This window comes from Amphiura filiformis, chromosome 20 (assembly GCF_039555335.1).
Source record: "Amphiura filiformis chromosome 20, Afil_fr2py, whole genome shotgun sequence".
NCBI lineage: Eukaryota > Metazoa > Echinodermata > Ophiuroidea > Amphilepidida > Amphiuridae > Amphiura > Amphiura filiformis.
In genome coordinates this window covers 38,811,450-38,883,538 of record NC_092647.1, presented here as the reverse complement: position 1 = coordinate 38,883,538, position 72,089 = coordinate 38,811,450, and the positions used below count along the sequence as shown (strand labels likewise).

The 72,089-nt window shown below is 37.6% G+C and overlaps 2 protein-coding genes across 2 annotated transcripts; both read left to right on the top strand.

Moving 5' to 3' along the window:
- The first annotated feature begins 19,162 nt into the window (after positions 1 to 19,162).
- LOC140142873 (kelch-like protein 28) lies at positions 19,163 to 27,556 on the top strand. Its single transcript, XM_072164894.1, has 4 exons — positions 19,163 to 19,428; positions 23,980 to 24,611; positions 25,140 to 25,405; positions 25,957 to 27,556. The coding sequence occupies exons 2-3, from the start codon at positions 23,988 to 23,990 to the stop codon at positions 25,278 to 25,280; spliced, it is 765 nt and encodes a 254-aa protein (XP_072020995.1). The 5' UTR covers positions 19,163 to 19,428; positions 23,980 to 23,987; the 3' UTR covers positions 25,281 to 25,405; positions 25,957 to 27,556.
- Positions 27,557 to 36,004: 8,448 nt separating this feature from the next.
- LOC140142872 (kelch-like protein 31) lies at positions 36,005 to 71,362 on the top strand. The gene is made up of 4 exons (XM_072164893.1): positions 36,005 to 36,163; positions 65,051 to 65,679; positions 67,383 to 67,649; positions 69,412 to 71,362. Exons 2-4 carry the CDS (start codon positions 65,080 to 65,082, stop codon positions 69,904 to 69,906), a joined length of 1,362 nt encoding a protein of 453 aa, XP_072020994.1. The 5' UTR covers positions 36,005 to 36,163; positions 65,051 to 65,079; the 3' UTR covers positions 69,907 to 71,362.
- The last annotated feature ends 727 nt before the right edge of the window (positions 71,363 to 72,089 follow it).

The window sequence follows — 72,089 nt, the reverse complement described above, 5'->3', positions numbered from 1 at the left end:
TATATTAATGAATGATCACTAAGACCTAAACTATGAACACCAGATGAGATTATAAGTTCTGGTTTTGATACAAATATTAAGTCAATTTTTGTTTTACTAGTTTCGGTTATTCTTGTATAATCTGTTATAATTTGTTTCATATTAGAATTGTTTGCCAACCTTGTCACTTTTCTTAAATTACCAATTTTAACCTGATCTAAATTAAAGTCTCCTATTAATATATACATCATCATATAAATCGTTACATTTCTTAAATATATCATCAAGATTATCAAGAAAATCAACAGTACAGTCTGGTGGGCGATAAATACTGCCAACTAAAATAGGCTTTGTATTGGTTAAATTAAGTTCAATAAAAATACCTTCAATATCATTATCATATAAATCCTCATTTTGTTTTGACAAAATACTGTTTTTAATATAACATAAAACTCCACCCCGTATTTTACCATTTTGTCTATCAAGTCTATAAGTATTGTAACCATCTATTTCTACTTCTGAGTCATCAACATCCTTATCTAACCAAGTCTCATTAATACATAACACATCAATAGCATTGTCATTCAAAAGGAAGTTAACCTCATCAACTTTGTGGATTAAACCCTGGATATTTAAATGAGCTATTTTAAGACCCTTCCTAATCTTACACTTTAAATCAATAAAACCCTCATTAAGAGGAAGTTCATCATTAGCAAGTTTGTGAAAACAATTCTTACAATACCAATAATTATTTTGCTTAACATCATTGTCATCAACACATCTAAAGTGAAAATAAAGTGTACAATTATTACAAGTTACATAAAGATCATTTTGTAAGATTTTTCTTACAAACTCACCACAAAAAATCATTTTCAGTTTTCTTACAAATTTTGGCATTCTCTACAGTTTTTAAAGTTACAGTTCTTTTTTTACTTTTATCACTCACAGTTTGCATATTTAGAGTTTCTTTATCAGTTCTATCCTTTACCTGCTCCTCCAATGAGATGTTACAACACAAAAATCCTGGTGAAATACACTACTGAGACAAGACAAATAGTTCTCTTGAAGAAGTTGTGTTCCTAATCGTGATAAATGTAATCCGTCTGTTGCAATATGATGATCCAAAGTGATATTCCTATTGTCTATGAAATTCAAGTTCTTGGTATAACACATGTCATAAAGTCTCGCGTTAAATTCCTTTATCCACGCACAATGTCGTTTGTTCCTTTGGATAGTCAATGAAGAGATAGCAATGCGAATAGTAGGTCTGAATGCAAAAATAGTTGACAAAAGGGTATCATACATAGATTTCATAATTTTGGGCAAATAATAGCCAAATAGTTGACCGAAATCGTATATTTGCACCAATATTTGACTGAATCGTATATTAGCATTACCGCCCTTCGTGACTTCATTGCAAGCCAAAGTGCTGCTAAATGTGAAACGAGATTACTTGAAATATATATTTCAAGAGTTGAACAAGTTTCAACTCTACGAATATATTTCTGAAATATGTCTATCTGATTGGTTGATGGTCAAGAGGATTACGGCATCCTCAAAGTCTCTTGCTGTAATTCTCTAATCGATATCTATTATAGGACCGATCTTTTGAAATCCATACAACCGTGTCAAATGAAATAGTCTCGGATCATAATTTGTGCACGATACAACGTTGATACTTCTCAGATTTCGGAATTTTATTTAAAATAGGCATGAATCACCTTGAACAGGTTGAATGCTGGCAAAAGTAGATAAAATAACTATGGGTCGAATTTACATTAATCAGTGTCCTGGGCCAGGATAACATGTAGGACTCCTTCGCACTCTAAAACAATACTTCACCAAATGTCCTTGCTTTCATTTTCTCATTTAATTTATTTTTATTTTTATTAATTTCTTTATTCACTGCCTATGTGGTCAATCCGGTATTGCCAAATATTTCTCGTCCATTACCCGTGTTAATCTATTTATTTATTAAAATGCACCATCTATTAAATTCCTGTAATACAATGTATAGTCCTAGTGTATTTGATAACAAAGTTGTTTTTATTTTTGATTGGAATTTGGGGTTCCATAGATTTACAAGGGGTCAGTTTTTACACGATTTCATATATAAAATATGTTTGGGCATGGCGGAATTAATATATGATTAAAAATAGACATACTCTTATGCCCCCTTTTTTAATGTTTGTACATTATTAATATTAATGTATAAAATGTAAACGAATGTATATATATATATATATAGGAAGCAAAGAAGCGAAGAATAATTATAATGTCGTAATTGAATATTTTATTACACGAATTTGATTGTTTTGTAAACATTAATTTTGATGTTTACTCATAATTATGTCTGGAAAGTCAGGGAAAAAAAGGAGTATCGATATTTCCTGGGAAAGTGGACCAGATGAGCAGTGAGTAAAACATTCGCTCTAAATGTTTATTTTATTTTTCATTTTTTTATGAATTTATTAGGCCTACTGGTAAAGTGCAGAAAAAAACTCCAAACGCACTCTAGGATTTTTCATCAGCAGCAGTAGAAATTTCTCTTGCATAGATTTTCGGGTGATCTCGCTTGGATTTAGCAAATTGTCATCCTCATAATCAAAAGTGCCTAAGTCATTATTACATGTTTCTCATTTGCAATTTTAATTTTCTGAGTAATAAACCCATAATCAATCAAATTTCCAGCTGCATTCTTCATAACTTGTGGAATACATAAAAAGAGATGAATTCCATCAGTTAATGAAGAATGCAGCTGGAACTTTGATTAGTTATGGGTTTATTACTCAGAAAATCAAAATTACAAATGAAAAACATGCACTAATGACTTACGCACTTTGGTTATGAGGGTGACGAAACAATGAACCGTTCACTTGTACATTTGTAGGTTATGTTTGTAAGCCTAAATATCATATTATTTGCATAAAACATAACTTACCATCACTACAGCATTGAATGCTATTGCCTGCCAGGCATTTTCCTTTTTCTGGACGTCTTTATATAGTCCCTTACTTTTATGTAATATAAAATGAGTACACTTGTACCGCACTAATAACGTTTTCTTTCAGTTCGTTATCAGCCATTTTGGAACTATCCAGGCGTATTTTGCACAACTGTGCAGGTTAATTTTCATTGGGGATTTTTGAAATCATCGTTCGTCGAACGATATTCAGGTGACCTCGAGCCTTTCATATAAATCAATAGTATCTCGCTATCAGTTGCGCGATATTTAATCCGACTCAACTCGGCGTGTCATCATATTTTATTCGTAGCCGTATATATTTTGACGTCACAAAAAGTATTCGACAACGAATATTCGCCTTCGAATATTCACTATGAACCGACCCTTCCACAGTAAGAAATTAATTGATTTGCACATGGATGTGATTTGATTTATAGACATAGTCATAGCAGTGTCAAATACGATACCCAGATTTTTAATAGTGGGAAATGGAACAATTTCAGCACAACCAATTTGCATTGTGATCTCAGACAATCTGGTGATGTTATATTTCGAAGCAGCAATAAAATTCTGTCTTAGAGTCATTCAGTTTTAGCATGTTGTTCAACAGCCAACCACGAAGCTCCTAGACACAAGATGTTATTTTGAAAATTGCGCACGCTGCATCTCCTGGTACCTTAGGATTGAAAAACATGTATATCTGTACATCATCAGCATAAATATGAAAATTTAGCCCATGACGACGAAATATGGAAGCTAAATGTTGCGCATACATGGTAAAAACCCTGGGGCCAATTATAGACCCTTGTGGAACACCACAATTTAAAACAAATTTATCAGACATTACGCCAGCAATAGAAACTCTGAAATGACGATTGGTTATATAAGACTGGAACCATTTTAGGGCTGTGCCTTTGATACCAAAGCCATGTTCTAAACGATGAAGCAGATCATGGTCAATGGTATCAAAGGCAGCAGAGAGGTCAAGCATAATCAGGAAGGCAGCCATATAATCATCAAGGGCAAGTGTGATATCATTCTTAACTTTGAGCAATGCCGTTTCAGTACTATGCTTAGTTTTGTAAGCAGACTGAAATACTTCTTCAAGATCGTTTGCGAATTGCCTCCATGTGCTCATTTACTTGGATGATGGCTGCCTTCTCGATTATCTTACCCATAAAAGCTATATTTGAAACAGGCCTGTAATTCTTAAATTCATTCCAGTCCAAAGTGATCTTTTTAAGGACTAGAGTCACAATAGCCTGCTTTAAATAATCAGGAAATACACCACAAGTGATAGAAGTATTTACAATCTGGGTAATTCTTGGTAAAACAACATCAATATTTTCTTTAAGTAACCAGGTTGGTAAACAATCCAGATGACACGATTTGTTGGTACAACCCATAATGATATTACAGACTTCCTTTTGCGTAAGCTTTCTAAAGCTAATGAGTCATTCTGAATAACAACATCAGTATATATACATATATCATCAGTACAAAAGAAATTACTATCAACATTACTATCAGAACTAATACTGCCTCTTATGTTGTCTACCTTCTCAGTAAAGAAGTGACCAAACTTATTACTCAGCACATCAGGGGTGTATGTAGGCAAGATTTTAACACTTTGATTGTAATTTCGTAAACTACCATAGCAATAGGTCAAAACAATTTTGAACATATCGCGCTGCACTTCAAGTAGGTTGAACTAATCACCTGTGTATATCTGCAATCATAGATTGAATACAATACTGGTCTTTTCAAAGATACTAATCTTACAGGTGCAAGTGATCAGCATGATATGGTTCAATGCAGAGGTACCGCGTGAACGTATCTGTGCAGCGCGGTATATTCAAAAATTGTGTTGACCTATTTCTATGGTAGTTAATCCGATTATTACGTAACTTCGCCAGCGTATAATGTACATGCCACGGGTTACATGTACAATCAAGCCTGTTGAGCCTCTCATCTGCATTGATTAAGTTATCTCCATACAAACAAGATATTCCTGAAAAAATTGGTGTCAGTTCCAATTTACAATGTAATTATTATTTGAATGTAATGTTATAGATGGAATTGCATGAGAAGTTTTGCACTGCAGCATTGACAGGAACATTTAGTGGTAGAATTTTATCATTAAATAATTATACACTTACATACGTATTTTGGCGCAGCGTCAGCCTTCTATTCTAGCTAAAACGTTTTTAAAAATAAAACATATGCAAATGAGGCTGCTAATTTGCATATTTTGCGACAAAACTCACATGGGATCTTAAGACTGCCCCTTACCACCATCCCACCAAGTTACATCTCTATAAACCTCACCAGTTCCGAAAAATGGCAAAAAAGCGTTTGAAAAATCACACAATATGTAAATGAGGTAGTTAATTGGCATATTTTGCGACAAAAATCGCATCGATCTTACAGCTCCCCCTTACTACCACCACCTCGTCAAGTTCCATCCCTATACACCTCACCAGTTCTGTGAAATGGCAAAAAAAAACGTTTTTAAAAATAAATGTAATGTTATAGATGGAATTGCATGAGAAGTTTTGCACTGCAGCATTGACAGGAACATTTAGTGGTAGAATTTTATCATTAAATAATTATACACTCACATACGTATTTTGGCGCAGCGTCAGCCTTCTATTCTAGCTAAAAACGTTTTTAAAAATTAAACATATGCAAATGAGGCTGCTAATTTGCATATTTTGCGACAAAAACCACGTGGGATCTTAAGACTGCCCCTTACCACCACCATCCCACCAAATTACATCTCTATAGTCTAACGCCTCACCAGTTCCGAAAAATGGCAAAAGCGTCTTGAAAAATCAAACAATATGCAAATGAGGTGGTTAATTCGAATATTTAGCGACAAAAATCACGTGGGATCTTAAGTCTGTCCCTTTACCACCACCCTACCAAGTTACATCTATATACCCCTACCAGTTTCGAAAAATGGCAAAAAGCGTTTTTGAAAATAGAAAAAAGGGAAATGAGGTGGCTGATTTGCATATTTTGTGACAAAAATAGCATCTGACTTAAGACTGCTCTTAACCATCACCACACCAAGTTACATTTCTATATGCCTCACCAGTTCCGAAAAATGGCCAAAAGCATTTCGACAAATAAAAAATAGGCAAATGTGGTGACTCATTTGCATATCTTGCGACAAAAATCGCATCGGATCTTACGACTGCCGCTTACCACAACCTCATCAAGTTATATCCCTATTCAGTATACACCTCACCAGATCTTCGAGAAAAAAAATTGCATCAAGCTTGAGGGCAGCCACTTACCACCACCCTACCAAGTTTACACCCCAATACACCTCACCAGCTCCGAGAAACTAACCTGGAAGCCAAAGGCATTTAAAAACAAAGCTCACACAATATAAATGTATAAGACCCCATTAGGGAGGGCGAGTTAGCGCAGCGGTAATTCCCTCGCTTTGCACCACTGAGGTCCCGGGTTCAAGCCCCGGCGCGGCCCAAGGACTCATGTGCACTTGGTTTATCCCGATTCCATGCACGCTCTCGCAGGTTTTCTCCGGGATCTCCGGTTTCCTCCTGTATCGCAAAAATCGGTGATTAGTTGTTTGGTTATCAAAAACTTCCTTCACCCAATGGAATTTGAGGAGCTGCACAGATAATTGGTGGATGTTATAATCTATGAATCAAAATGCGCATAGGTGTGCGCCGTTCGGCAGCAACCTAGTTGATGCGATATGAATGTGATGATTCACCATTGCAGCGAAATTACAGCGCTTTGAGTCCTCTAAGATCTGGAGAAAGGCGCTTTATAAATCCAAAATTTATTTATATTATCGCATAAGGCAATTTATAAGTCATTTTAAATGTGACGTATAAAATTTGTCTATAACACAGGGAGATATAAAATGTAGGGATTTGGGGCGTCACAGATTCGATTTGTCACATGATCGTCAAACCTGTATAACTGACATAAAAAATAAAAGTGTCACATTTTTTATTTCTGACTTCATACTTGAATTCTACAAGAAATTTTGGACTAGAAAACATATTTTATTATATATTTTATGCAATTTTATTTTTTTCTACTTTTGTCAGTCAAACCGGGATCAGATCTCGAACCCTAGGTACGGTAGGCCTACCTCAATTCTTTTGAGGTGTGTATTTATGTATAGGTTGACTATATCACTTTTAATTAAAAAAAACATTTCAATTATAATTTTTTTAGGCTGAACTGACATTTTAGCAACTTTGGGATTAGCCTTAAGGATGGGGATGAACGTTTGGACAGTATTTATTGTGGGACATTAGAGCACATCAGACATATCGATATTGCATTCTTAATACGAAGAATGTCCTTCTGATATCAAATAATTTTGATTTTTGAGATTCGCAATGTAATACACATTTTATGGCAAATGATTGAAAATTGATATTTTTGATATTTAACAGTACTCGAAGTAAATTTTTATAAATCTGATGATTTATACTTAAAGTGTATGTAGGTGGCAACTATCGCGGCAATTGGAACAACTTGAAGGGGCATTACTTGCAAGGAGCCTACATTCATAGCTATATTTACATTGAAAAGACATCAGAATATTTCATTTAACATTTATTTTGTGACTAAATAAAGGAATAACAACAATAATTTTGTTTTCATGTTGTTGTTTTTTATAAACATGGTAAATTACCACGTACAAATACACTTTCTCTTGGTAGGCCTACATAACAGAAATAAATGGTTTTCAGATTAAAAAATAATAAATAGGGAGCCTAATCTACCATGAATTAGTTATTTGTAGTATATAATTTCATAATATTTAAATCAATTAGTAAAAAAATATTCACATGTTATATATATTTGAAGTCAGTCAACCGTGTTCCATTTACCTCAAATGGATCTGTTGTGGGGTAAATGGAACACAAAAACTAATTAATTAGCTAATTAGCATATTAATTTGCATGATTTCATCATTAAAATCTGCTATTTTATTGTTTAAAACATTTATGTTATTGTAGATAACAAACATATTGCCAATATTGTATGACAACTCTCAGCACAACCTTCAAATATTTAGGAATCAATTAAAGGCCCATTCAGTGATTTGCTCATCCGGACGATCGTAAAAATCATCAAAATTCAGATTTTGGTACCTTTGTAATTGGCATAGATGTGCTAACATAGCCTGCTAGTGGTTCGGTCGAAAGCCGTGTATTTTAGACAAAATAAAGCATTTGCATGATTCTGGACTTTTGATACTGACAGTACAAAAAGTCCGACTCGAGATCGAAAGAAGCTCACTCTCCACGTACCAACACGCGTTGCGTATTGTTTCTACTACTCATTACATCAGTAGCTACTATTTTAAACAAAATACACAATTTTAACTGTTTTTCATATTTGAATTGACCGTTAGTTTGCCTCGGTGATCTTTAATTGCTTATTTTGTTTTCTACTACAAAATTGTAGCTTAAAAGCGTCTGTTTTAAATCAATTTAGACTCTACTTCCCCGTGTTAGAAACACTGGACTAGGAAGTTTTTCCCGTCGATTGGTGGCGCACTGTACGAAAATCTTGATTTGAGTCGATCTGAGTTGAAGTAGAAAACCTTTCTAAAACTTCTGTTTTTTTGACTAATTTGTCGATGTATTCAGGGAAAAGTGGTTTAATGAAATTCTGTAGACTTATTCTTTATTTCTAAGCAACTCTGACAAATTTCCATTTTTTTTAATGTTCCTGTGAAATCACTGAAAGGGCCTTTAAATACCGTAAAATTAGTAATGTTCACTCACTTCACCATGCGCGTACGCAGGAATTTCTCAAGGGGGGTGTGATGATAAAAATACCAAAATAAAGAAATGGCCGCGTAGCATCATCCTGTCGCGCCTGCGCGACGTAGAGTGTCTGAGGGGGATGTGCCCCCTCAGAATTAAGAAACTTTTGGAAAATGAAGACCTAATTGAAGTGATTTGGTGGACCATTTTGGCACTATTAGTGTGTACAATTTTAATTTGAAAAAGCCAAAAATTTGTGAAATGACGGTCGATGAAGCCTTTCGTGAACAAGTTTTCACTACAGTTGTTGGCTTATAAATTGTGTTAAACACAAATCGGTAAATGTCGCAAGCAGAAGCAAAATGGCTGCTTGTTTATCCACTATGCAGGGGGTGTTTGAGGGGGATGTGCCCCCCTCAGAATGAAGAAACTTTTGCAAAATGAAGTCCTAATTCAAGCGATTTGGTGGACTATTTTGGCACTATTAGAATGATTAGCGTGTAAAATGTTAGTTTGAAAAAGCCGAACATTTGTGAAATGACGGTCCATGAAGCCTTTCGTGAACAAGTTTTCCCTACAGTTGTAGGCCTATAAATTGTGTTGAACACAAATTGGGAAATGTCGAAAGCAGAAACAAAATGGCTACTTGTTTATCCACAATACGCAGGGGGTGTCTGAGGGGGGGGGGGCACATTAAGAAACTTTTGCAAAATGAAGACCTAATTGAAGCGATTTGGTGGACCATTTGGGCACTAGTGTGTAAAATGTTAGTTTGAAAAGCCGAAAATTGGTGAAATAGCGGTCCATGAAGCCTTTCATGAACAAGATTTTTCCCCATGCAGAAGTTGGAAAAATTTGCAAAATGAAGGTCCGATTGAAGCCATTTGGTGATAATTTTTACACTATTTTTAATCATTGCTTCAAACAGAAAAAAGGGCCCGAACTCAATTTGCACAATTAAAACCTTGTAGGCCTACGTGTTGTCCCCCTCTCTCTCCCTCCCCTCTCTCTCTCCCTCCCCCTCTCTTTCTTTGCCTTTACGCCCCCATTTTTATTTTTTTGGACAGAACCAAGGGGGGTGTTTCACACCCGTAACACCCCCCTGCGTACCGTAGCACCACTTCCACACCACCTCAATGCCTTCGGCAAAATATTTCCCTAAAATATCGCAAAGTAGTTTGATTGACAGATTTCACCTCTGACCTCGATCACAAACATGGCTGCGCCCAGTGGGACATTCACACACACACAAAATGCAATACACACGATAGTTGTGAAAATCAATCGCATTATTTGCCTCGTTTACCGACGTGCTTTGACAAGTTTGCAATAGGTTTTCAATTCATCTTGTCAGAGAAGCAAATAATAAGATGGACTAAGGACAAATATTGCCACGGACATCGCATCCCGCATCGAATAGACGGCGAAAACATGACGAGATATCGAGATTTGTTCCATTGACTACCATGTACTGCACTGCCCTGCCCGTATGTTTTCATATGCATCAATTGATCATACCTTTGTCTGTGTGTACATCTAGCTGAGCATGCTGTATGTTGGATTGTGTTGCTTGTTGTGTACACGCCCGGGGGTGTACACGACTCTGCAAGGTGGGTTTCTTTTATATAACCAATACTATAAAATTTACAGTAATTTCTTGGCCAAACTGGAACACTATAAACGCTAGTGGCTCCGCGATAAACACACGCGAATATAGCGTGGTACAGAAGAAAGCATACACGCGCCTTACATTGCGTACACGCTTAGTACGCTACAAGGACGCAACGCACATGTTCCAGTTTGGCCAAGAAAATACTGTAATAAATATTATAGTCTAAGTCTACCGTTCACAAACACTTGTTAGGGGCATGATGCAAAAAGGGTGGCCCTGAATTTTTTGACCCTCTCTAAAGGGGGGCTGGGGGACCTGAAAAAAATGACCAGGTGATGACCACAAATTTTCTTGGAAAAATTGAGTTTATATGCTTTTCTATGGGGTTGACCCATAATTTTCCATATAGGGTATAATCTTCTTCCACGGTAAACCAAACAGCTTCCGTGGTAAACCTTATAGCGCCATCACTTGATGAAAGTACGTTATTAGTAGGCGTGAGTTAAAAGCTATCTGGGCTATAACTATTGCGACTGTAGGGGTGAGCTTGCCTACATGCGGTTACATTATAGATTTTACAGATTAGACACTTAAAAGTGACCACCTAAATAACATATTTGAAAACACAACCCTCTCCTGTATAGTTTAAATAGGCCTATTAATATAATTTTTTTTTTTATTTTATTATTTTGTTATTAATTGAAAATCTAAAATAGTATAAAATCGTATATGATGCCTTAAATTAAAGTTTAAAACGTTCTTCCAATATTAAAAACTATTATTAAATAATCCCTAACATCTCAGACAACACCCACCTCCCCCCAACACACACACCTACACGCCCCTACACCAACAACCACATCTACCTTGTACTAGTAGGCCTACATGTGCAACCGCGCGTGCACCATCCAGCATTGCCCCGCTAAAATACACTACCCTATTACGAGCAATGGAATAGCCCGTCAATCATACACAGTGGTTGCTGCTGGAAGGAAGATTATACCCGATATGACGCAGTTGCTCATGGAAGACAAGAAGGATTATACCCCTTTTCTAATTTTCATGTCAAAAAGGGAGGTCCCTGAAATTTTCGTGGTCTGTAAAGTCCCCCCTTACAAGTGTTTGTGAACGGTCCTTTACATTTAATTATTTTATTTAAAAAGGTGATGATTTAACTAAAAAAATGAGGGTCTTGCCACCATGTCTGTATATCAAAAATTAGCTAAGTTTTATGGGCAAATGACTGTTTTCAAATTATCTGCATATTTCTGCAGCCATCATTGACATGCTGCGCAATAATTATGAACCGGGAGATTTCCAAACGGCTCGCCAAAAATCACTTGCCCCCCCCTTCTTGCCCCGCCAAAATTTGCTTCCCCCTCTCGGCCTGCCAAAAATTCTTTGCCCCCCCCTTGCGTATCATGCCAAATTTTTGGGATCCCAATTTACAAACCTCAAATGGTCTAGATATATGTTATGAAAGCAGCGTGAAGGAACATTTACGATTTAAGCGTTTCCGTCCTGTTTTCCATAAGCCTTTTATTTAAAAAGCGCCCCATGAACGTGTGCCAAAAATCGTTTGCCCCTCCCTCTTGGCTTGCCGAAAATTGCTTGCCCAGCCACCCCTCTCTGCTCGCCAAACATTTCTTGCCCCCCTCCCAATTTTACCCTCCCCAGGGCTCATAATTATTGCACAGCCCCTTACTCAGTTACTGTACAAAAATTTATTCTGCAACCTACTACAGGAATTTTTAATAAATCGTGGCAATGTGATTTTCAATTTTAAAAGCGAGTGCATCCGAGTTAAAAGAATGAAACTAAAAGCATCGCTGGATGCTGTCCATGGTAAAATGCAGTCTATAATCCTGATACATGGATAATAATTTGTAATTTATCATTGGCTAATATTATTTTACATTTTATTTTATTCTCATTTCCAGGTGCAGTACATGTAGAACAACTGAGAATAATGGCGCAATTCTTGAAAGACCGAAAAGATAATGATTTGGAAGTGAACAGCTGGCATCTGTATTCTGTAAACTATCTGTTGCATGCATTTAAAACTCTCCCAACATGCTGCTGGACCGATAAAGTCAACAATTTAATTTTTGAAGAAAAATCTTATCTGGAGGTTTAACATTTTAAAAGAAATTAAATACTTGCATAGCAAGACATGTTGTGCAGAAACTAACTACATGCACGATGCAGTAGTAATTTAGTAAATATGAACTCCAATTATAAAAACAATAAGGACCTCAAAAAGTGACACTGACAAGTGATGCCTACAAGTACAATGCAGAGTTCCTTGTAGACTGTAAATTATAGCACAGAATGATTGGAAATGTTCAATGTGCAGGCATTTTTATTTGGTTCGCCTCAAGTTCGGTAGGCCTAATGACATCAATGTCTTTTCGCGGTTGTGCCATTACAAACCAACTAAGGCTCTCACCAATTCTGAGTTCCAGCCTGTTCTTGGCCTACCCGGGTCAAAGTACCTGAAAAATGGCAATTTTTTTTTTTACAAAATTTGAAAAATAACCTGGCAGTTAACCTGGCCTTAAATTACTCAGGTGTTATTCGAGGTTGGAAACCAGAGAAATACTGCTATATAAAAAAAAAATTAAAAATTGGATGAAGTTGAACATTTTAATTACTTTTGCTTCTATTGAACAGCTAGCAATGCATACTAATTCAATGTGTCCCTGCCTGTTCAATAGAAGCAAAAGTATTTTTTTTTTTTCTTTTTTATTCTTTTACCCGTACCCAAGTACATAATTACCTGTTAGTTGAGAGCCCTAAAACCAACATTGTACATGTGCGCTCTACGCAATTAACTTTACGAGTGCGATTCAATACTCCACCCCAGCCCAAAAAATTTTGCACCAATGTCAGTACCGAACTTGAGGCAAACTAGGGTTCCGTGGGTGTGTGTGTGTGGGGGGGGTGGCAGTGATGGGTAAGGTGTACCTTCATTCCAATAATTAAAAATCTGGATACTGCAAATATGATGAGTATCCACTTCAAGGGTTTAAGTCCAGAAGGCCCCAATTGCAATAGCTGCCATGTAGACATCTCAGTAATTTTTGCATTATGTAGTGTACATATCTAAAATATGACACCTGGCAGCTATTGCAGATAGGGCCTTCTGGTCCTAAATCTTCGACTTGTAAATGCTTTATTATTGGCAGACAAACTATTTCTTTCATGAAGACTAGCATTGGCAGGTGTCAGTCAATACTAGTCTTTTGTGAAAGTACCATATTACCGGGTAAGTAGGGCTTGAATTGCAGTGAGGTCACCAAGGCCATTGCCTGCCCTATTTCAGTTTTGGCCTTGGTGCCCCATATCTTTGTCATTTTCAAGGCATTCTTCATCACTTGTTGGCCTTGGTGCCCTTGCTAGTCTTTTTTAGGGAAATTGGGAAGGCTTGTGTGCAGGCCTCGAATTTCAATGTGCTTTTTTGGGGGCACCCATTTTCAAGCCCCCCAAAAAAAAAAAAAATTGAAATTGAGGCCTGCACACAAGCCTTCCCAAAAGACTAGTGACTGCCAATAGACAAACAAATGATCTTTTTGTACTTGCAATTCATTACTAAAGTTATTTTTACACTATATAAAAAAGCCAAGAGTTAATGAAAAAAACACAACAAGAAAGCATGGTGAATACGGTCGGTATGTAGTTTTGATCACTGTTTATTTTGAGATTTGTAAGAAATTTAAAAAAATAAAAAGCACTATTTTTTTAATTAAAAAAGTATGAAGTTCTGTGTTTCCTTTTGCCATCAATAAACAATCAAACCAAAATAGTTCATCACACCTACTAAATAGAGAATAAATGATGGGAATTTTTTTACTAGCCTCTACTATTGTGTGATGGAAGAAGATATCCAGTATACGTTCCCTACAAATTCCTCAATCAGTCTACTAGTGATTGTAATCAGAGACAAGTCCAAAATTGGATTAAAACATTTAAATGAAATTTAACTGAATTCTAATCTATTCTTAAACACTTGAGAATGTTCCTGCAATCTTATTGGTTCTTACCCGTGTGATACGACATGATATCACACGGGTCAGCGTGTGCATCGACGCCGATAGGCGTATTTCGCTATTTGAACCAATTGGAGGCGATAGCAACAATGGGACTGATCGATTTTAAGCCCTAGGTATAATTCCTTGCAAAATGTAGGATTTAATTTGATTAAAATGTGTAATTCTTTTGATATTTTTATTTGAATTGAAGTGTTTAAGAATGAGAATAAAGGTATTGTTTTTAGCCGCTGTCATGCATCTATTTGATTTTTTAAAATCCAATTCGATTCAATCTAATTTGATTTTAATTTAAGGGGTTAAAAATCAATCTAAGCAATTTTTAATCCCTTAAATTAAAATTGAATTAAATTATATTCTAATCTGTCTAGATTGAATATTTCTAATACTAGATCTGATGAATAATTTTTACACATTCCATTACACCTAATTTATGAGTCCCGACTTTTAATACTAGTATTGTTCTTCAATTAGAAACATAGTGAAGTGCGTTTCTGAACTCCGTTATTTCAGTCCTTTGTTTTGTCTGCCTCTGCTGCAAAAAGCGACATGGAATGGCTCACAGGGGCATTGGTCAATGGTGACTGGCAGTTGGTTGTTATTTGTACAGTAGCTCTCATCTTTTGGCAGGTCTGAACCGGGGGTCTGTAAAGGAAAATAGGATTTTAGAAAATTTGTTAGGGTAGAGCTGGGACAGTGGCACAATACCTCCAGCATGTTACAGCCGCTTCGCTTTGAAATCCTTGCCCCCACTCACACTTCCCCAAATGAACACATTCTTCAATAAAAATCAGCATTTCCCCAGCCCCTTTGGTGGTGGTGGCAGATTTACCCCCAGCTACATGTAACTGTTCTCTTGATTGCGGAAGTCTAGTTTTGTCACTGGAGAATGTTACCCCTGAACCCCCCCTGTGGTGCGGTGTCATTGAGCACTGAGTGATTTCATTTATGGGGCAAATTATTAACCCCCCAGTTGGTCGCACACCACAGGGTTCATTTAGGTGTCATATTTGGGAACGTTCACAAACACTTGTAACAGGGGGGGCCTAATGCCCAAAGAAAAATTGCCGGGGGGGGGGGGCTTTAAAATTTTCACCTTAATTTTTCTTGTAGAACATTATTACACTATTTTCTATAGGGTTGACATTCATTAATCATGGCCAAAAGGGGCCCTGAAATTAATATTAGGTCTGAAAGTGGGGCCCTGAAAATATTTCTGACCCCGAAGCTGAGGGAGGGGGGCAAATGATTTTGGCACACATTCTTGGGGCGCTTTTAAATAAAAACGCTCTAAAAGGCTTAGGAAAACCGTGACGGAACGCTTAAATATGCCAATTTTAGGCATATAGACCATTTTAAGGTTTGTAAATTGGGATCCCAAAAGTTTGGCATGTGCAAAAGGAAGGGGGTAAATATTTTTGGCGGGCCAAGAGGTGGGGCAAGTGATTTTGGCATGCCGTGGGGGGGCAAGCAATTTTTGGCAAGCCGTTTGGAAATCTCCACCCCTGCAGGGAGCTCATAATTATTGCACAACCCCTAAATGCAGTTTTAACTGAAATATTTAACAAGCAAAAAATTACATGTACATACTTCATCAAAGAGGTAAACAAATCAAGTGTTTTGTATTTTGAAGGTGGTTAGGGGGCTGGCATTTTCTTCGGAAGGGGGGTCCCAAAAATACAGGGGGGTCATAGAATTTTCAGACTAAAAATAGGGGGGGTTATAATTTTGTTAACACCCAAAATAGGGGGGTTATAGAATTATTAAGGGCTGGTGACTCAAAATTTTAGCGCGCTACGCGCGCATTCTTTTACTTCACAATCGAAATGTGCGCACAATCTATGCAAAATGTTTATGCGTGCAACGCTTGTGGCCTTGACTTGTTTACACTTACAATAAAAATTTTAACACGCTCAATGCACTTTCTTCACTATAAAGTTTTGGGGCGCGCCGCGCCTAAATAATTTGTCTTGAGTCTGTGTAGATGGAAGGGGGGGGGGTCATAAAATTTTTCGACCAAATTTAGGGGGGGTCGTAAAAATTTTTGCCCGCGATAGGGGGGGTCATAAATTTCTCCGGTCACCGACATATTTGGGACCCCCCATTTCGAAGAAAATGCCAGCCCTAGGCCCCTTATGTGTGGGAATTCTCTTAACTAAAATCTAAATTAAGGGTGGTGCAATAATTATGTGTACCTGGGGTGAATTCTCAAAATGGTCTTGCAAAATCGCTTGTCCCCCCTCTGGCCGTGCCAAAAATCTTTGCCCCCCCCTTCGACGTGCCAAAAACCTTTGCCCCCCTTTGATGTGCCAAAAAATCTTTGCCCCACCCCCCCTTACACATGCAAGATTTTGGGGAACCCGAATTTAAAACCTGAAATTGCCTTATCATATAGCGCGAGCAGGAAATTTTGCATATTTGAACGTATTCCTAACGTTTTCCTATGCCTTTTAGGGCGTAATATAGAAAACGGTGCCCAAATATCTGTGTCAAAAATTGCTTGCCCCCCCTTTCGACCTGCCAAAATCACTTGACCCCCTTTGACCTGCCAAAAATGCTTGCCCCCCCCTTTGGCCTGCCAAAAAATCTTTGCCCCCCTATAATTCCCCCGGTACACATAATTATTGCACCACCCCTAACAGGTTTGGACGTTTTCTTTTGTAATGAAGACATTTGATATAAATAAAAAAACACTCGTTGGGAGACACTCAGTGATAAAGTGCATTTTAGGGTATGAACTCGTGAAAATACTATCTCGACATTGCCGAATTCCACAGTCTTGCACTACTGGCGAATTGTTCGAAATATTTACTAACGGTCAAAGCTTGCTTTGACCGTTAGAATCCGTTCCTACTGAATATCGGTCGGAACCCGGTGTATAAAAATGCATCGGGATATAAACAAAGTGACATGACTGATAAAAATGCTATGTATTGGCTTACTTCACCAGCACATATTAATAAGCGTGTCATTATATAAGTTTTATTGTACTATTACCTGCCTGTTTGCACTTTCGATGCATACGATCCTAACATTATAAAAGAAATATCAGCTAAATATTCGGCAAGTTTTTCAGAGCTGGATCCGGCCTGCACATGCTATTATTATTGTAGCCGTTTGCGCCGTGCTGATGGTGAAACAGTCTCAACCTACGAGGGCATTTCACACACGTAAATTGTGCTTATTAATGACTGAATAACGTTTTGTGGGGTTGAGAATATTATCGACGTAACAGGCTCACGTGATAAGCAATTAGTTTTTAGTGTTTTTAGTACAAGCCTAATTTAACAATACAAAATATTGATATAGTCTTATAAAATAGTCCAAAAACAAATCAGCAGTTAATGAAGAAGTAATTTCCGATATACTGTCAGTAGCAATTAGAAAAATTTATTATTTTTAAGAGTTTTGTTTATTAATACACATGTCTAGGGAAATTGAAATTACAAACTAGAAACAACAGTAAATTTTATTTCGTGAACTGACAGTTGAATCATCGCCGATCAATGGAAAAATGGGAGCAATTTTAGTGATGAAATATCCATGCAATTGCACTTGAAATGCGAAGTATTACTGAGAATTATGTTGGGAACGTGTATAGTAACAAATTGGTAGGTCATGTTATGTGGAAAGTGGTTTTTGAGGGTATGCTTATTGAAGCAGTAAGTGGCCTATTGTATTAAGTATTGTACGGTGTTATTTACATGTTTATTCCCGCACTGCATTCAGATACTCGAGGACGCTAGCTACGAATGCGAGGGCATCCGTGAGCAAATTCGTAGCTAGCGTTTCTCGAGCAACTGGCGAAGGGAACAGAATCCGAAACCGCGGACAAATACCTCGTAATTGTTACACTCGTAAGGCAAAAATTTCCATTCTTAACTATTTAAATGGAAAAAGAGAGTGTATACCACACATGGACGAGTCGATTTACGAGAAAAAATTACAAAATATTGTTGTACAATAAAGTTTAGCCTAGCCGAAAGCTTGAGATTCCCATTGAGTTTAATACGAACCTGTCAATTCAATTCAATTGACCATTATACCAAAAACATGCCCACATTTAAACTCGATTTTCTACCGAACTGGTAGTAGATCTCCTACAATTTTTTGATATTACATAAATGAAAGTGTTATTTACCTAAAATATCCATTTCAGTCGAGATCTACGACTGGAATTCCTGTAATTCGTTGCCAAATATTGGTAATTTCTTCATTTTGCACCACACAAACCAATGGAAAACGTTACTTCCGGGTCGCCGTGAAGGAAGGAAAAGTAGGCGGGGCTTGTGAGAAAAACTTCTAGAATCGTTTGAGCCTGGTTTGAGCCGGGACGGTAGAAACACCGAGTGCATTAAAAGTAACGAACCCAATGTGGTGGTGTGCACCACTTCATGGTCAGTGACAACATTTGAGATTTTCTTCCACTCAAACAAAATACCGAGTAAACCCAAGTTTGGGGCCGGGGTTTGGGGTATGAAACAAAAGTAGAACGTATGGCATTGGGGTAAACACTCGGTATGATGTTGCCCAAATTTATTCTTGATTGAGGAAATTGTATTCTCATCATTCCATTTACCCCCACCGTTCCATTTACCCCCCTAAAACAAAGGCTATTGGAAAAAAGTTTACGGAAGTTACGAATTTACCGGTCGATAAATTTGCGCACGCGCTCTGCAAATATGCAAATAGCTACTGTTAAACACAGCATGTCATTTTGTTTAAGGGTGCATACCAGCAAAAAATATTGATAATGAATGTATTACGTGTATTTCAATGGGACTTTATTTAGTGGTATGCGCCCATAACTGACCAGTAAACCCGGAAATCCGTCGTCAGGTCCGTCATTTCATAACAACATTCCACATTCCTGCGATGCGAAAAACTTACTTTGTTTCAACCTTCAGTTTGTCCCGACAGTGACAGATAGATTCCAGAACTGGTCAGCAATCAGTACAGTTAGTTCTCCTCTATTCACATAACATCTATTTTTGTCAGTCATAGGGTAAAGACGTGCGACTGCCTTGTCCTTGTGACCTTGAAATTAATTATGTGAGTATGTGTGATGTAAAAACTAAAGCTTCCACTACTACTAGTACTATGATGTATATGATACGCCTACACTCATGACACTACAGTAGACATGACATATGTTGACCAGTCAGCCCCTGGCAGACAGCGCGTGAATTATGTATTGGGACACAAAACGTTCAAACCTGACTAGATTCAACACCTTAATGTTAAATGCATGGTTATTATAATTTCAAGTGGGATTATTTTTTCCTTTTGATGTGACATGAACCATTACAGTATTACCATGACCATGTCAAAAGATTGTAGCCAATTGACTGCCCAGGCAGATCAATACCATATTGACCATCTCTGGTCAAAATCAGTGATGCCAACACTGCGCCTTAAGTGCACAATTGGGCTACTTGGCAGTGGCGTAACTGGGATTTTTTCCAGGGGGGGTGGCAAGCCTGTATGGGCATGGGGCGGGGGCGCCCAAATCCACCAAACAAAAATTTTGCCGCCCCTTCCTCAACAGACCGAAAAGGCGGGATCCCAAACAGGCAATTTTTGCCAGTTGCCCTCCCCCCGCCCCCCGGCAGCTACGCCACTGCTACTTGCCGATCACTTGCTTTTCCGCCAAATTGGGTGATTTGCGTTCTAAATTTGGGTAAATCCGCCCAAATACCTGGCATTGGGCACTTTTTTAGGAAGATTACAAATTGGGCTACTCGAGTCTCATTTACCGCGGCTTGGCGAGCCAGGCTTGGAGCTGAAAAGTTTTGGCAACACTGGTCAAAATGTTTATTAGGTCATCGACATTGTCACACACAGGGTTGCCAAACCCGCGATTTGGGCGCCCAATTGGGCGATTTCCGACTTCCGTCCCGCGACAAAGAAAGTGCTCCCGCGATTTCGCGACATTTGGGCTACTTTGAAAATCTCACCCATGAAATATATTAAATGTTGGGCGATTTGTGACAATGCCGACTTCAAAACTTATTTTTGACCATGATTGCCAATTCTTTCAATGGTCATTCAACAAAAGCACCAAACAACTAGTTCAATAAACAAAAATTACAAAACACTTTGTGGTAAGTGTGCTTCCCATGACAATGGCACGCACAGGGTAGGGGGGCTGGTTAATCGCATCACATGTTGTTGCTCAAGACCACTTGAGCTGGAGGATTATCCTTAAAATATTCCCATCTAAATACTCACAAGTGGTTTAAGACGACTTAAGTAGCTTCTTAGATCTTAGTGTCAGCGGGGTGCCAAGTTTCTACTTCAACATCAGTTTTTTTTCCGTTGGCGGTTCTTTTGAAATAAAATGTGCAAACACCTACCGCATATTTCCTTTTGAAATAGCATGATGATCAAAAGTACCACTGAGTCATTATCCACGGACCTGGCCATTTTGGGGTTGATTATAAATATACATGCACATGTTGTTATCACTCAGCTGAAGGCAAATTTGTGTAGGCCTATATATTGTAGTGAATGGCATGTCTATAATAAATGTGTGTGTTTTTGTTCGTTTGTTTATAATTGTTTCAGCATTTCCCAAAAATGTAGTCCAGAACCCCGTCAAAAGTCAACATTTTATTTTCCTTGCAGTTTATTTTTTCTTAAATTTTTGAAAATGTTTGTTAGTTTTTCATTATTTCAGCATTTCCCCAAAATGTCACGTGTGTTTTCTTGCAGTTTTTTTAAACATTTTTTTTTTCAGTTTGATTAGTTTATAATTTATTTCAATATTTCCACAAAAATTCACAAATAAATTTTCCTTACAGTAAGCCTATAACAAAAATCAGTTTTTGTTAGTTTTTATAATTTATTTCAGCATTAAAAAAAAATAGAAAGAAAGGGATGTAGAACCTCCTGAGCCGTCTTTTAATTTTTCTTTTTTTAAAACTTTTTTTTTTCATTTTTTGTTAGTTTTTTATTTCAGCTTTTCCCAAAAATTCCAAAATAAAGCGGGATGATGTAACCCCCCCCCCCCCCCCCTTCTTTTATCATTCCACTTTTTTTTTTTTTTTTTTTTTTTTTTCATTTTTTGAGTTTTTGTTGTTTTTTAGAATTTATTTCAGCATTTTCCAAAATTTCAAAAAAAGGGGTGTAGAACCCCTAAATCGACTTTTAAAATTTTGGGCGATTTTTTTTTTGGCTATTTAGGCGACATTTCAAGGCTAATACCCATGACTTGGGCTAAAAAGTTTTGGCAACCCTGGTCACACATGTGGCAATACAGTCATATGAATCTACAATGTATCTCTTTAGTCTAGACCAATTACTGAAAATTTCAAGTTTCTGATTATAGATAGTTCTTATAGTAGGATAATCTGAAAGTACGGTACTGTACTAAAAATTAGAAACAAAATGAGGGCAGCCCTCGAATTAAGGATCTGAAGGGGCACAGCAATCTTTTTAGGGCAAGTTGATTATTGCCTTGGATTTTCACTGAAAAGGCAAGGCAGCACGGCAGTTTGTAATATTTCAAGAGGGCATCATGGCAACTGTTGAAAATTTGAGAAGGGCACCTTAAGGCAAAGTGAACAAAACACACACAAATAGTCTGATAGATAATTTTATAATGAAAGGGCAGGGCTGGGGCACCGGCGGCAACTTCATTAGAGGGCACAGCAAGTGACTGCCTTGGGTGAAGGACATATTTTAAGAGCATTAAAATGGCAGTGGGGATGGGCACCCACGGCAAAATGACATGGGTGCCGTGGGTTAATTCGAGGGCTGAATGAGGGGTCAACCATTGTCAGAGCATCAGAAAGTGAAGTTACAGATTTTTGGTTTATAATATGCCCTCAGGATGAGGACACATTTCATGTAAAAATGTGTGACCAACTTCTGCCTCAATTAGTAGGCCTATCCCAAGTCGCAGTTCCCTCACTTAGGCCAAATAAAATTGCTGTGTTGCCCTCAACCGACCGACTCTAAATCCTGAAAAATCAGGGTCGCAATTTTTTTTTAAATGATTTTTGTCAGATTTGTTCACTTAAAATTAAAATTTTATTGAAAGACTATATAGTCTTAAATTGATTATCTAACATGTCTAACAAGTATCCTGAAGTCAAATTTTTTGTTGTTGTATTTCTGATTATATTTCTAAAAGTTTTCACCCAAACTATGCAAAAGTATACATTTTCAGAAAGCAATATATTGTCACGATTGCAAATCTGTAAAGTTTGAATGGATATACAGGGTGATCATCCAATGAAAAATACCTAAAATATAACATTTCTTTACCACTCTACACAGTATACAGGGTGTCCCAGAAAAAACTACCAGGTGAAAGTTGAAAACATTTGCTAGTAAGTTACAAAATTGACATCGGAATCAAAAATTTAAAATAGAGCGTGTAGCTCATTTTATTGTGCATCATACGCAAATTTTATTTGATTCGGTTGACTGGTTGTGAAGAAATTAATGATTACAATTACATAATGTGCACATCAATTTTATGCAGTTCATTCCAAGCTTGATCAATAGGCGCTTTTTCATACTCACTCATTCCTTCCTAAAGTTTCTGCATCTCATTCAATTTAGTCCTCATTATCTATTTTATAATCTGACGTGCTATGTAATTCATTCTTTCACTGAAGATGAACACAACATTTTGTCCGATGAAACTTTGATTTCTGCAATTGGAAGCTTCCCAGCTTTAATTCTTTATCAGCTGTGCAAATTTATATTTTAACTTTCAAAAGAATGACAATGATCAAGTGCTTACAGCTTTACGTGTGATTTTTGATAACAGATTTAAACTTTGCAATTTTTGCATTGCACTTTCTTGCAAAATATTATTTAAAAACTTTAATGTGTGTGAGAAAAATTTTTAAACAGCTCTGTGGAATTCTTTATATGCAACAACTCTAATGCAGCATGTAGTTCTCTCAACAAAATATTTGACTTTTGCAAAATGAAGGTCCGATTGAAGCCATTTGTTGCATCATTTTTACACTTTCTTTTGGCATGTTTTAAGGGTCTAGAATGGAGATTTGATTATTTATGTTCACCCAGATATGTCACACACAGCACATCGTGCACCGCGCAGGGGTGCGCACGCTGGTGTTCATTCATGCTGCACAAAAAAAAAAGCGTGTCATTTTCGTATTTAAAGAGCAGCCTTTTAAAAGCAAATTTATGTTAATGATGTTTAAATGTCGGAAAGGATACATAATTTGTAAGTGAATTTGTGCCACAACTTTCAAGATTCATATACCTACCATATTCGATCCTAAACCGCCCATGCCCATAAGCGCCCATCCAGTGACTTAATTTTACAAAAGTAAACTGATATTATTAACTGCCTATATGCAAATCTAGATCATTGTCACTCAGAAACATAAGGCACATTGATGATGATGGATGAATACTTTTTTTTTCATTTCATGCAATTATGTAAACAATGTAAAAATAAGTGCCCACCTAAAATGCCTTTGTTAAGCGCCTTGGGTGGTAAAAAGGGAATGAATGATCTGGTACTTATTATTAGTGGAGCTAGTGTTCCATAAAAAAAAAAAGCATTACCGCATAATAACAGTCAATGTCTGTTCTCTATCACTTTGTTAACTTTAGATGACACAATGGCAGATGCAGAACATAGCATGAATATCAACAACAACATGGATACTGGAAATCGCTGTTTACTTGATCATGCCCAGAAAGTATGTGAGGGTCTGCACAGACTTCAACAAAATAGAACCCTTTGTGACATCACCATAAAAGTTGGCGACATATCATTTGAAGCTCATAAAGCAGTTCTTGCCTCAAACAGCGACTTCTTCCACACCATGTTTACATCAGGATTTCAAGAAAGCCATGCATCGGAAGTTACCATCACAGGTAAACCAGAGGCCTTCCAGATTCTGCTTGATTTCTCATATTCAGGCAAACTTGATGTTCCGTCCGATGAAGCCACTGCTGTTATGGACATCTTAAAAATGGCTCACTATCTGCAGTATAATTTAGTTGTTATCAAATGTGAAGAAATGTTACTGCAAATCTTCAATCAATTTAATACCATGAAGGATGTTCTACAGATAGTTTCTGCATGTGATGTGTTTGGGCTCTGCAAGTTGAAGACCAGATGTATTCAGTACCTTGCTCAGAATTTTGATGAATCGGAAGAGTTTCTTCAAGGCATGACCAGTGAATTGATAGCGGAGACATTGAACCACAAGGACTTTAACGTTACGGATGAGAAAAAGGTAAGATACTGGGCAGGAGGACATGTTGGTGTAGAAGATATTTGTACCTGTAGTATCCAAATGCCCTATACATATGCTATGTTGTATGTTATGTATGGATATCCCCACTTTGCTGGAAAAAATTATGTACACATACTGCAGTGGCGTGCGTAGCACATTGAAAGTGGCGGGACCAGGTTGTTCAGTTCCCCCGAAAAGCTAGGGGGTTTTAGCGTTTTAAACGCCAAGGAATCCTATTTTGAGGGAGCAAATTTGACGTTTTGCATCGTCGCCTGAATTCCCCGAATGACCAACAAAAGTGGGGGCTGTTCCCCTGCCCCCCACCTTTGCGCACGCCACTGCATGTACATATGTATCCGGCCCAGCTAGATGCGATGATCAGATGGTGTGAAAAAGAAAACCCTGATAGTGAAAAACAAAACTCACTGGAAATTCCATGCAATTGGTCCCTTCCCAGGACAAAACATTGTGGGTTTGGTATTAAGTATTTGATTGACCAAGAATTTATTGACTGATTATTTTTTAAAGGTGTTTGACATCATTGTTGCTTGGCTAAAGCATGACTTGGAAGTATGCAAAGAGTTTGCGCCACGTGTTCTTGCAAGAGTCCGCCTTGGAGCAGTTCCAGTAGGCCACATGACCACAACTTTTATACAGAGGCGGAGTTAAATACCATCCCAGAATGTCAAGAGATGGTTGCCAGAGTGATGCAACTACTTGATTCCAAACAGCCAAATGACCCTCCACTGAGCATATCACATCCTGACTTATTTGAAACCAGATCAACAGTTACTGTAAGTATTCATTACGTTTCACTACCTGGAGAGAATTGATCAAAAATTGAATTCCCTCCTGAGCGTGGTACATGTCAATGAGTTGACCAGATCATATCATATAGCTACTGGCAGTATATATAACACAAATGGTCAATGAGTTACATAAAAATGACCTTGTGTGGTATTTAGTTCCCAGGAAGTGAGTTTTGCCTGAGGCAATTTGTGGTTAAATGTTGATCCCTCACTACAAGAGTTATTACCGTCGATTTGGTTGAAAAAGGAGGTGAGACATGATCAAACCTCTCCAGGTAACAAAACGTAATGTTAGGAACTGACAGTTGTAAATATCGCCCATTGATCACATTTTGTTGGCTCTTATGCACATCTTTATGCAAAAACTTTCTCAAGTTCTAATTATTACTAATCAACCATAGCAGAGTTTACACACAAAGCAGACATCTATATAGAGTTTAAACACAAATTTTAGTGTCATATCTGGAAAATTTTTATGTTTTATATTGTAAAAGTTAATATTTAAAAGTAAAGCTATTCTCTCCTTTTTGTTACAGGCAATTATCAATGTACATCCATTTCATCGCAGTTGTTACTTTGCCAAGGTGAGTGGAAGGATTTAACCAAATTTCCAATACTACCAACAAAGGACTTCCCCAACATCTCTGATAATTGTGTAGTCGCGAATACCCAACTGTACGTTGCACGAGGTACACAGCAAGATCCGAGGTGTTTGATCCATCCTCAATTTCTTTCCTTGGATGAGGTAAACAAGAAGTGGAAACCTCTAGCCACCATGACGCAAAGAAGAGAAAGGTGTTGTTTGGTGCCTCTTGGTAATAATCACATATATGCCATAGGTGGGGTGAGCAGAGAAGGTGTATGCATCAGAGAGTGTGAGGTGTACATCATTGATGAAAATAGATGGCGTGAAATTGCACCCATGACTTATGCATTACATAAGGTATATCCAAATTCTGCTGTTGCTCACAATGGTAAGATTCTTGTGTATGGTGAGGCAGAAGATGCCGATAATAGGAGCAATGTAGGGGGTAATGTTCATCGCATGCTGATGATGTACGATCCCACCTTAAATACATGGCGTCTTATTAGAAGATACACCTCCATAATCAGGCCCTTTACTATGGGTTTGACTGTCCAAGATGGCAAATGCTACCGAATTTACGGTAAAGAAAGTATTGGCTTATTTGTCCGCGAAGTGATAATAGAAGTTGGTCGCTTCAATACATTGCGTTATGTAAGTGGTACTGATCAAAGACAGAGCCAAGATGCTATTCCAATCACTTTCCGCAAGAAAGTGTTCTGTATTGATGAAATTGTGTATGTGTTATGTGGAGGTGGGTATCACAAGATGAACATGAAAGTCTCAGAAGTTGGCTGCTCAGGGAATCACTTAGAGGATTTGTGTAGGTTAGGGGATGATGAACGTTTAACCTCTTTCAGATTTGATAAAGCTTTGTGGGTTTAAAAGATGAATCTGATTCAGAGCAGCAATATTAAATGAGTAATAGCTGCAAAGTTGTACATTCAGAAATTTGTCATGGACAATGCAAATTGTAAGAATTTTTTTTAATCCCTTAAAAATGGTTGATAAATTGGAATATGGTACCCTTAAGGGGTACTACACCCCTGCCCAATTTTGTGCCTATTTTTGTATTTTTTTCAAAAATGATAGCGCATTAGGGACAGGTAAGATATTTATATTATAGGGGCAAGGACTACAACTACTGCACTGGAAATTTTATTTCAGCACAGATAACAGTTGTGGAGTTACAGTCAAAAATGAGGGAAAACCAATATTTGATCAATAAATCAATAACTACTTGCCTTGAGTTGCTGAATTTTCAGTGCAGTAGTTGTAATCCTTGCCCCTATAATATACATATCTTACTTGTCCCTAATGCGCTATCATGAGAAAGATGCAAAAATAGGCTCAAAATTGGGCAGGGGTGTAGTACCCCCTTAAACTATTTTCTTTTGAGAAATATAAACAAAATTTAAAGAAACTGAAAGGTTATGAATACCTTGGCATATAAAGAATTCAGATATGTCTCTCTTAGCATGAAATTAAAATGCGGTGTTTAGCTTTATACGTATGTATTCATCATCGTAGGAGCTTGTTACTACATTTGTGAAAATTCTGTGTCAGTAAAAAATGGTATACATAATGTGACAAGTAGTTTAGTTTGTGAGTGACCCTAAATCATCAAAAATGTGTCCTCGGCTACAATCCAATCAGTGACAGACTGATAACCATCCGTCTCCAAGCAAGACCTGTCAACATCTCAGTAGTTCAGGCATATGCTCCAACCTCGACAGCAGATGATGAGACAATTGATTCCTTCTTCCATGAACTCCAAGAAACCATCAACAAAATTCCTAATAGAGATATTACCATCATCATGGGGGATTTCAATGCCAAAGTTGGAAATGACCTGGTTAACAATGATGCCGTTGGAAAGTTTGGACTGGGCAAAGCTAATGAGAGAGGGAAAGACTAGCTGATTTCTGCAACGAAAATGAGCTGATCGTAACAAACACGCTATTCCAACAGCATCCTAGACGGCTTTACACCTGGATATCTCCAGATGGGAGGACCAGAAATCAGATAGATTACATCTTAATCAAACGAAGATGGAGGTCGAGTGTGAATGTAGCAAAAACATACCCAGGAGCAGATTGTGGCTCAGATCACCAGCTTCTGGTTGCTGAAATTCGATCAAAGCTTAAGTCAGTCAAACGGGACACTCCTCCACGTAGATATGATGTTAATCGTATTAATGATCAGTACCGAGTGGAAGTCAGGAACTCTTTTCAGATACTCCTCGAACAGGAAGAAGAGTGGACACCTAATGAATTATGGGAACAAACCAAGAAGGCAATCTCTACAGCAGCACAGAACAACTTGTCGAAACCAAAGAAAACCCGATCGCCATGGATATCAGAGGAAGTGGGTACAATGGCAGACGAAAGACGACAGGTGAAAGCAAGAGGCATACTAACGGAGAAGGACAAAAGGCAGTATAAAGACCTAAGCAGGAGAATTCAACGCAGAACCAGACAAGATAAACAGGATTTTCTTGAAAGGAAATGCAAAGAGGTTGAATCACATTCTTCTACCAACCACTCCAGGGATCTCTTTAGAGCAGTGAAAGAAATCACAGGGAAGAAAACACCAAAGCTGGATGTAATCAAAGATGAAGATGGTGAAATTCTAACTGAGAGTGATCAAATCAAACAGAGGTGGCAACAGTACTGTCAAGGGCTGTATGCAAGTAAAGATGGTTTAGGAGGTGAAACAGAACCAATTGAGGTTGATGAAGATGAACCTGACATACTGAGATCAGAAGTGGTGATGGCAATGAAGAAAATGAGGACAGGTAAAGCACCAGGATATGATGATATCCCAGCTGAATTGATCAAAGAAACCGGAGACGAAGGAGTGGATGTGATGCACAAATTATGCAATCTTCTATGGAAAGACAAGAGCTGGCCGATAGACTGGACCAGATCAATATTCCTACCACTCCCCAAAAAGGGTGACACAAGAGAATGCAAAAACAACAGGACCATCTCTCTAATCTCCCATGCAAGTAAGATCATGCTGTACATTACGGTTGAGAGGATCAAACAGCACATGCGTCGTGAGATTCCCCCAGAGCAGGCCGGTTTTGTGGAAGGCAGAGGCACAAGAGACCAAATAGCAAACATCAGAAATATTACAGAGAAAGCTATTGAATTCAACCGTCCAATCTACATGTGCTTCATTTACTATTCAAAAGCATTTGATACTGTTCAACATCAAAAACTGTGGGACACCTTAGTATCAATGGGCTTCCCAAAACATGTGGTAGAACTGCTTAGGACACTCTATGACGATCAGGAATCAATTGTTAGAACAACATGTGGTGACAGTACCTGGTTCAAAATCGAGCAAGGGGTGAGACAAGGATGCATTTTGTCTCCTCATCTGTTTAATGCATATGCAGAGTATATTATGTGAATGGCCCTTGAGAGTTGCAGCATTGGAATATCTGTCGGAGGCAGAACCATCAACAACTTACGGTATGCAGACGACACTACCCTACTAGCAGACAGTGCTTGTGAACTTGAGGACCTGATTGAAAGAGTGAGAATGGAGAGTGAAAACTTTGGGCTTTTTCTAAATGTAAGCAAAACCAAGGTGATGGTCATCAACCAACAAGAAGAGAACACCACTATTCATGCAGGAAACCAAGCAATTGAGGTTATCAAACAGTTCAACTTCCTTGGATCCATGATTTCAAACCAAGGCGGATGCTCTACTGAGATCAGACGTCGCATAGCAATGGCAAAAACATCAATGTGCACCATGCACAAGTTATGGAAGGACAGAAGCATCAGCAAGTCAACAAAGATTAGACTTGTCTCCTCTTTGATTTTCCCGATTGCAACATATGCGTGTGAAACGTGGGTGATCAATGCGGCAGATCAAAGAAGGATTGAAGCGTTTGAGATGTGGTGCTGGAGAAAACTTCTATGCATCCCATGGACCGCCAAAAGGACAAATGAGAGTGTTCGGCATGAAATAGGAGAGAAAGTCTCACTCATCAACTCAGTGAGGAAACAGAAGTTACAGTATTTTGGACATGTTGCCAGGCGAGAAGGAGTCAATCTAGAGAAAGTGATAATGTTCGGAAAAGTTGAGGGAAGAGAAGCAGAGGAAGACAGAGACTCAGGTGGACAGATGGAATTGTTTCGTTAACCAAAATGTCAATTTACAGCTGTTACACCAAAGCACAAGATCGACATGAGTGGAGAAACTTCATCAGAAAGGTCACGAATACTCAGATATGAGTAGATCGACGACGACGACGACCCTAAATGTCTCAATTTTTGTTGCAAATTAGACAATTAGACACCCAATTTTTGCTATTTTAGACAATGATACCCTAAATGAGATGGTATTTATTCCATTTACTGCCCATGCTGCTATAAGCGCCCTCCCAGTGACTTTACCACACACAATTAATATTCCATCAAAAATGTGTAGGAAATCAAATACATGTACGTACACAATGATCTTTCATTTCATTATGGGCAGGATCCAACTAGTACACATGTATCAAACATGGAACCATCTACACATAAACCCATTTGGGTCATTTTAACATTTGCAATTATGTAACTCCCTCCCCCCAAAAAAAAAGACTTTTTTTTTACTGCCCAGGGCAGTTAAAGGAACAAATACGGTACCTATTATTAATCTTGCCTGACCATCAAAAATGTCTGTTTCCATTTTTTTTATAATATAGATACAGATATGTGACATAAATGTTGAAATGCAAGTGACCCTCAACAAAATGCATGTCCTGTTTTAAGAAATACTCAGCTTGATTTCAACGAAGTTGATATGAATGATATCAAATTCTTCAGCATTTTAAAGCTTTAAACTTAAAAGTCAAATACGGAATATTTTTAATGTAGTTCTCATTATCTGGGATGTGTTGTTCAAAGTGTTCATCATGATGTAAAATCAAGTCAAGTAAAGACTTTATTGGCAATGTAGTTCTCATTATCTGGGATGTACATGTATGGTTTATAGTGTTCATCATGTAATTTAAGCAAGTCAAAGGAATATTTGCAATGTAGTTCTCCTTATCTGGGATGTATCGTTAATAGTTCATCATGTAAAAGAGGAATCTGGGATGTATGTTTTAGGTAAAAGTAGAATTACTTTGACTGAACAATATAGCAAGTGAAGAAGGGGAAAAAAGTGGGATTTTGGGCCAAGAATTGAACATGTATTGTTACTGGTAACATTACAAAATAAGTTATGCATGGTATTGGGTTCAAAAGAACAATTTTAGACCGATTTGATCATGTTTTGACCATGGACACCTGTGGACCCCAAAATGTGACCTTTTGACCTTTTTTCCTATAACTCAAGAACTGTATGTCAGAGACAGGTCAAACTATACTTTTTCTGAATGCGGTCAATTAAAGAGAGTATGCTTGTAGTCTTGTAGATGGAATTCTATAGTATTTTCATTACATATTTTAAATTAAATGTATTTTCATTTAACACTTTTATGTGCTTTCTTTTTAATGCTATTCTAAAGTTGATTTTTACTTCAAACATGTTCATGTTATAAATATTAGTAGTTGATCACTTGCCCATAAGTATCAGGTGGAGAGTAGAGGTAACTCCATCTGTCTTGTAAGGATGGGGAATATGTATGAGCCATAGGGAGGGTAAAATGTTCAAATGTCATGCCAAAAATGTGCTCCTCTGTGTGCCCAATATTGCTTGCTCTCCCCCACCCCCTCCCCCGATATGATGTGTCAAAGCTTCTATCTCCAGCCAATGCTAAATTTGGTGGACATAATTTACAAATCTTTGGTTTTAAATATACAATTGGTGCATTAACAATCAGGAACTTTTCCTGTGAACTTTTATTGTGCATATATTTAAATGTTTTTGTATAATTGAATACATGTATTACCCATTTTTACCCTTCCAGAAGCTCATAATATTTCACAGCCGATAATAATTTGATTTTAGGTCAGTATTGAGTTATTCAAATGCCAGGTTGGTAATGTTTTGTAGTATAGCCAGGAACTTCTAAGAACCACATAAGTTAAATTACAGCCATGTGTTATGATGTGTCATTGATTTTCTATAAACAAAATATCAAGTAATATTCTTGTAATCTAGAACTACAAACTTTCGTAAAACTGTTGCTTTTGCAATTGGTTTCACTAAAATTAAAATGTAAATGATCTTGGCACTCTTAATTTTCCGAGCATTGAAACCTATACATGTACTCTACTCTATTACACTCTTGAATAATTATAATAATATTAATAAAAGGTTCTACATACAGTACAGCTCAAGAGAGAATGGTTCTAATTTATTTGAAAGAACCCCTATTCATCACCACCCCTTGCATGGTTTCGCTATATTGGGTAGAGCCTCAAACTAGTAACATACATGAAAAGAAAAAATTACGTCATTTTTTTACACAATGGTATATGAACGGTTTAATTCCCATTGATGCATGCTGCCAGATGGAGACTCTACCTTCAAATGACCATGCAAGAAGTGAATAGTGGATCTTTCTGGCCATTCCAGAACCCTTTTAAAGCCATATTATAACATTTGCTGAGGAGAACGCCCTCAAAATTTGTTAAATTCTGGTTTTTACACGATTGTAATGTACTTTAGTCAATAAAGATACCTAAGACTTTAGGTGCTGTAGTTTTGTCAAAATCCGAGATTTTGAATAAAACGTTGGAACCGGCGTTTTATTTTTTATTACAATGGAAATATGAGTCGAACATGTATGCACAGTACGTGCGGGATACACATACACACACACCCAGAGGATCGTACTGTATTACAACCGCGGGAGTAACATGCGTGGGCACTAGTAGTAAATTCCAATTTTCTATGCTTTACCTCAATTGTTCGGCTCAAAATTAAAAGGGGACATATCTGACAGTAAAAGGTAACATTTTATGGAAAATAAATGCTAATCTATTTTTACAGAAATGTTATAATATGGCTTTAAGGTCTAATAGAAGTTAGAACCATCTAAGGTTTCACATACAGGCAGTCTTCAAATTAATATTTTTACCTTTAGAGTACACTTTTGCACCTCATTTTGAAAGTTGTGGTACGATTTTATTTGATGCAGAGGAAATGACACAATTTTACAAAATGCGACCCGCGTCCCCAGGGTTGTAGCTACAGTGGGCAGCAGAGCCCATGCACCACTCAGTTTTGGAGCCCACCACTCAGCTGCAATTTAAGCACTGGAGCCCACCACTCAGAGGCCAAAAGTACACCATTTTATTGACTTAGTCAAGAATTTGGTCCATTTTAGCACAAAATTGCCAAATTTGCAAGATTATCATCAAATATACCACCCGGCACTAAAAATATCCTAGCTACATCCCTGCCAACCAGTTAATCCCAATGTAATCCTAGCTTACAATCCCACCAGTGCCTTACATATCCTGGGATGAAGAAGAGGGTGGGGGGGGGGGGACTTGTCTTGATATCTCTCATACTGCCATGAATAGTGCCTTATTATATTGTATGATTTTACACTTGTTTGTAGAACATGTATTATATTGTAGAATGACAGTACTTTTGTCATGATGTTATTATTGTTAACATATAACAATAAACATGTTTTCTTTCACAAAAACAATGTTGGGTTTGCTTTCCTTTTTTCTTTTGATTTGATTTGTTGGGTGAATTATAAATGGATAGTCCCCCACCCCCCGTTTGCTTATTTCTTTATGTAGGGGCTAAAATACAAAGATACATAGAAAGTAAGGGATGGCTTCAAAATCCAACCCCGGTTGACCGATGGCCCCTTGGCATGCTTAGGGGTGGTGCAATAATTATGTGTACCCCGGGTGGTGAATTATAGGGGGGCAAAGATTTTTGGCAGGCCAAAAGGGGGGGGCAAGCATTTTTGGCAGGTCGAAAGGGGGGGTCAAGCGGTTTTGGCAGGTTGAAAGGAGGGGCAACAAGCGATTTTTGGCACATATATTTTGGCCACCGATCCTATATTACGCCCTAAAAAGGTGTAGGAAAACGTTAGGAACACGTTCAAATATGCAAAATTTCCTGCTCGCTGTGCGCGCAAATATATGATAAAACAGTTTAAGGGTTTAAATTCAGGTTCTCAAAAATCTTGCATGTGTAAGGGGGGGGCAAAGATTTTTTGGCACATCGAAAGGGGGGGGCAAAGGTTGATTTGGCACGTCGAAAGGGGGGGGGCAAAGATTTGTTGGCACGGCCAAATGGGGGGGCAAACGATTTTTGGCAGACCATTTTGAGAATTCACCACCCTGGGGGTACAGATAATTATTGCACCACCCCTTAGCAGAACTCAGGCTTTACCTGTATTCTATTATTCCAAACGATAGAAACCATGCCAAATCACCTGTTCTGCCAGGACGCTAGCTGTTGAGTGTCGACCAGCATTTTGGTTATCCTGAACCAAATTGCCTAGGGTCAAGAAAAAAGTGTGCATTTACATCCTACAAAAAAAAAGGTTTTCCACTTTTCTTGGAAAGTCATATTTGGCAATAAAGTTCCCTATTAATCTTTTTGCACTGTTTGACTGCATCTAAATAGGGGGGTGATCATTTTCATTATAATAGTCTAGGTACAAGACTTTTGACTATCATTTTGAAATAACAGGGGGGAAAGCAAAACTACCATTCCTTTGGACTGCTTGGAACATTTATTATAAAAGTTCTTGAAGGATTTACATTTATTTCTGAAAATGAATACCACATTCTTATTCCTATTGCTGATGTATATGACCAATAAAAGGGGCAAAGTCTAAGAGCTAGTGTTTTGGGAAAAGTTTGACATGAACACATGCACATGATTAGGTGTTGTTCCAAGTGAAGACCAACTCCCCTGTTTGTCCATGTTTTCCTCTCAATTACCGCATTTTTCTTTGCTCACCAAAGACCCCTTTCTACTCTTTCCCCACATCATTGTTCGTGTTCCCCACATTTTTTACCAGGGGTGCAAATTTCTTGGTGAGCTAAGAAAGGATCATGAAGCGCGTAAATACAACATATTGAAACTTAGTCCATAAGGGACTGTCATTTTTTCTTTGGGAGGGGGAGGGGGGGGGTTCATGACTATACTCATACTGGGGGTCATAGAATTTTTAGACCAAATATAGGGTGTTATAATTTTTTAACACCCAAAATAGGGGGGTTATATCTTTTGTTATAGGCCTATAATGCAAAATGTTTGCGTGCTCCTGCGTGCTCCACGCACATTCTTTAAACACACAATCAAATTTTAACATACTCTGCACACTTTTTTTCGCTCTTAAGTTTTGGATCCCTCCTCGCCTTTAATTTGTCTTCTGTGTGTGTGTGTGTGTGGGGGGTCATAAAATTTTCGACCCAAGATAGGGGGTCGTAAAAAAATTTGCCCGCGATAGGGGTTATAAAAAAATTTTACCCAGGTCACCGACATATTCATGACCCTCCCCCCGAAGAAAATGACATCCTCCTATTTAGGCCGTATAAAATTAATGTTTTGGTTCTCGTCCAGAGGATTTTCATGAATTGATGAGGAGGGAGGTGTTTTTTTTTTTTGTTTTTTTTTTTTTCAATGTAAAATTAGCATTGTCAGTAGTTTTCGGTCTTTTCCAACAGTGGTCGAGGAAACGATGAGGCCCTTTTTTTTTTTTTTTTTTTTTTTTCAAATGTGAGATTCTGAGGATAAACCCCTAGAGTACCACAAAAAGACTTGGAAGTGATGCTTGTTCTCTAATAAACTTATTTATATGTATGAAGATTTCATAAATCATTCCAAAGTCTAAAAAATTGAAAATCTAAAAAAAATAAAAAATCTGACAAATCCCAGAAATTGAGGAGGAGGGGACGAGAACCAAAATATTAATTTTACACGGCCTTATACCCCGTTATTATGAGCTTCCCTCAAACAAGTTCCTTTATATAGTGGTGTGCTCCCTTAATAGTAGGCGACAAGCTTTATTTAACGATATAGCTAGCGCACATGCGCATAATTCAGTTTGGCGCAAACGAAAGGCATGCAAAGTGGATTGCAATTGGAATTGATGTTTCTGATTTGCTTTTATACTACGTATTAGTTTGCAGCTAAATGCTGCTTTTTCCTTCCTACACTTTGTCCTGACAACGTGAAGAACCAATCTGCACATAAAACAGCACATACAGTTCCTGTAGAGCTCTGTAAGTACTAAGTAGACGATTAAACAAGTCGGTTTTTGTCTCTGTCTCGCCTGATAAGGCAGGAGACTATATAATCACTTTTCCGTGCGTATGTGTGTGTGTGTGTGTGTGTGTGTGTGTGTGTGTGACAAATTTGGTTAAAGTTTTGGTTAAAGTTTGCTTTCCGCCTATTTTCTCGGAGACTATGAGTCGCACGTTCCTCAAACTTGGTGGGTAGGTGCATCTTGACCGAATCCAACTAAAGGCAGCGTAAGAGTGAATGACGTCACTCTCCAAATATGGTCAACACACTTCAGCGGGGTCTTCAACTTTGTTTACAAATTGAACAGCGTACTTTGGCGATGCCGTGTTGTGTGCCTGGTTGTGTGGTGAGTATAGCAATAACTTTCCACGTAATTTGTGTGTTAATTTGTGACCAAAGTCGCCAGATTGCTACGGATTTGTGTTGTCAGTTCTGGTAAGATCAAGAAGATCGTAGTACTTTTGTTTGATTTACAATGTTTACGAACTGAACTTATTTAGACAGCGTGTAAAGCACGGTAAGCTTAAGCTTACTCAACTCAATACAACTTGTGTATACATGTACATTGTACACGTGAAAATTCGATGGTTTATTTGGTGCCCACAGTCATGCAGTAATTCCGACAGTACTGCTTTTTAATCAATTCTATGACTTTTATAAAATCTAGAGTGGTAAAATCCTAAAGTACATGCATATAACTCATGAACTGGAGCCCATGTCTCAAGTTTTTAGCACATTCTCGATCTTTTATTATCGTAAAAAAACAAAAACAAAAAAACCCAAAAAACGCATCAAATGCGTAACTATCGTGTGCAAACTTGAAGCTAGAATTCTCGAGTACATGTAAGGCGTAGCTCATCATGGCCGTTGGTTTATCTGGCCGTCTGTAAACAAAGGGCGTTGGTGAAAAAAAAATTTGTCAACAATAGACAAGTTTTGTGTGTACTGCTTATGCAGAGTGATGAAATAAAGAGTACCGTATTCATTCCAATAAGCACCCAGGACGCTTAACAAAGTCGTTATGGGTGGGCGCTTATTTTTTACATGGTTTACCCAATTTTTTCCTAACAGGCGTTTATTAGAGACAAATTTACATGTTATAAAAGGGTCCTGAGACGTTCCAGTAGCAGGGGGTAATTTTTTAAACAGTGAATGCCGCCACGGCCGCTACAAAGAAATATTGGACCTTTCTGTCATCTAAGTTTTTGAAATCACCCAGAAGTAAAGCGCTATATCGATGAAATTATGTCAGTGTAATCACTGGTCCTTATGTACATTATTGTATCAGGATCAAACTGTCAACTTTTTTGGAATTGCTATCTTCAGTAGACATGTCTTACTACCTACAGTAGAATTGCTATCATGCTAAGCCATCTACAGTAGACAGCAAGTTGTATGCTGTACTACATACGGTACATATCTTCAGTAGGCAACACATTATATGCTTTCTTTCTTCAGTAGACAGGAAGCTGGTATGCCTTGCTCTACAATAGATAGCAAGTTGTACACCTTGCTATCTTCCCCGGGGGGGCCACTGGTCATTGACAAGGGGGTATCATGCGTGGCCACGAAGTTTCGAATAGCACCCTAAACAAGTATTTACGAGGTCTGAAAATGCGCCCCTAAACAAGTATGACAAGTGCAATTTCATACCCTAAATAAGTATTGACATTATTTTTGCCCCCATTAGAAGCAAGTAAATCAGTCATATTTTGACTCTAAAACCCTTCATGATAACTGGGAAAACACAAATTCAAAAGTTCATAATTTTTACCCTTTATTACATACTACATTTGTCTCAAAGGACCCTAAACACTGATTTATTGTACAAGATATACCCTTTTTCTCAAATTTCCTTGTTTTAGATACCCTATTCACGATACTTAAGTACAGTGCCTGATCATGAAAAAAGGCCCTTTTTACTTGAATCTTTGGCCACGCATGATACCCCCTGGTCTATGACCAGTGGCCCCCCTGCTATCTTCAATAGACTTGTATACCTTACTATCTTCACTCTTCAGTAGACAGCAAGTTGTACAGTGTATGTCTTGCTTCTTACAGTAGAGTTAGGGATTCAATCATATTTCATCGTTGTTCATCACCGATTAACAATGATGTGTCCGCGTCATCTGCGTGGTTTACTCGCGAGTTGTTAATTATAGGTTAATAACTGCGCATTAGTTATTTGGAGGGCATTGTGAAAAATCTAAACATTTTGCCTTTGGAACCGAGGAATATTCCGAGGTCCAAAGCAAAATGTTTAGATTTTTCACAATGCCCGACATAAAACTGATGCAAAGTTATTAAGCGAATTCATAACCGTCACTTTTAACTCATCACTCAACCAAATCTCAAGATTATATTCTCCGAAATTTGTTGAAATAAACAATTTTTATCTTTATTTATATTTCGCCCTTCAAAATGTCGAATATGCGAATACGGTCTTACCAATTACAGCACTGCGCAATCACGCCATGTGCAAATGTGGTAGTTGCGTGCGCGTGTAGAGTTCCGCGCAACATATGCGCACTACGCGGAAGTCATCGTATCGCGTAAGTATACGCGGAGGTCATTGATTAGAGGTTAATAACTTTGCATCGGTAATAGGTCGGGCAGTGTGAAAAATCTAAACGTTTTGCGTGGGAACCGAGAAAGAGCCCGAGGGGCAGCCCCGAGGGATATTCCGATATAATTTTTCACAATGCCCGATATAACCGATGCAAAGTTATTAACCTCATTCATAACCGTCACTTTGATCTTTTAACTTTACAAAATAACACAAAATTTTCCTCAAAAGTTTGTAAAAATAAACAATTTTTACATCTTCCCTTTCCCAAAATCGATCAGGCTAAAACAAAACGACCAATAACAAAAGTGCGTATCAGAATCTGTGCAAATATGGTAGCGCGCAATCCAAATACGGCAGCCAGCGCAGCAAGCAGTTCGTTGGACGCATAACACGGCGCACGAGAAGTCAATTGTGTGCGACATTGGAACAATTACGCATTTTGCGGTCAATTGTGAGATATTAATGACCTCGATTTGCGTTCGCGTTTTCACAAATAATAAAATATGATTGGATCGCACGCATCGCGCTTTTTATTAATGAGGTTATGAATGGATATCAATAACCTCCGCGCCGGTGTGCGTATATCATCTAACGAGCAATTTAATTGGGACGCACATACGGCGTGATACGCGGAGGTTATGAATCGGTCATAAACAACGGTGAAACAACGGCGAAAACAAGCTAAATATCGTCTAATTCACATGATTCTTCCATTCGGAATATCTGTTTGTCATTGCCACTCAACCTTACAAGATGATCAGTGATTTCTCTGTTGATATTGATATCAGCAATAAAACTAAAAGCGGTAAAGTTAGCTGCTGTACTTTAATAAAATAATAGGCATGTCCACTAAAAATTGAAGTACTTTTAAATTGATTCAGACCTAACTTATTGGATGGGAATTGATGAAAGAAACATTTTGGCGTTTAAATAATCTTAATCGGACGTTTCATTCCAGAGATATGGCCTTTTGAGTGTTACTGTTTTTTTATATAGGGCTGCTAGAACATGTTAAAAAGTTAAAGTCCAAAAAGGATTACTAACAGAAAGTGCAATTTTAAGGTACTTTTTCTTAATGTATTTATTAACTAGCGTTATCTGGAACATTATATTTGCTTATAACAACATGAAAATAAGATCATCCTGAAAATTTAATCGATTTTGTTGACATACAACAAAAAATATAAGACCTCAAAACCCATGGTTTGTTTGGTGAAACCGCAAGCATGATCATAGATGGTCGCCATGGAAAATATCTCCATAGAGGAGATGAACAATAAGTGCATTATTTCAAATGAATGGCGGTAGTCTTAAACATTGTTCAATCTTTTACGGTCAGCACATTTTATCTTCAAAAATTATTATATTTCATCATGGCATAAGTTTGGTAATATTAAGGGCTGGGGTATGAACGTTTGGACAGTATTTATTTTGGGACATTAGAGCACAGCAGACATATCGAATTGCATTCTGAATACGCAGAATGTCATTCTGATATCAAATAATTTTGATTTTTGAAATTACGCAATTTAATACACATTTTATGGCAAATCATTAAAATTGATATTTTTGATATTTAACAGTACTTGAAGTAAACTTTATAAATCTGATGATTTATACTTAAAGTGTATGTAGGTGGGATGAAAAGCTGACGATCAATTGAAAATTTTGACCTTTCGTATTGAAGATATGGATTTTTTTTTCCCAAAACACCAACAAAAATTAGGTCTTTTTGGGAAAAAAATCCATATCTTCAATATGAAAGGTCAAAATTTTCAATTGACCGTCGGCTTTTCCTCCCTGCTACATACACTTTAAGAATATATCATTAGATTTATATAATTTACTTCGAGGACTGTTATATATCAAAATTTTGAAAAATATCAAATTTTTATAATTTGTCATAAAATTTGTATTATATTGTGATTTTCAAAAATGAAAATTATTTGATATCAGAAAGACATGCTTCAGATTCAGAATGCAATTCGATAGGTCTGAGATGCTCTCATGTCCCACAAAAAATACTGTCGAAACGCAATAAACGCTTCATTTTAGATCCCTTAATCACTACCAATTTTGAGAAATTTGCTCCAACTCAAAGGTTATCTTTAATACATTGAGCAATACACTGTGTGTGCATGGAAGCCATGATGGATAGCATATGAAATGGACATGGTAGTGAGAAGTGCATGATTTGAGATGGGCCGCGGTAGGCTTAAACATTCTTAAATTTCTTAACATCATGTACATTTTGTCTTCAAAAATAGGTAAATTTTATGACTATGTAAGTTTGCTTGTCTGATTCACTCCAAATTCGGAAATAATTGCGTTTGAACACCTGATGCACGGAATGGTGTCACTTCAACCTGTTGTAGTTCTCATCTCATTAAATTTTTCATTAAAAAAGTTGATCTCTGCATGGAGGAAGGTCCTCTCTATTTACTGACCAATCAGGAAAAAGTTTGGTTAATGTTTTCCGTGGAATCAGGAATTTCTTGAAACACCCTGATATAGGCCTACATTTGGATCAAAAACAAGTATGTACGCCATTTAACAGGCCTGGGATTTCTTGTATCGATCAGTTTCTCCATAGACAATACGTGTGTGAGTGCACGCACACAGTAAATGAAAAATCGTTCTAGTGGAAACTGTATGGACAGTGGGCATCCCTATTAATAACAATGAACATTACGAAAGTGTTAACACATAAGTTCCAAAATGATGAATTTTATGCGCTCACGCGTAACACGTACACGCAACCTTGTGTATACGGTACTGGAAAAGTGTGGATTCATCACGGATTAATAACGCTTGGCTCCTGTACAAAGGTACAGGAAGATTTGTTGAAAACAAGATGTATGCTTTGCTATTATGAGTAGATGCCAAGTTGTATGCCTACTCTTGCTATCTACAGTATGTATACAACAAGATGTATGCCTTGCTATTATCAGTAGATGGCAAGTTGTATGCCTACCCTTGCTATCTACAGTATACAACAAGTTTTATTTTTATTAAGTTTTTATTTTTAGTAGCTAACATGTTATATGTTTGTTTTAGTCAGAAGACAGCAAGCTGGTATGCCTTACTATCTATAGTAGAGAGCAATTAAGTTGTACACCTGAGTACTATCTTCAGCAAACAGCAATGTGTATGCTTTGCTATCTTCAGTTTGTATGCCTTGCTATCTTCAGTAGACAGTAAGTTGTATACCTTGCTGTCTTTGCAGTTGATAGCAAGTTGTATGCAACAAAATCTGTGCTTGCTTGCTTGAGTAGACAAGTTGCCTGTAGATTGCCGATACATGTAGCAAGGCATAGAACTTCCTGTGTACGAAAAATCAAGTATAGAATATGAGCTAATATGTTGTCTACCAAAGATACATGTAGCAAAATAACAAACAACTTGTTGTCTAGGCTAATGAAAGTCAATTCCTAGTTTCCCGTTACATAATTTTTCATGACTGTGTAGGTGACCATTTCATTATTCATTATTTTATACCATTTCATTATTGCATCTGTTACAGGTGTAAACCAATAACTACCCATCATGTATACATGTGATCAATCACAGTTTGTAGTTTACAGATGTAGTTGCAACCACATGAAGGTGATTGTACAACTAGTATCAAAAGTTTCACAACATTTTTTACAGGACGAGGTAAGAGCAAATCAAAAAGTGTGGGACAGAAAATTGAGTAGGTATTCATTATAAATTCATTATTAACCATATACCATGCTCCTACTGCAAAGAAAATCCCTAAAAATCAACAGAAAGAGATTTATGATATATTTAAAACTACAATTATTTATTTAATGTTAATGTTTGTTAGAAATCAACATTTTATTCAAAATAATGAAATATTTGGCCAAGAAATTGTTTTGAGCGGAGTAGGGTAACGGGAAACTGGGAATCAACTTTCATTAGCCCTACTTTACATAGCAAGACATACAACTTGGACAAACTCCAAAAGTCCGCATGAGATATACTTTTTAATGTAAAACTTACTATTTCTGTTCTTGAGATCAAATATCATGGATTGAAAGAATTTTGTTGCTGTGCAACATGTCATATTTTAAAAACTGCAATATGTTTGATATATAAATTATGTACCTTGATTCTTAATTTACAGAGACAGAATTGTCACCACAGTGTTATGTTGAAGGGGATGTTAGTGCCTACATCATAGTGCATAGGAACAATTGATGTGGTCCTCATGATGAAGGAAAGTGTTATGGTCCATTTTCCAAAATTTAATGGCGCAGATGTTATCATTATGGAGGTGAAACAGGAGGTAAGTGAAGGTTCTATGGAATATCTTTTTTTTTCAGTATTCAGCCTAAAACTGCTACCCCCCCATAAAAATGATGATGAGTATTGGATGAATAGGGGAGTGGCATATCTGGTTGCATACAGTAATAGTCTTACTTCAAAATACCTAGATATTCATGAGAAATAAATATTTACATCGAATAACCAGGGGCGTAGCAAGTGCTTCAGGGCTCATGCATGGACAAGGATCAGTGCGGGTCCCTTTTAACATCTGCTTTATCAGCCCTAACCCACTTGCTATTACTTGGGGCCCCTGAACCCTCAGGGCCCATGGACTTTGTCCACCCTATCCACCCGCTTGCTACGCCCCTGCAAATAACTCAATTGAGAATGAACACATATGAATGGCATAAGGACCTTCTTGGAAAAAACTGCATTAAGGGGGTACACCCCTGGCCAATGTTGTGCCTATTTTTGCATTTTTCTCAAAAATTATATCGCATTGGTGACAAGTAAGATATGTATATTATAGGGGCAAAGACTACAACTAGTGCACTGAAAATTCAGCAATTCAAGGCAAGTAGTTATTGATTTATTGATCAAATATTGGTTTTCCCTCATTTTTGACTGTAACCCCACAAATGTTGTCTGTGTTGTACAGTAGTTGTAGTCCTTGCCCCTATAATATACATATCTTACTTGTCACCAATGCACTATAATTTATGAGAAAAATGCAAAAATAGGCACCAAATTGTGCAGGGGTGTAGTACCCTCTTAACATAATCATAAATCCATTTCTTTCTATTAACCACTAAACCAAATTCAAACAAATTTCGGAACAAATTGTGCTACATGTTTGTTTTTTTAATTGTGTGATTTTAATATGCACTTTTAGAGTACAAAATAAAGCGTCTTTTTATTTTTTATTGGGACACAGTGTGTATTTGTGTGGCTATGTTTGTACTTTGTTGAGGCTAAGAAATTATATGATATATTGCATTTGTATTTTTCTTATTTTGACAAAATGAAATGGTGTTTTGTTTTTATCTGCCCTAGGAAGTTGACTCTTTCCAATTAGAGATGTTATTTCTCTTAACCTGGCCATGGATAAGAATAGCTTCATGGTGCTGATACGGATGACTGTGTGTGAAAATTGTTCACAAGATGAAAAATTAATATATATACATGTGGAGGTTGAAAATACTAATGTTCTTCCAGGCAGAGTGAAAGGAGGTAGGTTATCTTTGTTTGGCTTATTTTTGGTTTTACCTCATTTGTGACACGATCAAGGGAAATGAGTCCGATGTCGCTAATATTGATTTTGAGATATTGGCAAAGAAAGTGTTAAAATTCTTTTCTTTTATATTGCTTTCAGGTGATTGATAAATTGACAGAACTTCGCAAAGAAAAGTCGTATCAACATGGGGTTTTCAGTTTCTGAAAGCTCTAAATGTCCCTTTTAGAATCTTATGTAAAACTCATTTTCGCCATAGTCGACATGTGACTCATTCCCCTTGATCATGTCACATTTGGTAGTGATATCAGAGAGCTTGAGAGTGCTTACATGGCAAGTGCTATCGCCCTTGTACCTATGCGCTGTAAGAGGTAGCACACACAATTTAGTACTGTGACAGCACACCTAAGAGTGAAAACCAGTAAAGAGGAATCTCTATGATACCCTTGTAGGAAAAATCATTGTGTTTCAAAAGAGGGAAAATGCCATGGAACTTAAAGTACGGTAATACATTAGAAAAGGCTGAAAACCCAACTATTAGGCCCTGAATCATATTTAATCCTTATTTAGGCCTGGGAATTAGATTGTCTATGAAATATGAGCATGATCTGACTTTTTATGAAGATTTGGCTAAGCTTTCAAAATGTGTGACATTTCAGAAATGAGAAACACCATGCTATTTTCAATCTTATGTAAGCTGTATGGCATATAGGGCGATCTAGTTGGCAATATCCTGCAAAAAGTCACTGGACTCTCTGTTTCCTCTGCACAAGCTGTCTTTATCTGACCTTCAGCTTGCAGAAAGTGTAAGTTTTAAAGAGCTGAGTCGCTCTCATGTCAAGAAAATAATGTTTTCCCGGACCCTGTTTGTACAGAATGCCAATGGAGACTATTTACCAATGTGCACCCCTAAACCTATATTCACAGCTCTTGTAGTAGGCCGGAATTATTTGTTTTTTGTAATTTTGTGTGTTTAGCGCATGCAATACATAGTGCACTTTGTGTTGGTGCTGTATGTACACCATGCTATTCTATATCAATCCACAATGTTATAAGTCTTGACTATTACCAGCTGAACAAAGTATACCAAATTGTAAGGTGAAACAAATCAAATGATATTGAGAACTTTGTGGTTGTGAAATCAGTAGCTTCAGTAAATTATACATATATAATAGTTATATTTCCCCTGAAGAAAGCCAGTAGGGTATGATGGAGGCATGTGTTTTAGGTATGAGGAAGACAGGATTCAAGCAGAATAGATAGCTGCACTGGTCACATATGCATATGTATGGAGGAATCATGTGGTTGCCTGCTCTTCAGCCTAAGGATGTCAACTTGTAAAATAAAATAATATTCAAATCCAATTGTAATCATTATCAAGTGTGTGAAAATATTGTATCAAACACAAAATAATGATAAAATTGGATGCTTACGCCCAATATTTATTGATCTCGTTATGAGTTTTAATTTTAAAATATTAGATACGACTACATCTCGTCCAATATTCTAAAACTCAGCTCGACCAATAAATATGGGCTCAAATGATCCAATTTTATATCAAACCTGGGCATAGCTGCACTTAGGAAATAAAGGGTAATGCTTTATCCTTTACACCCAAATAATGTGTCCGAGGCAGTAAAACGTAAATAATGGGTGAGGCGCAGCCGAACCCATTATTTAAACGCTTTTACTGCCGAGGACACATTATTTGCGTAAAGGATAATGCTGCACCCTTTATTTCTATTCTATTACCAGAAAATAGTGCGATTTAAAGAGAAAATATCATTTTTGGCACAAATTTTGAAGTTGTTTACTTCAAGGTGGAGCGACGTGACGTGAAGTGACAGCGCATATCGCTGAAATATTGCACGCATAACCAAGCGTAATGCTGTGCGTAGAATGTATTACGGCGCTTGACCCATTATTGCAGAATAATGGGCTCTCACGTGACGCGTTTCATCAAATCACAGTGCGCGATTTTGAATAATGGGTCGTGGAGGTAATAGAATATATAATATAGGGTGCTCACTATTTATATCTTCGGATGACCTATTTTGGATATGCTGTCCCAATTTGTTTTAATCGTCAACAATGAGTGTTCCTTTTTCTTCTTGCAGCTGTGACTGCCTACTTGGATTCAATGAGGAATTGTAGCCAGTTGGTAAAGACAGAGGAGAGGGCAAATAATGAAGAGCCAAATTTCCAATGGAAAAAGCTTTAAAACAAGAAATACAACCTACTTCCAGTTCGAATCCAAGATGATGGTGTCTACAACAAGAGTTGACAAGCAGCAAGTCATCGGTAAATACTACATCATTTATGTAAGAATGTGATTCTACTATAATTTGGCAACGGACTGGATGGAAATTGAAGTTTTGTCTATGTAATTTAGCATTATCAAATACATTGTATGCGGCAAATGCCAGTTTTAAGCTTGTTCTCATGACATGGCATGTAAATATTTGCATTTCGGTCACTTTTTCAGGGAAAAAAATATGGGGGGTATTTTAGAGCTGATGGGGGTATTTATTAGAAACAAGACAGTATTTATTAGGAACAAGACTTAATTGGATGGAGGTTACTGTATGGGATAAGGAAACATAAGGAATCATCAATTTTTGTCTTTTAAAGCAAAATATCTAAAGAAAAATTGGTAACAATTGATGAACAAAATAAGATTGAATAAATTCTTTTTATTACAGTAAGCCTTTTGAGAGCATTGATCATGAATCTGGATCTGGATTGGTACATCCCAGCACTGATGATAATAGTGGTTCTACAACATCTGCTACTGATCCCAATGAAGTTCAAATGGGAAATGGAGAGAGGTAAATTGAAAGATATTTGTCGACCCAGTTTAACATGAAAAAGTGGTCATATTTGTAAATTTGGACCTTGTAGGATATTGTTATCATTGGGGAGAGGGTGCATTTTTAGTCTAGTCATGCTTTCTGTAACTCATGTTAGATACTGTTTTCTGCCCACCAACGTTTTTTATAGTATTTCACGGTCATTAACCCTTCAGAGACACACATTCACAAAACAATATTTAAAATCCATATAAAAAATTTGACTGCTTAACTAAGAGATATTACAAGCATGCAATTAAATAATGCATACATTTGATGTGTATTCCAATTAGACCATTGGCATTTGTTCAGTTACATTCACTCAGTTTCTTCTTTTATTCTCTACAGCGGAGAAGAATCAGTAACACAAATGGAAGGACAGGAATGATGAGGCATTCATTATGTGGTTGGATGTGTTGCTGTGAAAAAGGTCCTAACTGTGAACGTGGACTTGCATGCTATGGAGCATGAAAAAAACCTGCCGCAAATCACAAAATTTGACGCACATATGGGGATCGCCATTGGGGTGCCGAGAACCACCAGCAAAGCAACATTTGCTGCTTAACTAAAAGATATTCTTAGTCAGTGGGAGTGGTCTAGTTCGTAGACACATTTCTGATTGGACAATCGCATGATTTCGGGTGCCGTCTATCAGGCCGTAGACGACCCCACGTCATCATGCGTCTTGATAATGCGTAACACACATGTAGAAGTGCGCGTATGTATCGCGCTGGATGTGTAGACTAGTGCGGAATACGCGAACGCGCTAGCAATACGCCGCAACAGAATACGTGAAGTTGTAAACAAGTTTCGTTCATTTTATAATGAGGGAGTTTTTATGACGATAACTTGGTTTTTGCTTTAAAAATTTGTTTACAGTTATTAAAATAATATTTAACTGACTAAGAATGAGAATAAACGATAGGAATATTTATTTTGCATATCCTCTACCTATGATAGACGACAGGCAGGTCCAATATTTTTATCGTAGTGGATAGCCGGCATCCACTACTCAAAATATTGGACCTGCCTGTCGTCTATCACACGGTAGAGGATAGGCAAAATAAAAATTCCTATTGTTTATTCTCTAATTACATCGCATCACAAGCACCCTGACTTTGTGTTGGCAACAGGTACAGTACACGTTCATGGAGTCACGGTCATGCTGACGATGCCTGAATAGACATTTCCAAGTCTTATATACTAGAATCAGCAGGACATAATTGAGAGCAGTAAACAGTATTTTCTTTGTATTCTTGGAACTTCAGATTATGCATATATACATGCAATGTATACAATCTACTGTCTACTGAAGATAGCAATGTATACAACTTGCTGAGTACTGTAGATAGCAATGTATACAATCTACTATCTACTGAAGATAGCAATGCACACAACTTGCTGTCTACTGTAGATAGCAATGCATACAACTTACTGTCTACTGAAGATAACAATGTATACAACTTGATGTGTACTGTAGATAGCAATGTATACAATCTACTGTCTACTGAAGATAGCAATGTATACAACTTGCTGAGTACTGTAGATAGCAATGTATACAATCTACTGTCTACTGAAGATAGCAATGTACACAACTTGCTGTCTACTGTAGATAGCAATGCATACAACTTACTGTCTACTGAAGATAAACGATCGTTGCTTGGCTAGAGCGGCGTGAAACTCAGAGTAGTAACTAAATGTAAAAATACGTGTATTTATATTATAACCTACTGTCTACTGTAGATAGCAATACATAAAATTTACTGTCTACTGTAGATAGCCATGTATACAAATTGATGTCTACTGTATACAACTTACTGTCTACTAAAGATAGCAATGCATACAACTTGCTGTCTACTTTATACAACTTACTGTCTACTATATATAGCAATGCATGGAACCTGCTATCTACTGTAGATAGCAAGCAATGCATACAACTTACTGTCTACTGTAGATAGTAATGCATACAACCTGTGTACTGAAGATACCAATGCATACAACTTGCTGTCTACTGAAGATAGCAATGCATACATCTTGCTGTCTACTGTATACAACTTACTGTCTACTGTCGTCAGCAATGCATACAACTTACTGTCAACTGTAGATAGCAATGCATACAACTTGCTGTGTACTGTTACAGTAGATAGCAATACATATAACTTGCTGTCTACTGCATACAACTACTATAGATAGCAATGCATAGAAACTACTGTCTACTGTAGATAGCAATGCATACAACTTACTGTCTACTGAAGATAGCAATGTATACAACTTGGTGTGTACTGTAGATAGCAATGTATACAATCTACTGTCTACTGAAGATAACAATTTATACAACTTGCTGTGTACTGTAGATAGCAATGTATAAACTACGCAAAAAAAGTTTCTTTATGGTTAGGAAATTTACCGACAATTAAAATCTAGCGACCAGTTTTGTGCGTTTGCTAAATAATCGCATGCGGGAGATTGTCCTGAGCATTTTGACACCTCAATCACTACCCTACGACACTCCTGAGAAAAGATATGAATGTTTAAGTAACACAAGGTCGAAAAATGAAAATTGCAAAGAAGCCTATTCAATGGTTTTAGAGTTGATTCACTGATCCAAGACGGTTTCATTATTCCCGCCTTTTCAATTTTAATTTAAAGCATGTTAATTGATGCATGTTGGATAATCCTTTGCTTATTGTGCAGATGAATGATCAAAGACAAAGGTGAGTGGGTAATAAGACATTTACGTTTTGAGAGATGGATTTGGAAAAGGGATTCAAAACAGGTCATGGTTACAGCTGCATTCCTGGAAGCAGAAGGCATTGAGACACTTGAGTGGCCCTCCAGAAGCTTTGGGATCAGCACAAGAGACGAATCAACAAGAAGATAAAGGTAGCAACTTTGGTGGGATTGCGTCGCATCGTTATCAACGAGTGGAACGGGGTTGAGCAATGTAACATTCGACGCCTCATTAGGAGCATGAGACGCTGCGTGGCTGCTGTAAGGGAAGCCAACGGTGGACACACAAAGTATTGAAAGACTGGCAAAGAAAGAGATTAATCTCAAGTGAAGTTGGAAGCGGCAGTACGATGCCTGAAATGTGCTCAGCAATTAAACAAAAAATGTTATCTGCATGTTTGTTGTTTTTTGTGTTCTTTTATGCTGAAAACTTGAATAGGCCTTTTTGCAATTTTCATTTTTCGACCTCGTGTTACTTAAACATTCATATCTTTTCTCAGGAGTGTCGTAGAGTAGTGATTGAGGTGTCAAAATGCGCAGAACAATCATCGGCATGCGATTAGTTAGCAAACGTACAAAATTAGTCGCTAGATTTTAATAGTGGGTAAATTTCCTAACCATAAAGAAACTTTTTTTGCGTAGTGTACAATCTACTGTCTACTGAAGATAGCAATGTATACAACTTGCTGTCTACTGTATAGCATTGTATATATCCTACTGTCTACTGAAGATAGCAATGTATGCAACCTACTGAAGATAGCAATGTACATAACCTACTGTCTACTGTAGATAGCAATACATACAATTTATTGTCTACTGTAGATAGCAATGCATACAAATTGATGTCTACTGTATACAACTTATTGTCTACTGAAGATAGCAATGTATACAACCTACTGTCTACTGAAGATAGCAATGTACATAACCTATTGTCTACTGTAGATAGCAATACATACAACTTGCTGTCTACTGTAGATAGCAATGCATACAAATTGATGTATACTGTATACAACTTACTGTCAACTGTAGATAGCAATGCAGACAACTTACTGTCTACTGTAGATAGCAATGCATACAACTTACTGCCTACTGTAGATAGCAATGCATACAACTTACTGCCTACTGTAGATATGAATGCATACGACTTGCTGTCTCCTGTATATAGCAATACATACAACTTGCTGTCTACTGCATACAACTTACTGCCTACTATAGATAGCAATGCATAGAAACTGCTGTCTACTGTAGATAGCAATGTATACAACTTGCTGTCTACTGTAGATAGCAATGTACACAACTTACTGTCTACTGTAGATATCAATACAACTTGTTGTCTACTGTAGATAGCAATGTATACAACCTACTGGCTACTGAAGATATCAATGTACACAACCTACTGTCTACTGTAAATAGCAATACATACAATTTACAGTCTACTGTAGATAGCAATGCATACAACCTACTGTCTACTGAAGATAGTAGTGTATACAACTTGCTGTCTACTGGAGATATCAATGTACACAACCTACTGTCTACTATAGATAGCAATATATAGAATTTACTGTCTACTGTAGATATTAATGCATGCAACCTACTGTCTGCTGTTGATAGTATACAATGTATACAACTTGCTGTCTACTGTATATATCAATACTACTGTAGATAGCAATGTATACAACCTACTGTCTACTGTAGATAGCAATGTATACAACCTACTGTCTACTGAAGATAACAATGTACACAACCTACTGTAGATAGCAATACATTCCAACCTCTTTTATTCCAAGCACTGTCCGGATAAGTGAAAATCTGGATAAGTGAATTACATGTAATTCTGCATTGACTGTCCCAAGTACTGAAATTGTGACAACAAAGGATTGTTTTAACATGGAGGAAACTAATAAATACTAAAAGGTGGCTTTAGAGTGCTCTATGCAACATATCATTCAGAGCATGGAATTAAGGTTTTAAATCATCAAAAACATGTTTTCCTGTGAAGATTTCACAGCCAGATAACAGATATATCCATATAAAAGAGATCCGGATAAGAGAGGTTGGACTATACATACAAACTACAGGGGTGTGAGTGACCACAGATAAAAAAATCTGAAAAAGTCTGACATTTGTAAAGCTCCTATACTTTTGTACAGAGGAAGAGCAGAAAAAGAGATTAAAATTGAGATCAAAAAATCTGAATTCAGATTTTAAACTGAACTCTCACACCCCTGAAACTACTGTCTACTGAAGATAGCAACGTATACTGCCAACTGTTTACTGGAGATAGCAATGCATAGAATTGGCTGTTTACTGCAGATAGCAATGTATACAACTTGCTGTCTACTGTATACAACTTGCTGTCTGCTGTAGATAGCAATACATACAGCTTGCTGTCTACTGTAGATACAAAATGCATACAACTTGCTGTCTAGTGTACTACCATATATTATGTCAACACTTTTATAGGTCATTTGCAAGTTCATTTGAAGTCAAATAACATAATACCATATTTTAAATTCATTTTTTACTGAGCAAAGGGTTTGTGGGTGATGCAAGGTAATACGCAATAATGATCACAGTGGATCGGGTGAAGTGGGATACTGGGTATGGGTGACCATTTATTGTGTGATACTGGAATTCACTTAAATTGAGGCAAGTAAGTGTATGTGATCCAAATCTGACCCCGGGGTGGGGAAAGTCATTAATGTAACCACACAAAAGATAATCTCCCGGCCCTTCCTCACATGTCTGAGGGTAGGGGGTCATAATTGAGCTCCCTTAATAGTGCAACATAATGCATAAATGAATACTCTATGTTCTGTACCATTTAATGATCATGATTAATACCAATACCCTCAGAGAAATGAGGAGGGGGCTGGGTGGTCATCTTTTGTACGGTTACATTAATGACTTTCTCCACCCCCAATGTGTAACTTGACCTTGTTGTTGGTGACGTTTGAAAAATGGCTTCAAAATAGAAATTTTGCCTCCATTTTCCTCCCTCCCTTCACGATGTGGGTGATGGCAGAAGTTTGTAATGAGTGAATTTTGTATGCAGCTTAGGGAACAAGTGATGTAATGAAAGATCAAGAACAGTTATCAATAATAATATCATCATATCCAATGTTTTCAAAAATGCGCTGATATGCATCTGATACGATCAGAGGGAAGGGGCAGTCACAGGACTAATTCCCCATTTTTCTTATTCAGATGGTATTAGAAGAAAGATCATACTTTTCTCATTACCCCAGTAAAATTGAACATCTGAAATAAGTTTGTTTAGATGATGTGAACAAAAATATGCTGGATTGTGGTTGAAGTATGTATGGTGCATTGGTATACATATTTTTGCTTGTTTGGAAACATTGTTTTAATGGTAGGCATCATATCATGTATGATAGAAAACATAACATGAAAAAATCAAACCTTGCCCCTTTAAGGTCATAAGGGGTGAAATATTGGATTCTCATGAAACTAGGATGTAAAAATTTATATTATGTGCTCCCAAGTTTTTGAAGTCGGATATCTGAGGTCAAATAAGGCTATTTTTTAAAATGGAACTATATAGCAGGGGGGAGTAAGCGCAGTGGTAGTTCCCTCGCTTTGCACCACTTAGGTCCCGGGTTTATTCCGATTCCATGCTCGCTCTCGCAGGTTTTCTCCGGGATCCCCGGTTTCCTCCTGCTTTAAAAAAATTGGTGATTATTTGTTTGGTTATCAAAACTTCCTTCACCCAATGGAATTTGGGGAGCTGCACAGATAAATGGTGGATGTTACAATCTAAGTGCGGATAGGTTTGCGCTATTCCGGCTGCACAATGCCTAGTTGATGCGATCTGATTGTGATGATTCACAGCGGCAGCAAAATTACAGCGCTTTGAACACTCCGTGATTTGCGGTAAGGCGCTATAAATACCAAAATTTATTTTATTTATTTATAGCAGAAATTATTATATGTCAAAATTTGTATACGGTACCTTCAGTCAGGGGTAGAATGTTGTCACAAAGTGTAGTACTGTGTACAAATATTAAAGATCAAGACCTATACCAAGATATTTAGTCTTGCTAGGGGTATGTTTTTTGTAGAAATTTTGTTAGGGTATGTTTTTTTATAGAAATCTTGCTAGGGGTATGTTTTTATAGAAATGTGGTCCCGCTAGACAGTAGGGGTTACCTCCAGAAACCCCAAATCTAGCATGGCTCTCCAGAAAATCTTTGTAGACTAGAAGAGGTGAATTTGATATCCAAGGGAATGCTAAATTTGTGTTGACCAGTTTTTGTAATTTTATAGGAATGTGTTGACTACCCTGAGTGACCCAGCACATAAAAATTTGTTTTCTTGTTAAAGCCATTTTGTAACAATTCCATGAAAATATATTAGTATTTCTTTTCTATAAAATGTTAGCTTTTACTGTCAGATATATGTCCTTTTAATTTTGAGCCGAACAACTGAGGTGATCGAAGCAAAGAATCTTGCATTTTGACAAAACTGCAGCACCTAAAGTCTTGAATTTTGCATGGTAGGTTAGTTTACAAAAGTACATTACAATCGTATAAAAAACAGAATTAAAAAAAATATTGAGGGCATATCCTCCTCAGCAACTGTTACAATATGGCTGCAGTTATGTGGGCTGCCAATACTACTTGGCTAAACCAAAAAGATGGGATTTACTTGGTTGTCAATTGCTTAATTTTGCAGGAGAGAACATTGAAAAAGCTAGGCCAGTAAATTTTTACTGGGCCAGTAGCTTTATAATCTCACTGGCCCAGAGGGCTAGTATAATACAGAAATCAAAATCATTTTGTAGATATTTAATTTAAGATATTACTCTTGCCTGTATTTCTTGTTTTCTGTATTGTGTAATTTTAAACAATTTTATGTATGTATTTAAAAAAACCTGTTCTTCAGACCTGATTGACCCAGATATTCTGTTTTTGAGAATTTTTTCAATTAAGCTGTAAGCATGTAATATAAATTCTCTGTTTGTTGGACAAAAGTGGAAACTAAAATTACTGTATAAATGTAAAATTAGCTGTTTTGGTCAAAATGTAGATTTGTCTTAAAATTAAAAATGTGTGAAGTAAAATACCAATGAATTGCACTTTAATGATTTTTGTGATTTTCAGAGAAAGGAAATAAATCCGCCTGACTGATCCTCCATACTTGAAGGGTTTGTTTGCCTGTATAACAGGGTTTTTTTCATCACCTGATGGTATTGTTATTTTTTTTTGGATTTGTTTGCAATGAAATAAAAGCTCGGTTTGGGCATGAAATAAAAAAAAAACAGACTCTGGTTTTCAGTTTATTATACTTAATGGACAATAAGTGTGTTTTTTCATCAATTAATTGTGAAACAGGCTAAACTTGTAGTTCACAAATTTCATTCAGTATTTTAGCCAACCTTATGGCATGGGGAAGTGCTTTTATCTGGGAAGATTAACTTGCATTGCATTTTATTTGTTTAATTATGTGTGTAGTATGGGGTACATGGTTCTAATCAACATGATGATATAAACTGAAAATGTTCAAACAGTAAAGATGCACATATCATTTGCAATGAACAAGAAATATTGTTTGGGGAAAAAAAGTATAACAAACTTTCAATTGGCTGAAAACAAGAAAATCAAAATTGAGTGGAATTTGATGTAGCATGATACAATATAAAGCAATAAGAGTTCAGAAGTAAGCACAGCGGATCGTGGCAGGTTAAATGTAATCTTTCCTCTCTCTTTCCCCCACATTAGAGGGGAACCTCCCGCCCCCTCCCCTGCCATCATTTATCATCTGTCGTTATAGACGAATCCAATTTCACGCATTCCTGCTCCTCAATGGCAGCCATTAGCCGCAACGGGTACCCAACTATCCCACCTAAAATGTGGGATGATGTGGCCTTGAAGGGTATTATAAACTGCATTCTATCACCGTGTTACACGTAGACAAAAGAATGATGACAGTTTACAACACAAAAGAATCTAACATCAAATTTTAAGCGGGTTTAATCCACCCAATTGGGTACTCATAATGCCTGTTTGGTGCATGCAGGTATTAACCAAATATGGCCGACCAAATCCTGACCATGACTTGGCTTGTTGGATTTGTCTATTTGATAACGATGTTAACAACAGTAAACCTAGGCCTCATGCTAAACAAGCCTGACTATAGGCAGCATGTGATTGACAAAATTGTCAGATTTTATTTTATATCTGTCACCAGTTTGCAGTGCAAACTTAAACAAATCAGGCAAAACAGGTGTGTCATTTATCGGTATGACATTTTCATTTATATTGATACTACCATATTTTAAAGCCATAATGTGTGATTTGCATACAGAATAGATTCCTATTTAAATGTTAGTTTTCACTGATCACATTGTCCCCTTGTAATTTTGAGCCAAACAAATGAGGTAAAACAAAGAAAATTGCTATTTTCCAGCGCCTTCAATGCGTGTATTAGCTCGCTGATTGAATTATTATCATGAATATTGGCGTAGCTTCACACAGCTAGAACGAACAAGCAAATAGTGATATGCACACAGTTTATACGTCAAGACGTAAGACGAATAGCGATATGCAAACAGTTTATAAGATTCAATACACATGCAAGCGATATGTTTAGCCACCACTCGATCGGTGAACTCTAAATAAATCTCCGGTTTTATAAAAACTTATTCATAACCTCATTAATATACGCAGCAAAGTGCGATCCAATCACAGAGAATAACTTTTAAATATGCGGACGCAAATGCAGGTCATTGAAAAAGTATAATGACCGCGTCTCGTGACGTAACTAAAAGTACGCTCTACAATGACCGCGTTATGTGACGTGTTACGCTGCTCAACAATTCTACGAGGACACTGGCCGCCGATTTGGACATCGCATGATTGTGTGCTAGTGTGATTGGTCGCTAGCCGTATTTCCTTAATGGGCTAATCGATATTTTACAGGGAAAACGACAGATAAAGTTAAAATTGAGTTCTGTTTTCAAATTAAAAGAAGAAAATGCGACGTAAATTGATTAAAAAAAAGTGAAAAGTGACGTTGCTTATTTCTAACTTGCAGTAATAAACTGAAAGTAAACAACATCTATTTAGTTAGAGGATGATAGGGGGAGCCTACAGACTTATTGGAAAGAAAGAAAAAACTTGGAAGAAAAAAATCACAGCTGTTTGGTAATCTCGGAATACAGGGTGTCCCAAAGTATGTTAGAATTTTTTACAATTCATCATATTTTGAACTAAAACATTTCATTTTCCAACCTTTTTTAGTGACAATTTTGTTATAAAAATTGCAAAATTAACAGGATTTTTTTCTCGTGTATAAAATAGGTTAATAAATGCGTATCACTTGGTGCTAGAGAAATAATTGTACAAAATAAAGCACTTGTACTGAGATGTTGATGCATCTAATGCAATCTCCCCTTCAGGGCGAGTGCATTAGACGCATCAATATCTCAGTATGTGTGCATTATTTTGTACAATTTCACTCCCAACAAGTGAAACATGTTTATTATTATTATTATTAACCTATAATTCACATTTGTAGCAGTCAGAAAAAGGAAATCTTTGCTCTACAATTAATTGCAAATTACACATTTGTAATTATTTTTAACCATAAAATATGATTTGAAAACACAGGTAAGCAATGTATGAATATATGGATAGTTCAAACAGGTTTTCATATTCATGTAAACTAATATAAACAGTTTGCATTGGAGACACCCTATGGCTCTTTCTACAACTTGAGAACAAGTGCTCAAACATTCGAAATTTAGCTGAATTTGTAGTTTACTACAATGCAACTGGCAAGGTATTCCCGGTACGCGGTAGTATACGCGGAAAATGGTATCAATTAACAATCCACATGGAAACTAGGAAATCATGATTTCCATGACATGGCCATGTGCAGCCGGTTTTTTTACAACAAGTTACTTACTCACCAATGTCTTTTGTTGCTAAACTTGATAAGGAGAAGTCCTTCTGTAAGAATATCCTTTTAAAATAACAATTTGGTTGAAATTTGTTGCCAAAATGATGTATAAATGTTTTAATTCCACAACATAAATTCTTCTGATCAAACTTGCCACCATTTTCATTTGGCAAACTACAGCCTGTAGGCCTTTATGTACAGCATGTTGCCTAATAGTCTGTATCAAGTCTTTAAAAACAATTTATTTCTTTGATGCACTTCACCGAACATATGCTTTTCAATACACTGGTAACAGAGATTTCATACTCACTGAAAGAGCTTGGCTTAGGTCTGCCATGTGTATCACATGTTTGGTGTTGGCCAATTAAAACATGACATGCTGTCATCTAGCATTGAGTAGATTAAAGGTGTTGCTGGGTCATGCTTCAAAACATCATTATGGATGGGGAAGAACAGCCTAATCTATAATGTGGTTGGTCAAATTGACTTCTTGTAATATCATTTGCTCCACATGAGGGGTTTAGCACTGACACTTGGGTGCAATATATGGAAACATTTATCAGTCTACAAAATATAAACATTCTGAGACATGAATTTGACAAACTGGAATTTGGTTTTTGCTGAACAAAAGTAAGTAAACATTAGGGATCATATTTTTCAAAAATGGAATATAGGGTTTCAGTGTATTTTGAAAATGATGGGTTTGTGTAAATTTTCATAATGGGCACAGTTATCCTGGTTTTGAAATATGTAATTTTTGACAGCTCCTCCATGGATCTCCATGTACACTGTCTTTGTATACTGCTTATTCGTACCCATGCTGTGCATGGGTACGAAGTCATTTGTATAACGCGGTAGGTGGTATGGTGTACTTCATGACTGTGTCACGAACCCGTGCCATTTCTCGTAGAGTGATGAGATTTGTAGGTTTGCAACTGTTTACAATAATTGATTAGAAATATAAGTTCCACGTTATATCAATTTTGACAATACTTTTATGTGCTCAGCCCTGCATTATTCACTGAAATGTTCCTTGTTTACAAACAACTGTATCTCCCGGCAAATGACAAGTGACGGACAGCCCGTATGCTGCATGCTACATTTGCAGCTCGTACCAACTCTGACCATATTTGGAAATGACGTCATTCACTCTTACGCTGCCTTTAGTTGGATTCATCTTGACCCGAGACAGAACCGGTTTGTATTGGTTAGTGGGTCAAGGTCACTGAGGTCATCTAGGGGTCATCTGAGGTCAAATTAGTAAAAACTGTCGTATGGCCATGAAACTTGGTGGGTCCAGTCAACATTTAAAGCCAAATTTTTGGAAGGTCATTTCAAGGTCACCAGAGGTCATCTGAGGTCAAATTAGTAAAAACTGTTGGATGGGCATGAAACGTGGTGGGTACAGACAACATTTAAAGCCAAATTTTTTGAATGTCATTTCAAGGTCACCAGGGGTCATCTGAGGTCAAATTAGTATAAACTGTCGGTTGGGCATGAAACTTGGTGAGTACAGTCAACATTTAAAGCCAAATTTTTGCAAGGTCATTTTGAGGTCACCAGGGGTCATTTGAGGTCAAATTAGTAAAAACAGTCATATGGGCAGGAAACTTGATGGGTACAGTCACCATTTTAAGCCAGATTTTTGGAAGGTCATTTCGAGGTCACCAGGGGTCATCTGAGGTCAAATGAGTAACAACTGTCGGGTGGGCATGAAACTTGGTGGGTACCGTCAACATTTGAAGCCAAATTCTTGGAAGGTCATTTCAGGGGTCACCAGGGGTCATCTCAGGTCAAATTAGTACAAACTGCCATATGGGCATGAAACTTGGTGCCTGCAGTCAACATTTAAAGCCAAATTTTCGGAAGGTCATTTCGAGGCCACCAGGGGTCATCTGAGGTCAAATTAGTAAAAACTGTCGGATAGGCATGAAACTTGGTGGGTACAGTCAACATTTAGAGCCAAATTTTTGGAAGGTCATTTCAGGGTCACCAGGGGTCATCAGAGGTCAAATTAGTAAAACTGTTGCATGAGCATGACTCTTGGTGGGTACAGTCACCATCAGCCAGATAATCGTGCCCAGCCGATAATCGCCAAATTCATTTACCTCTACCAAAAGTAATTGCAAATGCAGGTGGTCGCAAAAGCAGGCGAGACTCGTGGTTCGAGAACCGCCTTGTTTGATCATGCCATGGCATGCACATGTCAACTCTCACGCATTGGCCGTGAGTCTCACGCATTGGGTCACTTTCTCACGGTCTCACGCCAAGGTAGTATAATCTCACGCCTAGGTAGTAAATATCAAGCAAAATGCTGGAAAATGAGTAAAATCTCACGCATCGTCATGAATAATTTCCCTGATAACACAATGCCGTCGGCCCGACGTTGGCGACTGGTCGGCGAAGTCGGCAAGGAGCAGGGGCGTAGGCAGCTTTCTTGGTCAGGGGGGGCAAAATAAAATTTTGGGGGCACAGACGAAAAAAATTGCAGTTGCATCATACAATACATAGAGACTGCATGTCTTTGAGCTTCCCGAAAAGGGCCTTATCGGGATGATGTGCGCGCGTAGCGCGAAAAAAATGGTATTTTACACTATTTTCGCCCATTATCCGGCTAAAAGGGGCTTTATCGTTATAACGTGTGCGCGTAGAGCGAAAAAATTTTGTATTTTACACTATTTTGGCCCTGAATTTTGCTACAAAAGGCGCTCCTTGCCCTTTTTCTTTGCCTTTGCCCTCCTGATTTTCTCTTTCATTTTTTTGTCAGAGGGGCACTTTTTCTTTCATTTTTTTTTTTTGTCAGGGGGCACTCTGCCCCCGCTGGCTACGCTTACTGGCAAGGAGTTGGGGTCCTGCTGAAGTAGTCGGACGGACATCGGCCCTACTTCACTAAGTGTTAAACGTCGGCCTGCTGCCTTTGGGGCGACGTCGGGTTGAGGTCGGCCCCACGTCACTAAGTGAATGTCGGCTCGCTGACTTTGGGGCGACGTCGGGTTGAGGTCGGTGAAATTCCAGTGAATGAGTGCCGACCTATAACCTTGTATGGACGTCGGCACGACGTCCATGACAGAAGCGGGGTCCTGCTGAAGTAGTCGGGCGGACATCGGCCCTACGTCACTAAGTGAACGTCGGCCTGCTGCTTTGGGGCGACGTCGGGTTGCGGTCGGTGAAATTCATCAAATCTTTGATGTTGGGCCAATGTGATTAATCCATCCATTGATTTTTTTATTTTTACATGTATATTACTTTATAAAGAAAACAAATCAACAAATTTAGTAAATGTTATTAATATTTACAGTAAATTTGATCAAAATATTGCTTATATTAATAACTTAAAACACTTCATCAAATGTAGAAACCTCGGTAGCTCAATCGGTAGAGCACCAGATTTATAAACCGAAGGTCCCTGGTTCGAATCCCGGTAGGTCCATTAAGGTAACTTGTGTAAATTAAGCTAGGAAATTTGTGTTCGTTGTAAAATACAGAGTAGGTAAGTGTAAGACTCGATGTAGAGTATACGCTACTAAATGATATTTTTGATTTTTTTTTTCATGATTTTTCGTCTCATTGGGCTAACTTGCCAATTGTTGGATCGACGTTGGATAATGGTTGGTCCAACGTAGTTCCAAGGTCGGGCCGACGTTGTTGAAGTCGGGTTAGGGTCGGCACCGTCTTTTAAGCAGTCGGCATTACGTCGGCCGGTGGTCGAACCCAAGTCGGGCCGACCTTGTCGGCAGGACATATATACCCAATGAGCAGCCGACATCTGAGCCGACGTTCAGCCACCGTCCATGGCGACCAATACCCGACGTCGGGCCAACCTCTTTGTGTTATCAGGGTTGTTGCTCCTACCCCCCGCTTTTCACATTCTCGAGCGCCGTGGCTCAAATAATCATGGTACAAAATGAACATATCGGAGTCGGCAAATCCCAGTACGCCTCTGTCTCACGCCAGGCAATTCCCAAAAGTTGACAGCCCTGCATGATCATGATCAGCTGCCGACCGATGATGATGTAGCATTTTTTATCAAATATCATGATATGACTTGTGAGTATCACTATCAGACTGAGAGTCAATTCAGTAATCCAGTATAAATTACAAGCCAAGCACGTACATCAGTGTCAATCATGCAAGTGTCGATAGTACAGTATATTAAAAGGCCCCAAGCAAGTATACTAAAGAAAATGCAAGTTGATGGTCCAGACTTTTTGAAAAAAGGATGAGGGGCCTTCTAAAATTTATACAGTTTTTAAGATTGCCGTCTAAATTGCTGGTCGACACTGACCACAGGCAGCTTCACTCCAGGGTCAGAAATTCGCAACTAAGTGCGAGAATCCTTTTGGATCTCCCAGTGGAATTTTGCAAGAATCCATGGATAGGTATGTTCATAAAATTTTGAAGTTCAATATTTTTAGCTGAAAGTTCTTTCATTTGAAGAGAATCAAATTACTTAAACAATAAGGGGTCAATCATGTTTCTAGTGCATATACTTTTGAAGTTACAGACAAAAATAGTGTCACCAAATTGTCCAAAATTTTGTGTGTGAAATTGTGACAGCAGGCACATGTACAATGTACACTACTGTATGTGACCCCAGATGACCTCCTATTCTTTACTGTATGAAAGCTGTTTTGGATGGTCTTGATTTACACACAAATTGCTTTTGAGCTAAATCGAGTGTCGACTTGGTGGAACATGGATTGCACTATGTGATAGTTTATGAATTCCCTATGGACAAATAGCGCCACCTATAGTGTGAGATGTGAGCCTGGCTACCATGGATTCTCGCCAGATAACTTCTATAAACTGAAATATTTAAATGAGAATTAGATTCAATTGCAATTTTGTTGAGGAGAATCCCGGGCCGGAGAATCTTTGCGAGAATGGATTCTCGGATTCTCGCCAAATTTCTGTAGATGTTTGAGATTTGTACATAAAGAGGGTGTTACAAAAAGGTGAAAAGATAGATATCTTTAGGGCGGCCGAGCGACTCAGGCTAAGCATACCATTTACACGGTATGATACCACAGAGCCTGCCACAGAGTTTCTATTCTACGTTTTTACGATTACGCATGATCAGTACGGTACCCCATATGATATTGCCATTACAAGAAAATTGTTGTCAGGTAAAACCCAGGTTTTGTTTCCAATACACTAACTGGAAATGCAATACACTAATTAGCGGGGATTGCTGTTTGCTGTGGATATATTTTACTGCATAACGATTTTTAAATCGTTCATCAAAATTGTGATATATTCAACTGTTTGAGAAAATTTACAATTATATAAAGGAACACATGTATAGAATATTAAATCACAAGTCTATACAATGTCCTACATATCGACACACTTCACACACTATAGGCGTGTTTCTATTGGGACCGTTTACCGGTAAAAAGACGGTAAAGGGATTATTTCTGCTCAATAGAAACTGACCTTCCCCGCTATTTACCGGTAAACAGGGGCGAGTTTTTACCGGTAACGTTTTCCTTCTTGAGGAAGGAAAATAGCGGGGACGCTTACCGGTAAACGTCAATAGAAACTCACTCCGTTCCGATTGAATGCGCATACAGGGAAGAAAACGGAAGTTGAGTCGCGAAATTGACCTCTGCATCATGAGCTAGCTTATACCATTCCGTTCGCAAAAATTCTTAGGCCTAATCACATACAAATATTTGACTCACTTGCTATAAATAATAAAGTAAATGGAAGAAATATTCATAATGCATTATCCCTGCATTATACATATTATGCTAAATATTTAACATGAGTTATGATTTATGACCCTAGTAAAAGCCATGAAATAAAACAACAACAACAACAACAACATCCGCAGCGGATGAATCCAGATGTGCATGCGAAAAAAAAATAGAAATCAACTCGGATCCGCGGCGGTGTGTGCTTCAGAAAATTAGAAAGATTTCATGAATTTAATATTATGTTGTCGAATTACTATTCGCTAAAAAGAATTAACTGAAATTAAACTGTGAAAGATTAAATTCCAAGACCTATTTTTTTGCGCGCAACAATACTGAGTACTCACGTCGATATCACTGAGGGGGATTTCCCAATGGCGTAATTTGATGTACGAGAACGAATGAAAACGCTAATAAAAAACATTATTCTTCAGTCTTCTTTTCTCATGTTCATGATGTTTGCTACCTCATTTTTAGCCAAACAATTAAGAAAATACTACAATATTAAAATCCACAATGCTTTGCGATTGACACGGGATTGACCCCAGTGCACGACCTTTCGCCGGCAAACTTTAAAGGTGTGTCAATTGACGCTGTTCATCGAGTGTTTACCGGTAAACAACGTGCAATGGAAACTGACCGTTATCCGCCTTTCACCGCTATTTGACGGCGAACAGTTTTACCGGTAAAATGCAGGGGACTCAATAGAAACACGCTATATGCCATTTTCTTTATCTGCGTCAATAATAGAATATTGATTTCAATCAAATTGAATACATCTCTCCATTTTGAGTTTGTACTTTACCACTGAGCGATCTAGCGATCGAATTCAAGCCAATCAGATACATGTAGGACTCCTTTTCTTGTGTTCGGTGAAATACCAATCGCCCGTCGCTCACCAACGGTGTATTAATTTTATATTTATAATACAGGGTGTCGACACTGTGCTGCGTTTTGTTTAGCGCTAGTGTTACTATGAGGCGAGCAGTACTCACAGTACTACCGCGGCTGTTTGAATCACCCGCCGTATCATTTCCACCTTCATTTTTTCTTCTTCTGGTTTCCATTTTCATACGAAATTTTGATCAGTGTGTTCCTAAACTGCAAATACATCGACAGTGGTAATATTTCTGGTTCTGGTGATTAAGACAGTTAACTTAATCCGTTTAATTCAGGACGGTGACACCCTCGCGTGCTTCATACCACCGCCATGTTGTTCTCTTTCTTGGAGATCAGTACAAGATACCGAAGATGTAACGATAAAGAAAGAATAAATAAATAAACGACATGACGCAATCAGTAAGTCACATACGGTACTCAGGGAATGGCTATTAAGTCGGTGATCTTGTGCGAGGCACTCAAGGGGTCCAAGGTAAGAATCTGGTGGGGGGGGGTGCCAAGCAACTTCTTTGTTCTTTTCTCTCCTTTTTCATTCTTTTTTCCTTTCCGAAAGCCAAAAACCAAATTAGCGTTAGGGTTTTAAGAATAAAACAAGTGCTTGAATACACATTTTATTCAGTTCTCTGCTGGATGCCGTTTACATACCTTTAGATTTAATGTGCAATGAGGTTCTTTATCACTTTGTTAACTTTCAGATGACAAGGTAGCAGATGCAGAACATTACATGAATACCAACAACATGGAGATTGTAAATGTCTGTTTTAAACTCGCTCATGTCCAGGAAGTATGCGAGGGTCTGCATAGACTTCAACAAACCAGCACCTTCTGTGACATCACCATAAAAGTTGGTGACACATCATTTGAAGCTCATAAAGCAGTCCTTGCTTCAAACAGTGACTTCTTCCACACCATGTTTACATCAGGATTTCAAGAAAGTCATGCATCTGAAGCTACCATCACAGGCAAACCAGAGGCCTTTCAGATTCTGCTTGATTTCTCTTACTCGGGCAAACTTGATGTTCCTTGCGATGAAGCCACTGCTGTTATAGACGTCTTAAAAATGGCTCACTATCTGCAGTACAACAGAGTTGTCGTCAGATGTGAATCTGTGCTAATGCAAAATTTCCATCAATGTACCATCAAGGATGTTCTACAGATGATTTCTGACAGCGATGTGTTTGGGCTTGGCAAGTTGAAGACCAGATGTAAGCAATACCTAGCTCAGAATTTTGATGGCTCAGAAGAGTTTCTTCAAGGCATGACCAATGAATTAATTGTGGAGACATTGAACCACAAGGAGTTCAATGTGATCGATGAGAAAAAGGTAAAATATTATTTATTCAGGAGTGTAATTTTGAGTGTAAATATCTACAAAACTTTTATAACAATGTTTTATATAAAATGTTAACATGAAACGTCTTCTGTTATGATGTGAAGGGTTAATATAAAAACAGGGAAAATCTGTTCCAACTGACCAGCAGGGAACCAAAGGATAAGCAATGGATAAGATTAAAATCAGGGAAAATATGACACAACCTCCAATGGGGGAATAACATAAATGTATAAAGTTAAAAACTCTTTTAACTTTGTATATACGTTTTGTGTTATTCCCCATTGGAAATCGTTGTTGTGTCGTATTTTCCCTGTTTTTAATTGTGAAGGGTTACTCATTCTTTCATTTCTCTTGACAATTTTTCATTTGCTCGCCCTATTCCTTTTATCTTCTCATAAACGCAAATAATGGCACACAGTGTCATCGCCCCGATATCTTCATGGCAGAAATCGCCATGGTTGATTGAATCCACCGCCACGCATGGCCATTATACATATCGACCTGTTTAATAGTTCAGTCGCATAATAGGCTGAAGGACATCTGACTATGGCTACTGACAATAGCCCCGATTAGCTCGGTGACTAACCTCGCTGTGTGTCAGTCAAGCATGGTATGCCATAGGTCATATTCTTTTAGACAACCTTCATGATTGGCCTATACACTGCGCTATATAATTCGGCACATATAAATCAGAATTATTGCAGAATTATTGTCAGTTTTTAACTCAAGACGCAAGCTACTGTCTCAAAGCGCACGCTAACGACTATTATATCTGTTCAAAATATATATTCATGTGCAAGGAACCACATCTGGTTTCTTTATACGAAATCATTTACGGGAGATATTCATTATTTTCTACACCGGTATCCAAAGATTTTCTTCTCATATCAAACTCGTGCATAGCAAATTCACGTGTATCGATCCTGGGTATTTATTTTAGTATCCCTGCTGTACCAAGTAATTATTAGCCAGGCGATGTCGGTGTGTGGCACAAACACCGTTACACAAGACAGTATTTGCATGCCGCACTGCTGTCTATGTATAGTGTTCAACACATACACGCAAATTGATTTGTACCCACATGATGGTGACAGGAGGAACAACCATTTGAATACCTGGGAGGAATAAGGGCCCAACTCCATCAAAACTGTTTTTTGAGATATTAAATAAACCTTAACATTTGGAAAAGTTTTGATATAATGATTTCATCTTCAGGGGACCTTTAATACACAAACACGTTATTACATACATGTACATGTGAAATGATAAATGATGTTTCCATGGCAATGGTACAGGTCTTAATGAGCTGGAGTTGGGCCCTTCTTCCACCAATATACTCCAAGTGTTAGTTCCATGTTAGCAGATGTTTTTTTTTAGCTGCAGAAATTTGGTAATTTTCTAAATATAAATTGCACAAGTAGGAGCATGTAATTTGTAAAACAAGAAATTTTATTGATGTGAAAAGCAGATTTCATGGATAAACAAAACTCAACTTTAACCTAATATTTGTTCAAGAAAGGCCCACCTCTATCATAATTATGGAGTTGGGTTTTGATTTGAAAAATGGCTGTCAATATGGATGTTTCACCCCAATATGGTCATTGTACTTGGTTGATAGATTGGCTGATTGATTTTATTGATTTAATTTCAGACTGATTTGCATAATTGATTCACCAATTCATTTCCTTTTAAAGGTGTTTGACATCATAGTTGCATGGCTTAGGCATGACTGGGAAGCTCGCAAAGAGTTTGCACCATGTCTTCTTGAAACAGTGCGTCTTGGAGCAGTTCCAGTAGGCCACCTGACTACAACCTTCCTACAGATGCCGGAGCTAAATTCCATCCCAGAATGTCAAGAGATGGTTGTCAGAGTGATGCAACTACTAGATTCCAAGCAGCCAAATGACCCTCCACTGAGCATATCACATCCTGCCTTATTTGAAACCAGATCAATGATTACTGTAAGTATAAGGAATTGTGGTTGAAATATAATTGCTGACCGCAATTGGGAGGGCGAGTTAGCGCAGCAGTAGTTCCCTCGCTTTGCACCACTGAGGTCCCGGGTTCAAGCCCGGCGCGGCCCAAGGACTCATGTGTGTCTGATTATAAATGGGGTATCTAAATAGAATCATGCTCCTTGTTAATAATAGAACCCTGTTTTTGTTGATCCCATCTGACAAGGTCAGTTTTTAGCGATAAATGGACTCACGCATTCCTATTTTTCCAAGTTCAATCACAATGTAGTAGTACTAGTAGGAGGTACAGTAGTCACATCCATGTGAATTAATCAACAATTACTGTAAGTATAAGTATGGTAGTATAAGTACATGTATCATGGTAGTGAACTTGCTCCCATTGAGTTAAAGCCATATTATAACATTTGCTGAAAAGAACGCCCTCAAAAAAAATTTAAATTCAGGTTTTTACACGATTGTAATTTACTTTAGTAAACAAAGATTCTCTGCAAAAATCAAGACTTTAGGTGCTGTAGTTTTGTCAAAATCCGAGATTTTCAATAAACGGTCGGATTCGCATTTTATTATTACGATAGAAATGTTACTCGAACGCCAGTGATGCGATGTCAACACAGTACTACGTGACACGGCGTATGGGGGACACACACAGACACGCCACAGGATCGTACCATATTACAACCGCCGGAGTAACATGCATTGGCGCTAGTTGTAAATTCCAATTTTCTTTGCTTTCCTCACTTGTTTGGCTCAAAATTAAAAGGGGACATATCTGACAGTAAATGCTAACATTTTATTGAAAATGAATACTAATCTATTTTTAAAGAAATGTTATAATAATGGCTTTAAGACACAGCTAATATGTGACCATCTACCACAACTGAGCCCGGATGTCTCCAGTGCCACTATTGAGATATGCTCCATTGAACTTAACAATAAACAGTAGGAAAAAAAAGATTTATTGACTGTTTTATTGATTTTTCACTACTTAAATGTCAAGTACTATAGACATGATATACATCATTTTAAAGCTAATTTCAAGCAGAATATTTTGGGTGAATATCTCAAAAATGATGATTGGCGACTTCGGGGCTCAGTTGTGCTGGATGGTCACATATGTTTGCTCTGAGTTTGCTGTCTTGTTTGCTACTGTGTTCTATTTGAACTTGCCTTCAGTTTTTGACCTGAATTTGTTTTTAAACTACAGCATATAGTTTTCTTTGTTTGCTTTTATATTTTGTTGTCTATCCCTGAAGAAGAGCAGTTTATATACTCAAAACGTCGTTTATCGTGTCTGTCTAATATATGCACAGTGATTTTCATCACTTGTTCTAGTACACTTTTGTATTCCCACTGATCCTTGTTGTTTGTGCAGGTTTAGCACTTCTGTGGGCCTTGGAACTGGTAAAACTTTGCCTACTTCTAATGAATACATTTGCTGTTTTGTCTCCCTGCCACGCACTATCTAGTCTGCATTTGGTGTACCTTGCTCTTTTTTTTTTTTTTTTTTTCATATTAAAGGTATCCTCTTTGATCCTTAATGTGTTCTGTGTCCTCGTCCATTGGATTCACCATTACCCACTTTAAAAAAAATTAATAGTAACTTAAAACCTCCTTGTTCAAAAATGCCAACCATTTTCTTTATTGAATCCCATCCAATGATACAATGTTTTGCAACAGGGCCACATTTAGTTTTCCTGTAACTAAAGCAAAGCTAATAATTGTTATCACTGTTTTTTTAATGTCATAGGCAATTGTTAGTGTAGAAGAAGATGGTAGATTGACTTTCTTTGATGAAGGAAATTGGAAAAACATGACCAAACTTCCAGCACTGCCAATAAAGGACTTCTCTAAAAGCGCTGATAATTGTGTGGTTGCTAATAACGCTCAACTGTACGTAGCACGTGGTACACGGCAAGGCACAAGGCGTTTGCGGCACCCTCAGTTTCTTTCATTGGATGTGGTAAACAAGAAGTGGACACCCCTGGCCGCCATGACACAGAGACGGAAAGGTGTTGTTTGGTACCTCTTGGTAATAATCACATATATGCCATTGGTGGGGTGTGTGGAGAATTTGGCATTAAAGCGTGTGAGGTCTACATCATTGATGAAAACAGATGGCGTGAAATTGCACCCATGCCTCGTCGAGTATGTTCAAAGTCTGCTGTTGTTTACGAAGATAAGATTCTTGTGTATGGTGATCAAGAAGCTCATTCTTACGTTGATGTTCATCGCTTCAAGCTGATGATGTATGATCCCACCTCCAATACATGGCATGTTCTCGCTACTTTTGAACATGACACAGACAGGACTAACTTTACTACAGGTTTGGTTGTCCAGAATGGAAGATTGTACCGAGTTGCCGGTGATGAAGATCTTGGTTATATCGTCCATGAGGTGATAATTGATCACAACAACAGGAGTTGTACAAGTGGCCTCGATCAAATACAGTCTGATACTATACCAATCGACTTAAAGAGTTTCTTTTGTATTGACCAAGTTGTGTATATGGCAGGTAGTAATTGTGGCTATTATAAGATAGACGATATGGTTCCACAAGCTTTAAATGAACCCATAAACGCTGTTCATGCATGGAGCCGACTACGGAGTGTGTACGGTGGTTGGGACACTGAATGTGTCGCCACTTTCAGATTTGACAAAGCTTTGTTGGTTTAAATTTGCCATGTTTGCGAATAGTAGCCCGGTGTTGTCACTTGCCATTCAAACGCATGATCGTTCCCCTATTTTACATGCTTTCAAGGACATTTACAGCAATTTTCTACCTTATTTTGCACAAAAACAGGGACAAATTAGCCATAAAAATTACCCTTTTTGAGAGTTTCAAGGAAACTTTTATTAAAGCACTCCTTTGTTAACATTTCAAGAACACATTTTTGGATTAATTTTATTGTCTAAGGAGAACTCTGTTGTCCCTGTAATCGGCCTAGAAGAGTTAAACAAAAGAATAAACACCCAAATGGATAAAATACCCTATTCTTAAATTTCGAGGACACCATCATCAGAAACACCCTTATTTTTTAAATATTGCGACCAAGCTTTGAAAACGGCACCTTTTTTTGTGAAAGTTGGAATAATAATTCGTACACATAGTTAATGGTAAGACAACACTGGGAGTAGCAGCAATAACTACCAAGTTGTAAAGAGTATCATGGCAAATTAAATAAGAATTCCAATTGAATGAACACAGCTTTCAACAGCTGTACTCTATCCAATACCGCAATCGTATATCACATAAACAAACGTACAACCTTGGATACAATACTGACCAATCAGAGCGTTGGCATGATTGGATTCACTTCCGCGTCACTCACGCACAGTCGCACACGCTGGCATGCATCCAGTGTACGCTATGTCAGGCTGTGTTCATTCAATTGGAATTTCCACTGTAACTAGCTCAGCTTTGTGATGATGGTAAAATGATGAACTTGGGATCTATCATGTTTGTCACAACTGAATGTCCTGAGGGAAGTTCTCTTGTATTTCAAGTTTTATATGACCTGTGTACACTGGCTTACAAACAGGACCCTAAGCAAGTATTATTTCTGCTAGTTTTTGCTATCTATAATTTATCTTAGCTTTACTGAGTTAAACAAAAAACACATCCATATCAAAAGGATGCACTTGTCGGGTGCTACATGTGTCTCATTTCACATAATAGCTAGGAATCATACCAGACTCATCTCAAGTGGAGGTCACTTCAAATGATCCCCAAGTCACATGGTTAATGAATGTTCTCTGTATTCCTAAATTATGTGACATGGGGATGACTTGAAGTGACCTCCACTTGAGATGAGTCTGGTATTTATTTCCAACTATTATGTGAAATGAGACACATGCAGCAGCCGACAAGTGCATCGTTTTGATATGGATGTACACATTTTAGGTCAAAATTTCACATTTTTGGCATTTATGTACAGGGATAAAAATTTCAAATTACTCAAGATTTTTGGGGAAATGGTGGCAAAGTGTGTGTTTGGCTGAATGGAATCAGAAAAAGAATAGTTTTGGAAAATGTTCATCAAAATCCGAGCAAGTTGAAATTTTTACTCCTGTAAAAAATATGTCGTTTTGACCCCAAAATGAAGTTTTTGTACAATAACTCGGTAACGATAGGTCATAGTTAGCACAAACTATACATTTTTGAAATCTTGTGATCAGACATAATTTGGTGTACCATTCAAATTGTCAATTTTACCCCTGTATGACCTTTTGTGACCTCCACATCTTGAAATAAACTTTGGACCATGTACGTCATGTGTGGAAACTCTCATGCTTATATCATAAAGTACATAATTGTACCAAATGTGGGAGCTTAACAACAGGGGCCATATCTTAATTTGTGAAATGTTCCGATTAATTTGACCAAAGTTGATATCAAATTCTTAATCATATCCTTATGAACACAGC

Bases quoted from the DNA above. Each gene is read 5' to 3' on its own strand.
- LOC140142873 (XM_072164894.1), top strand. From the start codon at position 23,988: ATGGCAGATGCAGAACATAGCATGAATATCAACAACAACATGGATACT. The intron at 24,612-25,139 runs GTAAGATACTGG...TATTTTTTAAAG, and splicing joins ACGTTACGGATGAGAAAAAG to GTGTTTGACATCATTGTTGC.
- LOC140142872 (XM_072164893.1), top strand. From the start codon at position 65,080: ATGAATACCAACAACATGGAGATTGTAAATGTCTGTTTTAAACTCGCT. The intron at 65,680-67,382 runs GTAAAATATTAT...TTCCTTTTAAAG, and splicing joins ATGTGATCGATGAGAAAAAG to GTGTTTGACATCATAGTTGC. The intron at 67,650-69,411 runs GTAAGTATAAGG...TTAATGTCATAG, and splicing joins AAACCAGATCAATGATTACT to GCAATTGTTAGTGTAGAAGA.